Below are 72,089 nucleotides of genomic sequence, written 5' to 3'. Positions count from 1 at the left end.
GAGTTGTAGGCTTTAAGAGATATGATGAAAGTACTTCATGTGTTTAAATATCTCATGGAAATATATTGAAGCTCTTTAGGGGTAATTATGGACTTAGAGACCTTATTTCAAAACCATAGAAAATGTTTTATAAGAAATCAAAGTAAGAGAGCAAAAAATATTTTTGAAAACTAAAATGAAAAATCTGAATTTGGTCTACCCAGACGACTAAGATGCACCCTCAGAAGACTGAAGATGTACCTCAGAAGACTGAAGTTTTACTTCAGTATACTGAAGAATTTCTTCAGAAGACTGAAGAATTAGTTCAGTCTACTAAAGATTTTTCTGAAAGAATATAGAAAAGACAGTACACCCTCAGAAGACTGAACCCTTAATTCAGTCGTCTGACCCTGTGTCTAGTTCAAATTTTTCAGTGTGTTAAGGAACATCAGAAGACTGAACTCAATACTTCAGTCATCTGAACACTGTTAAATGATAGAAATTTTAAATGTTTTAAATTTCAAATAAAGGTTTCTTGTGCCCCAAAATTTATGAAAACTTGGGAGATACTCCAAGTAATATTGAGCAATACGAAATTACTTTTCTAAGCCTATAAATTCATATTTTTGCAAATCAAATTAAAACCAAGAAATGAAAAATCTATTTCAAAGTTGAAAGCACACTTGCTCTTTCAAAACTCTTTTTTGCTCATTCATTGCAAAATTTGATTTGCTAAGAATACTGAAGTGCTGATCCATCCTACTCTGATTTCTACTGGTGATTATCATCTAGAGAAGGATATTGGTGAATTCTTACTAGAGCTTCAATCTTATTTCAATTTGATATTTAAATATTGAAGTATCTAGTGTTTGAAATTGTACTAATATGCTCTATGTGAGATGTTATTGTACGCAAAGGTTATCTATTGTTTCTTGCAGTGATTGACGATTCCAGGTTGTTGGATCGTTGGATTGAGCATGGGGTATTGCTTGGAGAGGCACTGCTCTAGCCTATTGAAGGAGTGTCTGAGTGTGGGGTATCGCTTGTAACAGTTTGTTCCTTTCCAAAAAGGAATGGTATAGTGGAATCCTTAGGTGGCATTACCTAAGGTGAGGACGTAGGCTGGGATAAGCCAAACCTCGTAAAAAACATGGTGTCACTCTCTTTCCTTACTCTTTTTAAATTCCATCATATATTAACTACGTGGTTGAATTTAATTTTGATCATATACACTACGTAGATTGGATGTTAAATAAACTAAAGATTAATTTGATTTTGGGATTTGCGGAAACCAAAAGGAAGTACGTTGGTTGATTAATATAAATTGTGAAAACCGTAAAAGAGTACATTGATTGGTTAACACCCAAGACTCATTAATTGAAAGTTTATTAAAAGTCCAAGCTCTTGGAAGGAGTATTGGATTTCATATTGTGCATCATAGTGAGAAATCAAATCCATCAATATAGGACTTACATATATTCACAGGGCTACAAACAAACAAGTACTTGAGTTCTTGTAAAAAGCTGAGAATTGCCAAAGAGCTTAATATTATTTTGAGTGGTTGTTTAATTGTTTGAGTTTTGGTTTACTTGTGTTGTATTGAAGTGTTGGTTTGTGAAATGAATAATTAACTAAGCTTTGTAATGTGTTTGTTAAAGTAACAAGTGGTTAAGAATTCATAAAAGAATTAAAAGAAAATTTTAAATAACCCAATTCACCCCCCCCCCCCTTTCTTGGGACTATACCTCAACTTTCAGTAGCATATTTATTATCTTGAACCTTAACCAATATAAATTTTATGTTTGAATGAATCAACTAAGACATCCATAAATTATCGAACTAATCAATACTTAAAAAATTGCATAATTTTTTGACATAATCTGACTCATTGAGAAACCAATAAAATTTTAGTGTAGAAGTTTTCATATTCCAATTCATTTGCCCTTTGTTGGTCATTTCTTTGAAGTAACATAAAATGATTAATCCATTCTTTAGTTGTTATGAACTAATCAATCAATTAATAGTCAAAATAATCCTACTAATCTTTGCATATAACATTATATATACATTTAAAAATTACGGGAATCTTAATAGCTAAACAAAAGAAAATGTAGATGTTGACTTTATGAGTCTGATCCCGTTTTGATAATGACAAATCACAAGTATCTTATTTGTGCGTTGAGTACTTGAACATGTTTACAATTCAGCATGCACATATGGTAAGGATACAATGGAAGCCATGAGGCTCGTAAAGATCACATCACATGATGGCAAATTGAAGAACAAGGAGTGAAGGCCTTAATGTTTCAATTGTAATAGAATTTAATTTGTATTGTAATTGCATGCTTCACTGATTTGATTTGAATGCTCAATACCGACCATAGAGTGACCTTAGGGAATCAAAGTTTTTCTAGAAAAACCTTTCACTTAAAATGCAAAACTGACACAAAAGGTTTGAAGTACTTTTGAGGTCAAAAGAAGGCCAAAAATTCAATTTTGTGAAGGGCTAGTTGACCGGCCTAAGAGACCCGGTCAATCGAACTAACCATATGGCCAGAACTAAATTTTGTAAAAGCCCCAGTCAACGGGACATTAAAGCCCAGTAGACCAGCAAGACCACACGACCTGAATTTGTAAAGGCCCAGTCGAGCGAATCTTGAAAGCCCTGTGAAGCCTAATCGACCGGCCTTCATATGGACTTCTATCTGGCAGACTGGATCTTGTGCCTAGTTGACCAAACCTCGGGGATTTGGAAATTTGCCTAAGGCCAGTCGACCGGAGCTTGCCCTCGTCAATCGAAACTCTTAGGTTGAGCTATTTTTGAGCTCCAAACAGCAATTTTTTTTAAATAAATTCATATTTTATTCCCCAACAGTCACTTAACGGCTATAATTCGAAAATCTCTATAAATACCAAGCCCAAAAGCCATTAAACCACCTTTGATTATCTTGCATATTAGAGCTTTGATTTCACTCATCCTTTCAAATATCAAGAGCATTCATTCTCTCATACTCTCTTCTTCTACAAAATATTTTTGAGTGAAATCATCTTACTTCTCCTACACTCTTGTTTTGAAAGATCATTTTTGGAGAACATCTTTATTGCTCTTAAAGCATTTATTTTTCACATCATCTACTCTCACATTTATCTTTGCAAAAACATTTTTGAGAGCAAAACCCTAAGCTTCTCCTAAATTCATTTTGAAAAATATCTTTGGAGAAATTTTTATTGGGTTTAAATCTTTGAAGGATTTATCATATATATTTTGTTCAAAGATTGCAAAAGTTTTTCTTGAGAAAAATACACATACTTTATTGAGCATAAATCCTATCTTGTGAGAGTGCATTAGATTTTTATTGTACAAATTAGCTTGTTCAAGAAGCACTTCATTGTATACAAAATTTTATATTCTCATTTATATTTTTGCGGTTTGGGTATAGAACCATGCCAGGCGCAGGGTATCGCCTAAAGAGGGGGGGCTCCATCCTACTATAGGAGTGGTGTAAAGGGGGGCTTCACCCTATAAGGAGTATTGTAAGCGGTTTGCTCCACCCGATAAAGGAGCGGTTTAGTGGAATCCTCAAGCGGGTTGGCTTGAGGCGAGGATGTAGGCAGGGTTTGTTGAACCTCGTAAAAATTTTGTGTTTCTTTCCCTGCGCTCTTTAATTTTCAATACTTGTATATTTTGTTTTACTTGTGATTGTTGTGCATGATTTGAATATTCACATAATGGAATGTTTATGGAATTTGTGATTGTATAGAAAAATCCTAGGCTTGCATAATACTGGTTGTGGTTTTAAAAATAGGACGTACTTGACTTAGAAATTTTAAAAAATCCAATTCGCCCCCCCCCCCCCCTCTTGGGAATATACCATAATTATCAATAAAGGTGAAAAAAAAAAAAAGGGACCACTATAACAAATAGGAATCTCCACAATTATTGATACATCAAATAATAGCCAAAAATGGTAAAAGATGTTAAGCAAATATGGAAACGAAGTATTGATGATGAGACTTAATGAGTCTTAATGAGGGTGAGCTGCAGATGAGGATGAGTTGCGGAGAAGCCAGCTTTCATGTGCTGGAATGAGAATGTCGTGTGCTAATCCATCTAATCCATCCCATTAAATCCTAATAAATTCCTTGCTTTACTATCCATTCTATGTATCTATATAATGAGAGCAATTGTGCACGAATGTGTGAGTGAGCGAGAGTGAGTGAGTGTGAGAGTATTGTGCTGAAGGTGAGAGAGAGAAAGGTTTGAGTTTGGTGTGCTCCGTAGATGTAGGTTAGATTAGACCGAACCACGTAAATCTGGGGTTCTTATTTTGTGTGCTTGTTTTTGCTTGTGTGATTATTATTTCTAGATCCTAAGAGGTGGTATCAGAACGAGATCATAGAAAAGTCACCATCTTTGAGCAAAATCTCCAGATCAAAGCCCCTGTCTAGTATCTCAAAATTGAGTTTTGAGGCCACCATCGTGTTCCTCTCGACGAGACAAAGCCAACGATGCAAATCGGAGCTCAAACGGAGGACCCATGCGCCCGCATGCACCCACACAAGCTCCGAGGAGTGATCAGTGCCATCATGTGCCACCAAACGCGCTCCCACATGACCCCACATGTCGACAAGTCCACGGCCTTCACGCGCTGCTGCAAAATCGACGTCAGCGTGATGTCACCATATCCACGTTAGTAAGCCACATCAACAGCACCGTCAGCGCCGCGTCAGCAGCTACGTTAGTGCCTCGTCAACAACCACAAAGCACACAATCAGCTGCCACGTCAGCATAGCTGGGCCCCACTACCACATCACCAGACACGTCAGCAATTAGGTCCCACTGCCACATTAGTTCTGGGCTCCACTTACCACAACAGAAGCCAGTAACAGCATTAGAAAATTCCGTTAAGAGGCAGAAAATTCCATTAAGTTTAACGAAAAGTTGATTGATTTGACCAAAAATTTTGACCAAGTTTTCAAAGTCCTTTCAGGTCCATTTTTCGAACGACTTGAACCATTTCGAAGGTTTTCGGCCATTCTAGATGCAAATGTGCTATCTGTTTGAACTGATTTCATCTCTAGATAGGCAAATCGAGATATTGAACGAAAAGATCTCAAAGATCTAGATGTTTAACGACACCAATTTTGGTTTTTGGAAGATGCAGATTAAGGACTACTTGTTTGGTAAGGAGTTGCACTTACCATTGAAAGGAAAGTCAGATTCCATGATAGAGGACAAGTGGGAGTTTCTTGACCAAAAAGCTCTCAGAGCTATCAAGATGACGCTGGCAAAGTCTGTTGCCTTTAATATCAAGCACGTGACAACCACCAAGTCGTTTATGGATGCGTTTTCCAACATGTACAAGCAGCCATCAGCCGCCAATACGATACACTTAATGAAAAAGTTATTTACTATGAACATATCCATAGGTGAAAGTTTTAGTAGACATCTGAACAATTTCAATGAGCTGTCAGATCAACTCGTCTTAGTTGAAATCACATTTCACTGTGAAATATGTACATTACTGATTCTTAGTCAGTTGCCAAAGAGTTGGAAAGGTATTATTACTACGATTAATAGCTTCGCAAGAAAATCAAAGCTGAAGTATGACTAAGTCGTCAGCATTATTTTGACAGAAGAGATCAGGATTCAGTCAAACACTGTTTCCAGTTCAAGTTCAGCCTTGAACGTGGAAAGCTGAGGGAGATATTCATGAAAAGGAAGCGGGCATGGACAATCAAACAATCGCAGCAGATCTAGGACCAAGAGGTCCAAATCTAGAAATCTCAGAGGTTCCCAGGGCGCAAAGAACATTGAGTGCTAGAACTATGGAAAGATCGGTCATTACAAAAACCAGTGCAAAGGTTTAAGAAAAGAATATGAGATGAAGGCAGAAGCAAATGTCGCTTCGGAAAAAAGTGATATGTTGATATGCTCTTTGAAGAGCAAGAATGAGTCTTGGGTCTTAGACTCTAGATGTAGTAACCTGATACCAACAAACAATTTTACACAGCAGAAGACCTCAAATTCATTATACCAGAGTACTAAATAACCTCATTATAACAATATCTCCAATATCAAATTTATACATCCTTAGAAATTCTAAGATATACCAAAAATAAAAAATTTAATATTTTATCTAAACCACTCTTCCTAATCCCACCCACGCTTCTACTACACTACTCTGATTTCGGCTGTGCTCCTCAAGGTATCTGAAATGTATGATAAAATTAGGGTGAGACACCTCTCAGTAAGTAAGGACTAGATTATTATCAGTGTGTGGCTAACATGAGCTTCACAATATAAAAATATATTTAATAACTTTACTTTAACAAAAATTGCATTTGTAAACTATAAGTCACATATATAAATAAATATCCGTACTTTTTTTTTTCAAAACACCATTTATGCCTATTAAAGGACATAATAACGTCAATACTCAAATATGTATAAAAGACTCCTTTTTGGTCGATGCATGTCATGTTTAACCCCCATGATTAGGTTGTGCGGTCCGAAAATTGAACTTAACTAGGTTGACCAACCAAAGCTAAATCAAAAAATTATGTCTGTAAGTGTGATTTTCCTTTCACATCTTGGTCCAAAAAGAGGTGTGTACTCCTTTACTCAGGCCAAATCCACTATCCACCGCCAATACTTCCACAACAATGTGGTTGCACTAATATTCATCCATAACTACTATACCAAGCATTCACCACATCCGGCCCATTAGGGTTCTTAAAACATATAATTGCAATTTATGCAATACAACAGTATAATAATCTTATCATTATTCCCAACCAAACACGTAATAAACATCACACATAAAATTTGTGATAAATTCATCATTATTCCTAATCAAACAAGTAATAAACATCACACTGCAAAATTCCCAAATTTGCTCAATTATGCAATAAAATAAAATAAACTCATGCCACACGATTTTCATAATAATTATAATTTCATAAATTACTTGAGAAATTCTTATAAATATATACGCAGTAAATGTAAATAAAAACGCGGATATGATCAATTCCACCTATTTAATTTAATTTCAATATATTCCCAAAAACCCGATATGATCAAATCTCTACAGTTTAATTTAATTCCAATATGTTCCCAAAAACCTGATATGATCAAATCCCTGCAGTTTAATTTAGTTCCAATATATTCCCAAAAACCCGATATGATCAAATCCCTACAATTTAATTTAATTCCAATATATTTCCAAAAACCGGATATGATCAAATCACTGCAGTTTAATTTAGCCCAAGCATATAAAAAATAATTAAATTCACATAATCAATTTAAATTATAAATATATTTAAAATAAATTCTGACATAATCTAATCCACTTACTCTAATTCTAAAGTGGTGTCTACGACGTACAGAAAATGAAATCTTTGTTCCTCAAATTTCAAAGACCAAAATAAAATTTGAGAGAGAGAGAGTGAGAACAGATGAGAGCTTAGAGAGGGAGAGAGAGAGAGAACGAAGAGAGAAGGGGGAGTAATATCAAATTGATCAGGATGCTAGAAGCATCCTGGCCTTCATGTTTATATGTGTGTGTGTGTGTGTGTATTATTATATTATATTATTATATTTTCTTATATTATATTATTTAATTAATTAAATTTTCTTTTTGTTACACTTCCATGCATATTATTTTTGGGATCGTTACACTGGAACCTCATTTCATGTCACTTGCAGTAAAGATTGCCTAGAGGAGTATACACCAGGTGACTTCGGTAAGGTATACTTTGGCAATGATCAACCTTGCGACATAACCGGCAAGGGAATTGTGAAGATCGAGATAAACGGGTCCATATGGAAGCTGAAGGATGTCAAAATTTATTCCAAACCTGAGAAAGAACTTGATCTCAGTTGGACAACTGGTAGATGAGGGATACACCACAACATTCATTAGCGATGAATAGAAGATTTCAAAGGGTGCACTGTTGATTGCACGAGGTAAGAAAAGTGGAACACTTTATATGACTTCTAATGCATATATATCTATTTCAGTTTCTACAAGAAATGATGATAGCAACATTTGACATCAACAACTTGGTCACATGAGTGAGAAAGGACTCAAGGTGATGCACTCAAATGGAAAGTTAAGTGATCTATGGTCAATAAAGATTGATATGTTCGAGTATTGCATACTCGAGAAATAGAAGAGGGTAAGTTTCTAGACATACACCAGTACCCCAAAGAAGGAGAGACTTGAACTAGTCCATTTAGATGTATGGGGACCAATGACCATCTCATCCATAGGTGGAAGAAATTACTTCATGACATTTATTGATGATCATTCTTAGAAGGTATAGGTTTACTTTCTGAAATATAAATCTGATGTCTTTGATACTTTTAAGATTTGGAAAGCAATGGTTGAAAATGAAACTAGTTTAAATCTCAAGAAGCTAAGAACTGACAACAGTGGTAAGTATGAATACACCTGGTTCAAGAAATTATACTATGAGCATGGTATCAAGATGGAAAGAACTATACCAGGTACGCCTCAGAACAATGGCGTAGCCGAGCGGATGAACCGATCATTGATTGAAAGAGCCAGAAGCATGCGTATGCAGTCAGGCTTACCAAAGCAGCTCTAGGTAGAAGTAGTCAACACAGTAGCATACTTGATTAACAGGAGTTTATCAGTACCATTGGACCATAGTCTACCAGAAGAAGTATGGAGCGGAAAATATGTGAGAATTTTACATTTGAAAGTTTTTGGTTGTGTAGCTTATGTGCATATTAGTGATCATCTTGGAAACAAACTTGATCCAAAGTCTTGGAAATGCACATTCGTCGGTTACGGTAAAGATGAGTATAGGTATTGCATTTGGAACGATGAAAAAAAGAAGGTGATCAGAAGTAGAAATGTGATCTTTAATGAAAATGTGATGTACAAAGACAAACACACAACAAAACCCATTGAACTAGTTTGGAATGAAATAACCAATGTAGACTTGGATGATGTCCTAGAAGGTGTCGAGACACGACAGGGAAACACCAAGAATCCTTAGGTGGAGGAGACACAACAACAAATTGCTGAGAATCCTCAGGTGAAGGAACCTATGGAGCAGATTGTCGCACCACCGCTTCCTACTCCTACTCCGAAGCTTAGGACATCTTCTCGACTGCATGTACAAAATAAAAGATATATGAATTATTTACTTCTTACAGATGGAGGAGAACTCAAACACTACGATGAAGCATGTCAGGTGGGAGATTCGAGCAAGTGGGAGTTTGCAATGAAGGACGAGATGAAGTCCTTCACCTCCAACAAAACGTGGGAACTAGCTAAGTTGCCCAAAGGTAAGAAGGCTCTTCACAACAAGTGGGTATACAGGATCAAAGAAGAGTATGAAGATCCAGAAGGTACAAAGCCCACTTGGTAGTCAAAGGCTTCGAGTAAAAAGAAGGAATTGACTACACTAACATCTTTGCACCAGTTGTGAAGTTAACAACCATTAGATTAGTCTTAAGCATTGTTGCCTTGGAGAGCCTACATATCGAGAAGTTAGATGTGAAGACGACATTCTTCACGGTGATCTTGATAATGAGATTTACATGCAACAAGCAGAAGGGTTCTCAGTAATAGGTAAAGAGGATCTTGTGTGCAGATTGAAGAAAAGCTTGTATGGTCTCAAACAAGCTCCTAAGCTTGGATGATGTGTGCACAGATGAACAATGAGTAGATATATTCATGAAATCACTTTTGGAGGATAGGTTTATCCAAATTAGACGTGAATTAGGCCTAATGTACAGTAGAGAAGCTATCTAAAGATATATTAGAACACATAACTTAGGGGTAGCAACTTAAATTAAAATTAAGTAATGGCTATTGCATGTTAAATATTTTATTGACATATAATACATGTTGATGCGCACGTGAATTTTAAAATTTAATGAACTAAATTGTTTACCTATATCAATGTCGATTGAAATGTTGTGGTATGTTAAACATGACATTTGATTTCACAAAACAGCTATATCTTTAGAAAGGGGGAGAGATAAATTGTTTCACACGGGGGGAGAAATAAAAATTTTTTAACAAAAGGGCGAAATGTTCAACCTTGTATATTTTCGTATACTTTTTGATTGATTTCAAATAGGAGAGAAAATATTTATTAGAGCAAAAAAAAAAAATTTGTAATATTTTTTGGATTACATTGTCATATTATTAGACTTTAATCTATTTTTGCTCACGTATTTGTCATCATTGAAAAGGGAGAGATTGTTGACTCTATGAGTCTAATCTCATTTTGATAATGACAAATCACTTGGTATCTTACATGTGCATTGAGATTATGAACAAGATCATTACTTAGTTTGCACGAAAAGTAAGGATCTCATGGAAGCCATGAGGAGGAACTTAAAGCGTATACAACCTAGCACACTCCATGGAATTAGAAGAGGAAAAGGATGAAAAAGTTCAAAGTTTTCAATTGTAATGGATATTTAATATTGCTTGTATTTACATATCTCATATGATGTAGTTGGAAGCTCAAAAAGACACTAGAGTGACCTTAAGACTCATGCATTTCATGAAAAATCTATTTACATTAGTTCTAGGTTGGATGGACACTCTAGAGGCAAAATGATAAAATTAGAGGCCTCGTCGACAAACGTCCTAGTCTCATCAACAAATGACTGAAGGTCACTTGTCGCCGAACGATTTGTTCTCGTCTACGAGAAAATATCGAGAGCACAAAAATCTCATATAGTCCACCCGTCGACGAACCCATGTTCCCTTCGACAAACGAGTGTTGAACACTCGTCGATGAATGTGTCCAATTCATCGACAAATCCGTGGTGGAGAACAACGCTTTAGCTTAGAAATGCATGAGAAATTTCTTAATTAACTAATCCAATGGTTGAAATCTAATCAAAGGCCAAAAATACTTATAGATACCAAACCCTAAACCCTAAAGAAAGAACTTTTGAACACTCTTGCCTACACTCTATCATATTCAAACTATTTTGGGACAGTCTCTACGTTGATTTTAAAGATCAAAGGACGTTCATTCATATTGTTGCAATCAAGATCGTGTTCTTGGAAGTTTGGTAAACAAAATATTGTGTTTTGATATTCAATCTTATTCTCAAAGCTTTTATTCTCTCAAAAACTGATTGTTAAATATTATTTGAGAGCCAGATCTTGAGTTCTTTTATATATATGTTATGTGAAGATCATTTTTGAGAAAACGATTTGCTAAAGTTCTGAATCTTTGAAAGTTATCACGTTTGTTCTTTATTCAAAGATTTCATCTCAGCTTTATTATCGTTAAATATATTTGATGTATGGAGAAAACTTATTGTATAAATATTTTTATAAAGATCATATATTTGATTTAGATCTTTGCAGAAAACTTATCGTATAAATATTTTTATAAAGATCATAAATTTGATTTAGATCTTTGAAGCATATTTATCATATATATTCTTTATAAAAAAGATCATATAGTTGTTATTCTAAAAGACTTCATTGATCATATTACATACAATACATTGAGTTTCAAGTTATATCATCTGAGTATGTATTAGGATTTTATTGCACTCATTAGCTTGTGAAAAGCTTCTAAGTTTTCAGGAATCTTAATTTGTCTATTGTTTTGACAGTTCAAGTTGTGAATCGGGTTGAGGAGGAAGTTACGCTTCTTATAAGCAGCGGACTGTAACAAGAAGTTTTGTCCCAGTTAAAGGAGCGGGTTTAGTGGATTCCTTGAGCGTTTTGCTCAAAGCGAGGATGTAGGCTGGGGTAGGCCGAAATTCGTAAAAATCCGATGTTTGCATCTCTCTTTCCCTAAACTCTTTATTCTACCTACACTTATTTATGTGTTTGTTGTGTATGTTAAGTAATTGGGTAATTTAGTTTGCTTAATTAAGTCACACATTTAATTAATAAGTTGAGAAATACTGAATTGCCTGTCATCTTGGTTGTATGTGTATGATTGTATGTTTTCAAAATTAGGACTTGAGTGACCTAAATTTTAAAATACCCAATTCCACCCCCGCTCCTCTCGAGATTACACCTAAATTAACATCATGTAACGTCAAATTCTTGCCCTAAAAATTAAGACAGTAAATTGGAATAAATATTAAAAAAATTTTAAACAAAAGAATGAACACAATCTCTGTATAAATATTAAAGTAAAATGTCCTCTTATTCAATCTTCTTAAAAGAAGATTCACTAATTCGAGGGCTTGAGGTTATTCCTGAACAAGTTGATTGTGGCCCTTTCGGACGATCAATTTGACAATTTATGGAACCTAAATTTGTTTGATTTTGGACCCTTAACAAATCTATCAATTGAGGGCACAATGGTGGATCTTGTGAAGGATGAACCTAACAATCCGCGGAAGATGGATTTATTTAACCTTCAATTTGTTTGATAAGACCTACCAATTTGAAGGTTCAAAAGAGCATGTTCTCAATCAAGAATAATCAATTGGCTAATATTGATTGAAATTTGGATATTCTTCTATTACCAAAGTTACCGAAAAATCAAATCTCTTCTCTCATTTTTTTTATCCTCTGTTTTTTGAGAAGAAAAATAGACTTCTATAGGGTTAAATGAAACCCTAAGAACTATCACATCCTGACACGCGTCTTGTGCATTTATGAAATTGGTCATTTATATTTTGTTAGTCAAGCCTAAATTATCTATCATTTATCAATGATTGGCTCCAAAATAATTAGCCAAACAAAATTAATTTATTTTGACCAATTAAATTAATTTTTAATATTTACAAATTTTAATGACTATAATTCATTTATTGTTCAATCTAGAATGTTCAAAGCCTTGGACACAATTGATGCTAACAGCATTGGTCTTTGATTGAAGACGTTTATTTCATATTATATTTTAACGCACATTTTGTTTAATTTGAAAAAAAAAATTAAAAAACCTCTATTTTTTATATAAAAAAGAAACTCCAACATAGTTATTTTGTCAAATTCAAAGTCAAACTGAAAGAACAAAATTTTCTCATAGAAGTAAAATGTTCCACCAGTTAATTACTCCTCGTATACTAGGGCTAAGCATCCCTAACTCCTAAATAGTGTTTGGTCGCATAAATTTTAAGGTTTAAATTTAAATTTGTATAAATTTAAATCAAAACTCGGTATAATTTTATATTACATTCTGATCAAATCTACATTGATTTTAATTGCAGAACATGAAATCTAAGCTTCCAAAAGCAGCGGTTAGTATGTGTTGGTATAATAAAAAAATCTACACTGATTTCTTTCTTTTTTTTTTCTATCGTTTTTTTGTGTGTATATTTTTGCTCTTTTGAACTATTAATTTGTCAATTATTCCTTTAGAAATGACAATGTAAACATAGGGCAAGATTAACTATTAATTGCACTTACGGGCATGGTACGGTGGAAAGACATCAGCACGTAAGAAGGAACATCGGGAGTTCAATTCTAAGTAGATATACTTACGGAGCCTACAGTACCTATAAATGGTGAGAGTTTACTCTATAAGTCAGCAGGGACCATGGAGGGTGAGAGTTTACTCTGTGAGTCAGTGGACACCGTGGATGGTAATGGAGATGTGTCCTGAGGGTCGGGTTAGCCGAACGTCCAACTGATACACGAAAGTCGTGTCCACATTCGGATTTTACCCTGATCAACGAGACCTAAGGACAGAGGACGCTAATACATAGATTTGGTGCCACATCAAAGAGTCTGAAGGGCTCGTTAGTGGCTGGAGTTATTATGTAATCAAAAAAAAAAAATTTAACTATTAATGGTTAGCTTAATTTAGTCCTGTAAAGTATAGAGTATAAGTTTTAACAACCAAAATAAATACACTCTTAATCCTTGTTTACATGTTCAAGTTTTTATTTATTTATTTATTTTTTAAAAATTGAAGCTATGGAAAATAAATTTTATTTTTAATTTTTAATTTTTCAAAAAAAAAAAGCAAAAAAGTGTGCTTATTTTAAAGTTAAGAGAAATTTATATAAAAAATTTGAAAAATGGTAAAAAAACAAAAAAAAAAAAAAAATTAGTGCATTACACTCCAAGAAAATAATTCTATTCTTTCATCTTAAATTTTTAAATAGCTACAAAAAATGCAACATTATTTTTAATATCTTTATAATTTGTATAAGAAAGAAAATATTTTTTATTATTTTTAAATTTTAATTTTCCTTATATAATTTTTAAAAAGTTTAAGGTATTATTGTTATAGTTATTTAAAAATTTAAAAATTAAAACAAAATTGTTTCTCACAACTAAATAATGTGTTTATTTTTAAAAAAAATTAGTACAAATATTAAAAAGCTAAACATATAAATCAGTATTTTATTAATTTTTGAACAAAAGATACTAACATTTCGTAAGATTTTGATTAATATATATATATATTACCACTTTACCTAAAGCTTAAAGACAGCACGCGAACTTCCTGGTAACCAGCTCTAATATCGTGTTAGATTACCACTTTACCAAAAAGTTTAAATTATTAGTTGTCAACCAACAATGTATATCAAGTTTTAATATATATATATATTGTTAGATTACCACTTTACCTAAAGTTTAAACACAGCACGTGAACCACCTGGTAACCAGCTCTAATATCGTGTTAGATTACCACTTTACCAAAAAGTTTAAACTGTTAGTTGTCGACTAACAATATATATCAAGTTTTAATATATATATATATTGTTAGATTATCACTTTACCTAAAGCTTAAAGACTGCACGCGAACCTCCTAGTAACTAACTCTAATATCGAGTTAGATTACTATTTTACCAAAAAGTTTAAATTGTTAGCTATCGACCAATAATGTACATCAAGCTTAAATATATATATATATCAAATCTCCTAACATTTTAAAAACTTTAGAAATCTTTCATAAAATTTTAAGAGTTTCAAAAGATTTGATAAAAAGATACTAATTTCCTCTCCATTTTGCAAAAAGTTGGAAAAGATAAAAATTGTGATGTGTAAATATCTCAAAATTCAAATATGAGAAAAGGTTTGTGAGAGTTTTGGATAAATTTTAAAATTATCCTTCGCCCTTCAATTTTAAAAAATAAAATAAAATAAAATAAAAATAAAAACTATTTCTCAAATAAACAAGCCTTTCTGACAATCAAATGACAAGTATAGCCTACATATGAGAACATCGCAACAAGGGAAAGGCAACGAAAAAGGGTACTTTGGTAACTGAACATGCGCATATTATTACATGAAAAACCGCGAATTGCGAAGGGATTGTGAAGAAACCCTAACCCTAACCCTAACCCTAACCCTAGTTACAGTGGTCTCCCTCTATATATACATGCGCAGCGCTGAACATCCTCACATTCGGCGTCTCTGCAGGAAGATGAGATCTTCCGTTTATGGCTTGATGATTTTTCTGGCCTCCTCTCTACCACCCCTCCCCCCCTTCTCGCTCTCTCGCTACGTTTCTGTGATTCGCTACTTTTATTATTCTTTATTTTTTGCAGTTGTTTGGGTGATTTGATGTTGGGGCAATGATGTTTTGAACTACCTATTTTCTGAGAGATACACTCTCTTATGACGACTAAACACCAATGGATCCTTCTGAGCCTCATCTCTCTCTCTCTCTCTCTCTCTCTCTCTCTCTCTCTCTCTCTCTCCAGTTCATTTTGATTGATAATTTTTTTTATATTTAGGTTTTTTAATGATTAAGGCTTCGATGCCAGAAACTGCCTATTTTTATAGGGATAAACTGTCTTGTGATTGTGAAAAATTCATGTTTCCTTTGATTTTCAGCTCACTTTTTTTTTCGCTGTTTTTTATTTATTTTTCTGATTTTGATTTCTTTGTTTCTTGGATTTTTTTTTTTTTTGCATTAATCAATCAATGAGCCATTGGGGTGATGAAATCCGATTCAGAAGATACAATGTTGATTTTAAAAATCAGACTACAATTATCTGATCAATGGCTTCAGCTATTTCAAATTGCTTCATATCTCCTCTATATTGTTTATTCTTATTTTCATTTCTAAAGTTCTGGCTTACAATCTTTAAACATGAGTTTCAAACTTCAAATTTAAATAAAATTTAGAATGACTTTGTATTATATATCATATCTTTTTCAAACATGGAAAAAATGTAATTGGTGTTTTTAAAATAGTCAAATTTTGTATTTTCTAATGTAATTTGAGGGGATATCAGTTTATATCCCTTTGATAGAATTTATTATAATAATATTAATTGAGTATTAAAATTGTTCATAATGTAAGAAATATTACTTACATTTACTATTATTAACATATAACTAATTCATGGCTATTTAAAAGTAATTTTTATTTTTGTTAAATATCTCCATAGAAATTTTGAATGCTTACACAAATTGTCATATAATAATTTATATTATAGTGGGCTCGCAAACAAATCATGCAAAGTAAACATCGGCAATACAAGAAGAACTAAGTTAATTAAAGAAATGTAGTTTTGATAACATCAGGTACATTGGATTTCATGGTCAAAAAAATATAAACGTGAGAAGTGTTCCTTCAATATCTCTGCATAGTCCCATTTTTTTTTTCAGTGTCAATTTTACATCAGCTTTGAGGTTGTTTGCGTTGAAAGAAATGCAGAAATATGAATCAATACTTGTGTTTGAATTGGGAAATTTGATTAGTCTTGCGAGTTCTTTTCCTCCACAACTGAATATTCTTCACTCACCATTCCATTAAAGTAGGAAGAATCAAAAGCGGAAAGCCAGATGCCAAAATTCTTCCATCATTCCACACGCCTTGTAGCCCTATATGAAGATTAAGGGCAGCTCATTGTGAATATAACATGAGATCGACCGCCAGTTCTTAACAAAAGAGATAACCCATCTCTAACCACTTGTATTCAAGCTTTCCCGGTTATCTCTAACCAGACGATGCACCACTTGTATTCAAGCTTTCCCTTGAGTTTGCATATTTGCTTAAATTGCTATGCCCCAAATGTAGCAGAATGCTAACTTGATGGATATTAGAAGTAGCCTTCAAAATCTCCTCTTTTGCTTCGTCTGCCAGCTTCATTCCATCACTGAGATAAGGAAAAATATTTCAAATAATGATAATCCACTGCAGTGGAGTAAAACATAAACAGTGAGAACACTATGACGAGTTTAGACTCGAGTTTTTACCAAATCGGAACGTCCCGAGGCATGGAGACCTCAATTTGGAGTAAAATCTTGCCTTGCAACAAGTGCCGTGTCATGTGCTCAACGACCATTTTCTGAAACCAATTCAAACTAGTTATTTTCAATTATTGGTGCACATAAAACAGATAACAATGGAGAAGAGTGTTCGTGCATTTAAATTTATTTTTTTATCACAGAAAAATGTTATTTCACTCCAATCCCCACTCTTCCCACAAAAAGATAAGGGAGAATATAATTATAACCAGTGTGCGCGCAATAAAATTCTGTTAATAAAGCCTTCAAGCATGTTTAAGTCATTGAGACATCAAATAAATGCAATCAAATTATGTGATTGCCAATGTACAGCCCGTTCATGTCTGAAAGGGCTTCCATAAGTGAAAGGAAAGCAAACACAGGCCAAAAAAAAAAACCAGTTGCCTAGTTCACTGCATGTAAATTTGGACCCCTGGACTTATAAGAGCATTATGCGCCAGATACCTAAACTTGAAGCTTGATCTCCTAACATGAAGAGGCGTAGACGGCAGGTAGTAGAGAATGATCAATCTCAACTAGGATACTTTCAGTATGCCAAATTTCATTAGGACAGTAGTGTGGACAATCTTATTTTTGAATCTCACACATTCAAGAACTTTTTTGCCATCCAAGTAACAGGGCTGGTTTCAAAATAAGATAAGACGCAAACTCTTCCCTCTGATCTTATTCTATAGTGTCAATTTCATCAGTGTCTACCCTGACATGCTTCACTGCTTGAAGTTTAAACCACGAAAGCCTACAAGCCTCCATCTACTACAAGTCATATACTAAGCAGAGTTGAGCATAGAAGTAATTCAGAAACAAGAAAAACCAATACCTCTGAAAATTTTGCTGAGAAAATATTGGAAACAATGCCTTCAATATTTTTATGCTCTGAGCAGATGTTCTGATCTTGATTGTCAGCCTCCTTAAAATTTTCTTGTTTGTCCTTTGAACCAGGTGAAAGCTGTGAAATTGAAGGATCTACAAGGGCATTCATAACCAATAAATGACACCAAAACCAATAGTTTAAATGGAAGGTATATATGCATGCATACACGAAAACATCAATGACATCAAAACAAAAATATGCTATCTATTCACAGAATAGAAAACAAACACTGGCATGTGCACCACACAGAATACCATGGAGAATTTGAAAGGGCAATGTCAGGATAGCATTAAATGTTAACAAGTTGAAATTCTCTTACTCTCTTAATCCACCTCTTTTCACTAGAAACATTGTTTAAAAGAAAACACACAAACTTATTAGAAAAAAAAAAAACACAACATGCAAAGCTCCCACGCCACATCTATGGCCTGCTGAGGGCACGGCACCCTTACTGTTGAGACTTGAGAAGAAACATTATGTGTTTAAAGAATAATGAAAAATGCAAATGCAACACTCAATGCACAAGAGATCCACGTCTGTAAGACATCTGTGAAGGGCATGACATACACAGGATTTCCTCCATATTTGGAGAGGCTGTTTCTGCATCTTGAACCCATGACCTTCAGGTTTGCATGTACACCCTTACAATTGGGCCAATGCTCACCCCTTGCTTAAAAGATAAAATGGCTAAAGGTGGTAACATAAGCTCCTGCCAGCTCTCCCCATTCTATAAACTAGTCAAATATAATAGTGTTCAACAGCAAAACAAGTGTCACAGCAACAGAATGCTAATATCAAAATCCAAGCAAGAATAGTTATTGCTCCTTCTGTGTAACAGTATATCGTCGAGGCTCAGGTAATCTCATTAATGTAGCAGCAAGAGAGTAAATCAAACTTCAGTAAACCATGTTTTTCAAAAAGCAAGAACTCTTCCATATAAAAAAAAAAGGATGAATAAGTGATCCATGTTTCTTTTAATCAACAAATGATGTAAGAAAAATGGTTTATAGGAAGTCTCGAAAGGCATGACCATCAAGCAAGAAAATCTATTTTAAGGACAACCATTGGGATTGTACATATGTCAAGCATTTTATTCAGTCTATTTGCCAAATAACAGCACCTCTGACATTGAAATTCCAATATAGGTCAATGGTTATATGAATGTAAGTTAACAATAAAAGCACGTAAATTACCTATATGTATGAAGACTTCAGCTACGTCAGGATGGGATGCATGAATGTGATGACGAACATTCTCACCAACATCATGTGCAGCACTGACACTAGAAAAAGGATCAACCTGAAAGGAAATCACACATGGATGCAGATAAAACCAGAGATTCACTACATGCAGCATATATCAGCATAAGTACCAGAACCTACCTCAATATGTACATCAAGATAAAGAGATGAACCCGCCCTCCTCCCCCTCAGGCGATGGCATCCCTACATGCATTTTTAGAGGAAATTCTTTATCACAGGTGTCTAGGAATTGAATTTTGTTAAGTCCAAATAAAATTTTCAAGTTCTAAGCTACCATGAATAAACAAATGGTAAACAATGGCTTGCAGCATACAATTTAACAATCAAATCCCCTAAAAGCCAATGACTATCACATGAATCAAACTTCGCCTCATAAAATATATTAACTGATAGATGGGATTATGGGAAAAATAAGTACACAGAACTAGGGAAGTAGTATTTTAACAAGCATAATCAACACTTGGTGTCACGAGCTAAGCTTGTTCAAAGCATTATGCTTGCCTGTGACGGCTTGTCTCGTGTACTTGGGACGGGCTTCCATCATGTAAATACTAGTGTAGGGTTATTTTCTGCTAGTAGTTTATTTGCATGCCAAATAAGGCAGTACGACTCCTCAATCACTTTGATGTTTCCTAGTGCTAGAGTGGCAATGGCCTAAAAAGCTCTTTAGGGGAAGGTGAGTGTTCATTAGTCATTGTAAAACTCACTAACTTTTGTCAACGTGTTTAGCCTACTTGCCTCCTTCGCTAAGCACACAAAGTCAACGGAGGTGTTGTTAATGAATTGCGTAGATTCAATGTTTACTGCTTGTTTGCCACTACTTTCATGAATGCTAATGAAAGTGTTTCGTAGATGAATGTTGGTAAATGATAGGCTAGCTAGTTAAACAAGAGTGTTTTAGCAAGCGCCGCACGGCCCTTCACAAGGGTGTGAAAATAGTCGGACTATGACACTTGGTATCAAAGCCCAAGGTTAAGTTACTACGTGAATTCAGTTACAAAACACTCTACAAAACTACCAGATCAGAAATGAAAACCGAGCCTTACCTCGATTTTTCGCCAAAACCCGAAAATCTCCGAAACGAGATTCTGATTCGCAGAAGTTGTAGCGAATCCTTCCACGATCCTTGTGGTAACTTCTGTTTCCCGATTCTATCAACGATCGACGAAGAAATCTAGAGAGAGAGAGAGTAGGGAGAGTTTAGAGAGAGAGAGAGATTTTTCTAAGTTACTTAGTGAAGAAGTAATAGAAATTTCCTTTTATAGCCCTTTGACCCGGCCCACTTTCGTCGACGAAATGGTACCTTCGTTGACGAATCTGTCACTGAATTCGTCGACGAATCAATGGCCTCGTCGACGAATCCTGATATTTCCCGATTTCCAAAACTCCTCGGCTTCTCTTCGTCGACGAGACTCTGAATTTCGTCAACAAGAAGAACACAGGCTTCGTCGACGAAATCTGGCTTCCTCGACGAATCTGGTCTTTTACCAAAATGTCCCTCTCTTTATATATATATAAACTCATTATCACAGTTCGGGTTCTTACAATCTCCCCTCCTTACAAAAATTTCGTACTCGAAATTTGCCATCTCTCATTCCCAGATTCATACATACAATCGAACACATAGATACAACTCAAGAGCGAACTGGCGATCACTACAGCGCAGTCCCATCATACACATACACATACATACCCTCACTTATGGCGGAGAAATACCGTGGTTACATATACAACGGTCTCACGAGTTCACAATACACATACACTCCCGATGATTAACCACCTATCCCAACCCACAGTAGGATCATGTACAAGTGCTCAAAACAACTGTGGATATTTCCAGCGTATTTCCGTTTCCAGTTCCCAAGAAACTTCCTCAACCTCGTGGTTTCGCCACAATACCTTCACTAACGGTATCTCTCTAGTACGAAACTTCTGAACTTTACGGTCTAGAACCTAAATAGGTATCTCCTCATACGCTAAAGTATCCCCAATTTCCAACTCATCATAACTAATAACATGTGAAGGATCCAACACGTACCTTCTCAACATGGAGACGTGAAACACATCATGGACCCTCCAAAGTGCTAGAGGTAATGCAACTCTATAGGCTACCAGACCCACTCGCTTAAGTACCTCGAATGGTCTGATATACCTCGGGCTCAGCTTGCCCTTTCTCCCAAATCTCATCACCCCTTTCATCGGACCAATTCGTAGAAATACCTTACCTCCCACTTCGAACTCTAATTCACAGCGACGAACATCTGCATAACTCTTCTGCCGACTCTGAGTTAATCTAATCCTCTCCCGAATCAAACCCACCTTCTCAAACACCTGCTGCACAAGTTTAGGTTCTAACATCTGACGTTCACCAACCTCATCCCAACACAAGGGAGATCGACACGTCCGACCATACAAAGCCTCGAACGGTGCCATCCCGATACTAGACTGGAAGCTGTTGTAATAAGTGAACTCCACAAGTAGCATAAATTGTATCAAGCTACCACCGAAGTCTAACACACAAGCTCGCAACATAACCTCCAATATCTGTATCGTCCTCTCCGACTGTCCATCAATCTGGGGGTGGAACGCCGTACTGAAAGTAAACTCCGTCCCCAATCCCTCCTGCAAGCAGAATCGAGAGGTAAACCTCGGATCTCGATCTGACACAATAGACACCAGTATCCCGTGCATTCTCACAATCTCATGCACATACAACTCCGCTAGCCTACTTAAATGATACTAACTTTCATCGGTATGAAATGAGCAGATTTTGTCAATCTATCCACGATCACCCAAATACCATTCTCCCCATGAAGCGCTAATGGCAAATCGGTCACAAAATCCATGAAAATATGCTCTCATTGGCCTCTGATGTTCAGCTTTCACCTGCTGACACGTCAGACACTACTCCACGAATTAAGCAATCTACCTCTTCATACCAGACCACCAGAAGGTCTCGCGCAAGTCCCGATACATTTTTGTACTACCGGGATGTACCGTATACAAAGAACGATGCGCCTCCTCTAGAATCGTCCTTCTAATTTCATCATCGTTCAGAACACATAGTCTGGTCCCAAACCTCAACACACCTCCCTCAGAGATGTTAAACTCTATAGTCAGTCATTGCTGTACTTTTTCCATAACCTCTGTCAACCCTACATCACTAGCCTGTGCCGCTTTTATACGCTCAAACAAGGTCGGTTGGACCACCTTACCAGCAAGATAAGCTTGATAATCACCAACCACCAACTTTATACCTGAGCTTTCCAAATCCCGTCTGATGTGACACTGAGTTATAACCGCAGATACAGCCGTAGGCCCTGACTTCCGACTCAACGCATCAGCTACCACATTAGCCTTCCCCGAGTGATAACTGATCGTGCAATCGTAATCCTTAATCAACTCTAGCCAACGCCTCTGCCTCATGTTCAACTCCTTCTGCGTGAAGAAATACCTGAGGCTCTTATGGTCAATGAAGATCTCACACTGCACCATGTACAGATAATGTCGTCAGATGTTCAGTGCATACACAACAACAGCCAACTCTAGATCATGCGTAAGGTAGTTCTACTCATATTCCTTCAGTTGCCGAGAAGCATATGCTACTACCTTACCCTACTGCATAAGCACACATCCCAGACCTTTCAGAAACGCGTTGCTATAAATCACAAACCCACCATCCCCCGAAGGAATGGTCAACACTAGAGCAGTAACTAGCCGATGTTTCAACTCTTGAAAGCACTGCTCGCAATCATTGGTCCACTCAAACTGCACTCCTTTCCTGGTCAATTGTGTTAGAAGTCCAAACAGTTGAGAGAAACCCTCTACGAATCGACGATAGTAACCCGCCAGTCCTAAAAAACTCCGAACCTCCTGCACATTCTTCGGCCTTACCCAGTCGACCACAGCTTCAATCTTGTTAAGATCAACTGATACACCATCCCCAGTAACCACATGGCCTAAGAACGCAATCTGACTTAACCAAAATTCACACTTCTTCAGTTTAGCATACAGCTTCTTCTCCCGCAGAATCTGTAATACTAACCTCAAATGTTTAACGTGCTCTTTTGTACTCCTCGAGTATACCAGAATGTCATTAATGATTACCACTACTAATCGATCTAGGTACTCATGGAAAACCCTGTTCATCAGATCCATGAACACCGCCGGTGCATTCGTCAACCCAAAAGGCATGACCAAAAACTCAGTGGTCATATCTGGTTCGAAAAGCTGTCTTCGCTACGTCCTCCGCTCTAACCCTCACCTGATGATACCCTGACCGCAAGTCGATCTTCGAAAAGACCCGCATTCCCTGTAACTGATCAAAGAGATCATCTATACAAGGTAAAGGATAACGGTTTTTCACAGTTACCTTGTTAATCTCACGGTAATCAATTCACATCCGCATCGACCCGTCCTTCTTATTCACAAACAACACTAGAGCTCCCCAGGGCGAAACACTAGGTCGAATAAATTCCCTGTCCAGTAATTCCTGCAACTGCTCCTTCAACTCCCGAAATTCTACTAGAGCCATCCGGTACGGAGTTTTAGAGATCGGTGCCTTACTGGGCAGCAACTTTATCTCAAACTCCACCTCACGATCTGGTGGTAAACCGGGTAAATCATCTGAAAACACATCCGGAAAACTCGCTGACCACCCGAATGTCCTCGAGTCTCAACTCATTCCGCAGCGGTTCCTTTATACAAGCTAGGTACCCTTGACATCCGTCCAAGAGTAGCCTTCTCGCCTGTAGTGCTGACAGAATCTGTGGCGCTGAACGCACACACGATCCCACGAATTCGTACTCCTACTCCCCAGGAGGTCTGAAAACTACCACCTTCCTACGACAGTCGATCACAGCACAACTGGAGAACAACCAATCCATCCCCAGAATGATATCGAACCCCGACATGTCCTATAGCACAAGATTCGCCAATAATAGCTTCTCCTGAATTTCCACTGGGCAGTCAACCAACATCTTCCTATAGAAAGATACACTTCCAGATGGCGTAATAACAGATAACACCTTATTCATGTCTCGGGTCTCAACCCCACGCCGTCCCACAAAATTTACAGACACAAAGGAATGGGTTGCACCCGAATCAAACAAGACAGAAGCTTTATTCGAAAGCAATAATAAAGTACCTGTCACCACGTTACCTGCATGCTCAGCGTCCGCTGGAGTAAGAGAGTATACTTTGGCAGGAGTTGTATTCGTCTGAGCGATTCCCCGAGGTATCTGGTTGCTCCCTCGGTCCCCACTAACTGTAGGCACGTCTCACCTCAGTGCTCGACAATCACGAGATATGTGGCCTGACTGGCCACAGTTGTAGCAACTACCCCCAAATGACCGGCACTCACCCTCGTGCCACCTGTGGCATCTGGTACAACGACCACCAGTCTAGCTCATCTGAGAATCCTGGCGCTCAGTATTCTGGCGGTAACCCGAGCCCTTGCTCCTCTTTTTCCACGATCCCTGACGAGATCTTGTCTAAGAACCAGAAGGTACTGTCCTCTTCCTCGATTCCTGATCCGCCTCATCCTCTCGAATACCAATCTTGATCACCATGGCCTTATCCACCAATACTGAGAACTCGCGGATCTGAAGCATACCCACCAGTCTACGGATATCCTTCCTCAAACCCTTCTCGAACCTCCGAGTCTTCTCATACTCGCTCGAGATCATACATGGTGCAAAACGAGACAACTCTATGTATCGAGCCGCATACCCCTACACCGTCAAACTCCCTTGAGTCGGCGTAGAAAACTCATCTGCCTTCGCATCACGTACGGAAGCCGGGAAGTATCTGTCGAAGAACACCTTAAAACAGCTCCATGTCATCTCCTCAGGACCACCTCTCTACTTCTCCAGCAGATTCACTGCAGTCCACCATCGACCCGCCTCCCCAAACAGCTGGAAGGTGGCATAAAGGACTCGCTGCCTATCCGTGCAATGCAGGACCTCCAAGATCCTCTCAGTCTTCTCCACCCAATCCTCCGCTATCATCGGGTCAGATCCTCCGAAAAACGTCGGAGGGTGCATTCGTGTGAACCTCTCAATGATGCACCCCGCAGCAATAGGAGAGCGCTCGCGTCTCCCCACACTCCGCCCGATCTCCCGCAATACCTGCCTCATCAAACCTCGAGGCACAGAAGGAGACTCATCACTCGCAGTCTCCTCGGAGCCACTCCCCTGGTTATTATCCTTGGGCTCCATGCTGCAACACAATAGGAATCTATCAATATCCCTACAACTCATACAGTTAACACCATGATCTACATTAATTGTGTTAACTACTTCCTGCCAGGTCTAGGTCTGTCCTATCACACCGACACGAAAGTCATCAATGATCTGCCCTGCTTTTACTGAAATAGTCATCTCAGGAAAAACACGGAATACCGTCGACAAATCTCGGTCTAGTAACCGAACAACCCTCAACCAACTCTACCCATATCCACATCCTAAACTCTGGTATGTACTCATAACTAAGTCTAACCAAGTCTACAAGATCTAGTAACCTGGTTAGCTCTGATACCAAGCTGTCACGCCCCGAACCCCGTATTGGAACCTAGGGGTGAAAATGTAACTTAACATGTCTCTATATCATACAAATCATCACAGATACAGTACAATAGATGAGGATTCGACCTCGTGGGATTCCCAGGCACCCTAAACATAACCAACCACAATCATCTACGCAGCGAAAAAAGTCATTCTATATCAACATATGCAGTACCATACGAGAGTCTATACAAGAGCAGACACAATGCTCTATCAAAACGTACAAACGGGTACCCAACACATCCCAAAATGGCAACCCACCAAAATTACAGTCCTAGCACTTACCTAGCGCTAAACGCGGTACACTGGCCACTACGCTCCCTACACCAGGATGCTAGTTCCGGTTACCCGAAGGACCTGTAAAAATATACGTACAACAAGGGTGAGACACCTCTCAGTAAGGAAGAACACAGGTTATATCGGTGTATGCCATTTGAGTGTTATCATGATACAATATACACACAGTTGAATGCAATCCAGTACTAGTTTACATAGTGCATACATGCACACACAACACATGATCAGCAATCCCGGTGTCGTCACACCCTTCGGCTCGAAGCCGGTCCGCGACAATCCGGCGTTGGCGCGTAGCCAACCCGCGAAGCACGGCGCCACCGGCACATAGCTAGTCCCCGACTCCCATGGCATCGTACCGACGCTAACTGGTGGATCCACACCTTTCGGCCTGATCTGCCGAAATAAGCTCACGCCTTCAGATATAGAGTCGGACACTCTTACCTACGTGGCAGGCGATAAACACACGCCCTCGGATATAGAGCCACACTCTCAGTACCTGGAACAATTTCGGAACCCAATTCCTACTAGCATTTCAACATATCACACACACATGCATGCTCATATAAACAAACAAACCACACTCATTTGGTAATCTAAAACATGGTTTTTCAAAAAAATACAGTTTAAACAAAGTCAAGGCACGACCATCCCAATATCACAGTATAAATCACACATATACTCGGTTTTCAACAAAACCCGGGATTCAGCCCGTCGCCCCTTTTTTCCCAAAACTGCAATAATGAAAAACTCATAAATTTTCCCATTAAATCCCCTCAAATGAGTAGCCAAAACACACACAAGACCGTAGACCACAGTTCCACCGAGTCCGATTTCGAAAATAATCAATATAAACAAAGTTCCCCTTACCTTAACCCCGTATAACAAATCCCGAACTCCAAGGCTCCTAAACAGTGAACCGAGTTCCAAAACTTACAAATCACAGTACAGAATATACTCACAAGATCATCCTCTACAAAACTATCAGATCAGAAATGAAAACCGAATCTTACCTCGATTTTTCGCCAAAACCCGAAAATCTTCAAAACGAGATTCTGATTCGCAGAAGTTGTAGAGAATCCTTCCACGATTCTCGTGGTAACTTCTGTTTCCTGATTCTATCAACGATCGGCGAAGAAATCTAGAGAGAGAGAGAGTAGGGAGAGTTTAGAGAGAGAGAGATTTTTCTAAGTTACTTAGTGAAGAAGTAATAGAAATTTCCTTTTATAGCCCTTTGACCCGGCCCACTTTCGTCGACGAAATGGTACCTTTGTCGACGAATCTTTCACTGAATTCGTCAACGAATCAATGGCCTCGTCGACGAATCCTGATATTTCCCGATTTCCGAAACTACTCGACTTCTCCTCGTCGACGAGACTCTGAATTACGAGAAGAACACAGGCTTCGTCAACGAATTTGGTCTTTTACCAAAATGTCCCTCTCTTTATATATATATAAACCCATTATCACAGTTCGGGTTCTTACAATTATGCTTGCCTGTGACCGCTTGTCTCGTGTACTTGGGATGGGTTTCGATCATGTAAATACTAGTGTAGGATTATTTTCTGCTAGTAGTTTATCTGTATGTCAAATAAGGCAGTATGACTCCTTGGTCACTTTGATGTTTCCTAGTGCTAGTGTGGGAATGGCCTAGAAAGCTCTTTAGGAGAGGGCAAGTGTTCATCAATCATTGTAAAACTCACTAGCTTTTGTCAACGTATTTAGCCTACTTGTCACCCTCGCTAAGCACACAATGTCAACGGAGGTGGTGTTAATGAATTGCATAGATTTAATGTTTACTGCTTGCTTGCCACTGCTTTCATGAATGCTTAATGTTTCCGCTGCCATTTGATTGAATGCTAATGAAAATATTTCGTGGATGAATGTTGGTAAACGATAAGCTGGCTAGTTAAACAAGAGTGCTTTAGCTAGCGCCGCACAGCCCTTCACAAGGGTGTGAAAATAGTCGGACCATGACACCTAGCAGTTAAGCTTTATCTTGATTTTGAGATTTTAATTGTAGAAAAAGAAATGACAACAGTTTTTCTGGCATCTTTACACCCAAATTTTTCTGACAACTAAAAAAAATGCATGCTGACATTGTTTGTCATTAGATCAGGCATCATCTATCTAAACAATTACAAAAGGCAATGGGTAACTAGTTATGTATGAGAGTAAAGTTTATGCTCCCCAAAATGTGCCTACACTAAGTTGTTTCTTAACAAATTAGGTTTTATTTTTTAAAACTAATTACATGAAGAAAAATAACAAAACTTGTCTAGTACCAAGTATGTTTTGACTTTTGAGAAATATAGTTACAGTTATATAAAAACTAAGAATATCACAAATATAACAATACAGCAGCAGTCAAGGTTTTAAATTTCGATATCAAATAAAATTTTGAAGCTCCAGAAGTACAAAAATTTCAATGAAAATTTTGATTTCGATATCAATTTCAATTTCAATTTGAAAAAACAATACAAATTAGTAGTAAAGTATGGAATTCTTTTATGAAACTTTAGAAATGGTTAATAGACGTAATAATGTAAGTTTTAGGACTAATATGTTACAAAATTAATACACCTATGTTGTGTATGAGGCGCAATAGTTGTAATATAATATGTATTCAACATATTCGTAATATAATATGTGTATTAAACATATCCAGTTAATATAAATGAAATTCGTAAATCAACTAAATATTATTTCTTACACAAATAAAGATAATTTATACATGAATGGTCAAATAAATTGTTGTAAGTTTAGTTTTTCATATAATTTCAAAAGCTCTTATAAAAATCTTTTGTTTCAATAAAAAAGAATAAGATAAATTATGAGAGAAATTTCACTTCGTGTCTAAAATCTCGAATGAGTTCCAAGGAAATCTTGTTCTATAGTTAAAATTTCAAAAAAGTTTTGCCAAAATTTTGAGATTTCAATAAATTTTAGATGATTTGTGAGTCATTGAAATTTCAACAATATGCAAGATGAAAATTGACTGCAATTTCAATTCTAAGGGTGATGGAAAGCAAAAATTTTAACAATTTCTTAGAAATTTATGACAATGGTAGCAGTTAACTAGTTGTGGCAGTAGCAGTTGTAGTAGAAGAAAAATATAAATTTGGTACTTACCTTGACACCCTCAACTTGGAGTATTGTTAGTTTAACACATTCCAAATGTTGTGAAGGGACTGCAGCATCCACCAGTTCCAAGACACTAAAAAATTAGCCCAGAGATCGTGTCAAACATGGAAATCCATGTTGAAGCCAGTCTAAATTAGACATCCAATCACCAAGGAAACTGATGAAACTAGAAATTAACTAGACCACAATAAGCTAAAAATATAGCCATCTGGTAATACTTCATAATTTTTTCAAGATTATGAGCATTTCGTAAATACAATTTTATCTTTTAAAAATTGTAAGCACAAAGCAAATTATTTTTCTAGTTTGTTAGAATATACAGACACATAATTTACACTTTCTGAAAATTCTAGGACAAAAATGCATTACTTCCATCAAATATCGCTATAGAGTTTTTCAACCATTCAAAAACAGAATCAAAAATTGATCCAGCTGACCTTACAAGCAAGCAAAACTACAGGCACTGAAAATTTTGACATTGGTGTATACTTACCCAATAACTTACTCATTTTGACTAACTTCTAAGAAAAAAAGTAACAGAATTTTCTTAAAAAGAAACAACTTAATCCTAAGGGAGGGTTTGGTGCTAAGGGGTTGTTTGTTTCACGGGCTAAGGGTGTCAAGGCTTAGCTAAGCACTCTCAGCCCATGTCTGATGCAACAAAAATAAAGGATAGGATAGACTAAGGGGGTCTTCTTAGGCCATGCACATGGGCTAAAGCCTAGAGCTGGCCAATTCCTCCCCACCATCCAAATCAGGCTAAGACAGACCAAAGGCATAAAAACTAAAAAATAAAAATGGAAAATTCCACCCATTTCCCTATCCCTTAATGAGAGACCAAAAATGAGACAGAATTATCCAATACAATCCAGTCCAGCCCAGTCCAACAAAACCTTAGCCTGCAAAACAAACAAACCCTAGAGATTTTTAATTTACAACAGAGAACTTTAAGCAATTAAAGGTGGAATGAGATGCTCTTTAAGTGCTAGTAGCTAAGACTACAAGATAGAAAGGACTTCCAAATTGGGAAGGGATAGCCACAGGGTGAGTATTTTAAAATATATTGTGGAGGGAGGGAGATCCCTCATGATATCATACACCACGAGGAGAGAGATGGGTATCAATTCTGTTTAGAGTGATACTTGATGTGGAAAGGGTTCTCTTAGTGCCTAAAAGTTTGTATGCTTTGGTGGGTCAAAAAGAAGTTTTAGTGGAGTGCTTCTATTTTGGCAGGCAGCCACATTCTCAGAACCCAATTGCAAATGGAACCAAGAAGAATTTTGTAATTTTTCCCAAATGTTTTATGCATTACTGTAGGTGAGCAAATGATAAACCAAGATCGAAGTTGGCTGCTAATTGAAGCTAGTCTTTTTAAAAATGCTATCCTCAATAGGAATGTTGAAATGAGAGGGAAGATCTTTCATTGAAGGAATTTGGAGATCTGAAGCTACTCTCACGGTAGCCTTTTTTGCTTGAAAAGCCAAGCCAAATGAGAACACATCTTGACTAATGATAATTTTCAAAGGAATGATTATGGTTAGTGAACCACTGTTAAAAATCATTGGGAGTTGGTACATGGATCTTGGAACCGATTTAGGGAGGAACATCTTGCACGGCAAGGCATCTTTGGAAGAGAAGTGAAGGAAGGTTCTTGGACATTCATTTTTGAGAGCTATTTTTCAGATTTTTGACAGAAACAAACTGAGGACTTCCAAGCTTTAAAGGGGAGATGAGACAAAAGGGTTTTTTAACTTCTAGAATTTTGAATGTAAATATCGATAATTTATATTTACAACAAGAGAAGATCTTGATGCCTTCATGAGTAGCACTAACTTTTGCACTCTTGTCCAAAAGTTTTTCTTAATAACTTTTTCTTTAATAATAATAATTTTTTTACCAATCAAATGTTAAGAATTCCACTTGTGAGTTTGTCCCACATTGGAAAATTTGAGTGGATGATGAGTGCTTATATACATGGTTGGGCCCAAGACTCAAAAGCTTAAGCCCAAGACCCAATAGGCTTAAGCTTTTGGGTCAAGTTGGTGTTCACCCATGTGTATCAAGCCTACCAATGGACTCCTACGATGCTCACAAGTGGTATCAAAGCTGACGGTTCATAACTCTGGGTAAGCGACATCGTAAAAGTTGAGACGTGAAGCTAATTCTCCTAACGTGCTAATAGTTGGAGGACCAAGTGTGTGACCGAGGCCAATAAGGATCATCTAATCCTGGGATGGATCTAAATAGGGTCTAGACATGAAAGGTAGGATTGATTTGGAGGCACGTGGGATGGAACCCGAGGCACGTAAGGCGCCAGTGGTAAGGCCCACTTGAGCAACTGTTGGGGAATTGGGCTTACTCCCATGAGGGAGACGGTTTTCGTTCAGGGGGGAGCAGTTGGAATTCACAAGTGAGGGGGAGATTGTTGAGAATTTCAATTGTGAATTTGTCCTACATTGGAAAATTTGAGTGGATGATGGGTGCTTATATATATGATTTGGTTCAAGACCCAATAGGCTTAAGCTTTTGGGTCAAGTTGGTGTTCACCCATGTGTATCAAGCCCACCCATGGGCTCCTCCGATGCTAACATCAAATACACACACACACACATACATATATAGATACAAAGATATATAAATAGTAAGAAATTAAAAATTAAGTGGTGCAGAACTACAACCTAACCGACTAACAGAAGCCTAGCTGAAAAAAATAATAGTAAAAGAAGAAGAAGAAGAAGAAGAAGAAGAAGAAAAAAAAATATCAAATAAATTAAAGCAATCAATTCAAGAATCCCCTTTAAACATTTTCATAATAGTTTACAAAACACTTTCAATTAACCAACCCTCTTTGAACTTTTTTCAACTCATCCTCACTAGAATCCAATCTAACGTCTTGTCCTCAGGTGCATACAGCCACATGCTTATCTCATCCATAAGTTCATCAACTTTGTTAAAGCTTTATATACATTGTTGGCCCACATAACAGCTTAAGCTTTTAGGTAATATGGTAATAAAATATGGTATTAGAGCTGGTTACCACGAGGTTGTGGGTCCTGGTCTTGTTGCCCGTGTTTATTGTGCGGTGTTTAAAAATTAATGTAATCCCTGTGACGGGTGTTATTTATCGCCTACTTATCTCTCCACATATTATAGAACTGCACATACAGGGGAGTGTTAAAGCTTGATCTACATTGTTGGGCCACAACCTAGCAAATTAAGCTTTTAGGTAAAGGGGTAATCTAACAAGCTTCAATACCAGTTCATTAACCTTATTTTTGGAGAAACGGGTGAGGGTAAAACGTCATTCCCTCTTGGCCAGCTTGACCATAAATGCTTCTTTAACAATCCCTTCCCCACAAAATTTGGAACTTCCAAACCCACAATAAGAGTCTCGGACAAATGAGAGATGTGATCTACAAAGTCTAAAGAGTCCAATTCACAATCATTCTGTTCATGAAATTTATCCAATAATAAACCAATATCACACTCAAACTCAGTATTAGACTCTCTCCTCCAATTCACCACCCCTCTAGTTTGTTTGTCAGAAGTCCACCCAACACCCCCCCCACCCAAAACCATTTAATCACTTATTGCTTCAATAAAACTCTCTACAAGAGAGAAATTTTTTCCATCATTATTTCTCTTCAAAAATTTCTGCTTTCACAAATCTGGGGAAGGCATTGCTCTTTAAAGACCTTGCACATTTCAAATTCCGACTTCATCGCCCATGGCTGAGCTGCAGCTTTACCAAGCCCAGCCAAGGAACTGTCTTTCAGCACACTAAGAAGACTTCTGGCAACCACCACTACTGCTCCGAGTCCCATTATCAACATGCCAATCCTGAATTTTCATGAATCTAGATTCACAACAATATAACCCATCATCACCTGAAATCTTTTTTCCTATATTTGGATACATCTAGGCCTCAGTATGACAACCTTCACCAAAGAAGATCTAACCAACATTTTGGTCAACAATGCGACCTGAGGATGATACACCTACTGTCATTACTTATGTGACATACTATATTGTTGCTGCTAACTGTGAGCATTGCTGAGTCGCTGTCCTTGCCCACAACTTGGGCCACCCACATCAAACCATTGAATACCCAAAATTAGGGTTTGAGGCTTCCCTCAGTTTTGAACTGTCACTTGGTTCCGATATGCATCTGAAAGAAAGCTTAAGTAGTTGGATATTGGGCCAGTACAATTCCAGAAACAACAGGCTAGGCTACAAAATTACCAGTTAACAGGCACTGGGCCCTTATTGCCCAAATGCAAAGTGACATTAATAATACCAGGACTAATCCATTCCAAGCCCACACCATCCCACTTGGAGCCACAGATGTCATCTACATTATTTTCACAAACCCTAGCTACCCTGTAGTTGCAGCTGCCATATCACCATCATAAACCAAAGCTGCTGCTACAACCCATCCTAGTGGGTTGCTGGCTTGAACAACCCACCGTCATACCTTCCCAACTCCAACAAAGAGGATTAACCAGAGATTGATTCGAGAATAGTTGCTGAGATCTGCCATCTCCTTCCAACCTTGCTTCAACTACAAAAGGACCAAAACATCAACAAAACCTTGCCAACTCACCCCATTCAGAACCCCCGATGCAAAGATGGAAAACCCCTTTCCTTTTGAGCACAACCCCAGCTCAAGAAACTGCCTTCTTCAATTAGATTTAGGTTGTCACCCAGTCATGAATTGGCAAAATTTTCTACGGATTGTGAAACAAATGGAGAGAGAGAGAGAGAGAGAGAGAGAGGAGGGAAAAGCAGAAGAGTATAAACATTTGCAAAACCATCTAGCACCCAATAAAGTAACCCTAATACACAGATTCCTATATCAGGCTTTCTCAACCAGATGAAGAGAACGCCCTTCCCCAAACTTCTCCAACCACTTTTATTCAATCTGCATTCTGTAAGGGCCTCAGATTTTTCCTTCATAATTAATTTTGATCAAACTCATCAAGAAAGAGAAACTATAGGAGAGTAGAGGGATAGAAAGAGAACAGGAAACCAACAGGAGAATTTTACTGTCCATCATACTTTCTGGCAACCCTTTTCACATACTGATTTTTACTGATTCTTCATGCATGTGTTTTAGGAAACAAGGGATCTTTACATGTCCCAGACTGTCCCATTACAATATTCTTGAAGGGAGCTGCTCAACAAAAAGAAATTGCTGTTGATGCAGCCAAGCAATGAAAATATTAACACATAAAGACATACCTCTGGTACCCAGTTTCAAGTCCAGCTTTTAGTATCATGCCCGAAACAAGAAGTCCAGCAAGAGGATCAAGAAACTTTACACCAAGAATAGAGCCTCCTGCAGTCAAGATGAATTATCAATGATCAGCGAAAGCTCACAAGATTGAATCCCAACATAGGGATAAACATACTCTGTAGAAAATAAAATTCAAAAAAGCAACAAAAATGAACATTCCCAGCTCTTCCTGCAGTCATGATAAATTATCGATGATCAGCTAACATTCACAAGATCGAATCCCAACATAGGGATAAACATACTCTGTAGAAAATAAAATTCAAAAAAGCAACAAAAATGAACATTCCAAGCTTGCTCAATATTATTCAAAACCACATGGCTCATCATTTTTGGACCAGTTACAGCACTAACTTGATGCAGCATGGGTGGAGGAAAGACCCGTAGAATCTATCAGATTAGAATCTGACAGTTAGGATTAATTGCAGTAATATTAAGTGACAAGGAGATCCTCTCATGCATAAACACAGCGGTGGAGGGCATGGACAGTGGGTGAATCTTCAACCCAAACTTCCAGATCGCAGGAAATTCTGAACATGTCTGAATTGATAAGCAAAATGGAAAGGGAAACTTAGGCACTGCTTCTTCAATATCTGGATTAATATCTATACTGGATGGTATATATAAAAGCATGAATAGTGTACATCATTTTATAGATAAAAATATACTTATTTTTAAAGAAAGACTAAAAATTCCTAAAAGTTGTAATTGTAAATCAATTTGTGAACAAAAATATCCTATTTTTTTAAAAAAAATTCTGTAGGACCAACATGCCTAAAAGAAGTAAATTTCTATACTATATGTAGAGGTATGGATAGTGTAAATCATTTTATCGGCAAAAATATTCTTATCTTTTAAAAGAAAAATCAAATAATTTTAAAAGAAGTAATTTTCTATAATATACATAGAAAGTAAATTCCACTAGATTAAATTACATTTAAAATATCTAAAATTTGATGTTTAAACTTAAAGAAAAAACTTCCATTTAGTATAGATATCTTCATCTATATCTATACTATAATAAATTAATAAAATTATAAATAAAGTAAATCATTTGTGGTAATAATATCCTATATTTTAATAGAAATAGAAAATATTTGTAAAAGTAAATAAATTCAACTAAAACTAAAGAAAATTATTTTATAAATTCTATTTTAGACATGTTAAAGATTGAACCTAAAAAAGAAACTCTATTTAGCCACACACACAAAAATGCAGTTTATATACATATCATATATAAAAGCACAAATAGTATTGTATATAAAATTTAGTAGATAAAATTACTGTTATCTTTTAGAAGTAAAACAAGTATTTCTAAAAACACTAAATATTAGATAAATCTACATTTAAAAAATTTGTTTTGAAGAGATCAAGATTTGGACCTAGAAAATTCATTTCACTCAAAGAATAAAATAAATACAATGGTATTGTAAATGTTAAATAAAATGTACATCCAAAATAAAATAGGTGAATTCTTATGATGTTTTCTAGAATTATAGTCTAAAGTGCCTAACATCATTTAGATAAATAATAATATAATTTCAAAAATATTTAGATATGAAATTGTAGGCCTAGAAGTACATACCCTCCAATGATAAACTTTAAATTTATTTAAAAATTTTTAAAGACTCATTCATTGATAATTAAAGAATAAACAAATAATAATAAAAATTAAGATTTTAGATAGCAATCACGATTTAGAAATTGTAATAAAGTTATTAATATTTTTTTCTGGGAAGAAGTCATATATTGAGATTTGCATAAAATAAAAAATAATGAAAAATCTACTTATTAATTGTATCTATACTGCTATGTAAATATTAAAATTCAATATTTTTCATATTTTTAATTAGAGTATTTGTGTCATATCATAATTCATAACTTATATTTTTTAATATTTTCAAGTCCCCAATCCCTATATTTACATGGTGTTATAATAATATCTCATGTCGATATTTGTATTTTATAATTTTTAAACAAAGTATTAATTTTTATAAATAACTTTGAATATTCAAACTTTAATATTTGTAAACTAAAATTTGACAATATATTATTAATTCATTTTGAAAATATATCTAAAATTTATTAAAAATTATAAAAAAAATTTACACGATATTATTTACATACAATCGCGTGCAACACCCGTGACATTTTGATTGGTAAATATAAGTACATGAAAGCATCCAGATTAAATCTGACTAGGAAAAGGACAGTTCTTGACTACAGCTGGTTTGACTTCTCTAGACTCAAAAGACATTATAAATGAACTTTGCAACTTGACTCACAAATGAACTTGATGAAGTTGGACTTATGAAATGACGCTCTTTGACTAGACCATAATAATGACACTTAGATACCAAAAGTAAGAAAATATTATTGCAAATACCAAGGCAATAGTGGACTGACTTCCAGGGAATATTAGCTGATGCTTCACAGGTTTAGCATCCCACAACACCCCCTCCCCAGGGTTATTAAAAGAAAATTGCCTTTGGGCAAGTTGCCATGTTTAATGCTTCACATATCTAAGCACCACTCAACATAAGTTCCTGTTTGCCTAGAGTTCCAACTATCAGGCGCTCCTTTCCATATGACCAGAATTTGAGGAGTATCATTTCTCTTTAATTTCCTGCACCTCCATTGCCTTTTTTACCACAGCTTCTCCCTCTATAGGTTTTCTTTATTAAGAACTCACCTTCATCCTCACTTGATCCTTTTCATACTTGCAATGATGATCAGATTCTTTTTGGCTTGCGTCCATAGATGTCCATTGAGCTCAGTGAAGATCCTGCACATTTCCAGCATTCTCGGTGTCCATAACTCCTTTTCCCAGCTGTCTCGCTCTCAATTTGGCTTTGGTAGGAAGAATTATTTTGCCAATTTATTGTACGATATGTTCATCATCAAAAGCCTTCTCGTTGTGGCAGCCATTCATGGGAACAGGGACAACATTAGTGTAGTAGATTGCTTTTGTTGTAACACCACTCATATACTTACTGTCAAAATTTATGAAAATGAAAACTATAAACCAAAAGCAAAAACTAAAAAGCAAAAATCAGCAACCTATTTTATTTATATTTATAAAACTAATACAAAATAAAAACTTGACTAACAAGTGCTCATTTTTCCCCTTGAATCAGAAAAAAAAATTTTAAAATATGATTAAATAAATAAAAATTAAAATTAAAAGTACTATAATAAAAATAGAAATTGTTATACCTACTTTACTTAAGTGTTATATTTCAAAACTCATTTTCTATTGCCACAAGAATAATCTAACTTTACATGAAAATTGGAAAATAGTAAAAATATTTTTTAAATTACGTCTTTTTTTCAAAATTTTATAAAAATATAAATTTTTTTATTTTAATTATATTTTAAATTCACATAGTTATTTTATTTTAAATTTAATTAAAAATTATGTATAAAATGAATAACTCAATTCAAAAAATTTAATTATGCATGGTGGCAATAAGTTGTCAAGATAACTAAAAACCATAAATTTTGATTTTCAACTATTTTGAAAAACACCTAAAAAACTGAATAGCAAAAATAGAAATTTGGAAACATAGACAAACACAATTGTCATAACCTGTTTCTTCACCATGCAGAAATGAAAGCAGAAACAAAAAATATAAATGATGCCAATAGACCCTAAATGTACATAGAGCTTCATCTGTCATCAATTGATTTTTACTGGGGAAGCACTTACCAGCTTGATTAACCTATTCTTATTTTCAGTGACAAGTTAGTTTGTTTTAACAAAATTACTCGTCTGTGTTTCCTCCTTGTTTGACAGATATTCCTTCATGGGTTTTAAATCTAACTTCTTCTTCTTATCACCATTTTTGACATAGAAAGAGCAGGTATTGTCATGCTCATCATGGACAGCATGTTGGTCACTCTGCCAAGGGCAACTAAGTAGAATATGGCATGATTCTATCGGTACTCTGACACACCAAAAGGATTCTTCATAAGAGATACAAATTGAAAATTAATCATGCACCTTGTTGTCACGTATACTTCATTCCCTGCATTGGATAAAAGAATGCAATAATGCTGTGGGTGTTCCATCACTTCAAGCTTCAATTTTTTACACCACATGTCAACCAGCAGATTTTTTCAACTGTTGTTCTCAACTACTAAGCTTTTTTCATTCTTGTTCTAAAGTAAGTTTTCTACAGCCAATCATCCTTAATCTGAATAGTTTCACAATCTGTCCTTTGCTCTTCTTTAGAAGTTGTCTGCCATAATACCATTTTTTTTTTTCTTTAGACGTCGCCACTGCCATATTACCCATTTCATCAACCAAGACATTCCTTCTAGTAAGCAATAATCAAGAATTTCCTTGACATCCAGAATAATTTATCTTTGAAATGTGAATGGGCAGCAATAGATTCAAGAAACAAAACCTCAACTTGGTTTGAAAATAGAAGAGGAATTACAAATGGGATATGTGAAGGGCAATAGAAGTTTGACAATCCCCAATTGAAGCAGCAAACAGCGAGCAACACAAACCAACTCAAGGAAGGAACTGCTCTGATACCAATTTGATGCAGCATGCATGGAGGAAAGACTGTAGAATCTGTCAGATTTCAAATTGCAGCAATATTTAGTGGCAAAGAGATCCTCTCGCACAGAAGTGCAGCTGCAGAGGGCATTAAGGTGCCATTGGGTGAATCCTCAATCCATACTTCCAAATCTCAAGAAATTTTGAACATATAAAAAATGAAACCAAAATGGGAAGGGAAAATTTTTCACTGCTTCTTCATTATGTGGACTATCAAGTACATGTCAGCCTTGCACATTTATGTCCCAAGGAAAATGACTATTCTTGACGACACCTAGTTTGGCTTTGTTACCCCTAGTGGCTAAGGTTTCTCATTCTAGCTTGATTTGATGATTTCAACCCATTAGTGTCCCTCACAATATCTAATCAATATTATCGAGTCCAGTTCAGGTAGACTACACAACATCCAAGTAAGCATAAGGTTCAGACATATATTGAAGAAGCAACGAGCAAAAGATCTTTACCAAAGTTCAACGCATGGAACACCCGAAGCACAACCAACCAGAGCAAATACGAAAACTTATACTGATTGTATGATTGTTATTTTGTGTGAGAGGTAGGAACTATTTTGTAACTCTTGTGCATGTGATATGTTCAAGAATACATTGTAAGAGCTGAGCAATTGCATATGCACTTAGTTCATAGTAGCTTAGAACATTATAACCGAGTTAACACATACATACCAAGTCACACGCTGCATAAGATGTCAAAATGAGTTTCAAAAATGACTTCTATTTACAAGACATCTTACATTGGGTAAAAACTACACTTGGACAAAGTTGGAACATAATTAGAAGTACACAAGTCATTTGAACTTGTCCTAGCATACTTAGGTACTTATTTTATGTAGTAAAACAAAGAGACTCGTCGACGATAGCAAGGGACTCGTCGACTAGGAGATCCCGAGACCACCTGAGATTGCAGAGGTGACTCGTTGACGAGAACAAGGGATTCGTCGACTAGTGTACCAAGGTGACTCGTCGACTAGTGCAGGGGACTCATCGACGAAGAGATACTGAGACCTGTTGTCGATGATAGCAGGGCACTCGTCGAATGGTGCATGTGTGTGACTCGTCGACTAGTCCATGGACTCGTCAGCGAGTGGCCTCGAGCAGACTGTAATAAATGCGCGATAATGGCTAGTTTTTGCCTTCTCTCTTCTCCATTAATGCCCAATGGCTAGCCAACGACATGCTCGCCTCTTTGGCCATAAATATACCCCATTAGCATTCATTTCAACATTGATTGAGCATTTGGTTGTTGAGATTTTTAGTGAAGCATTCATTCTAGGTCTTTGTGTTGCTCAAGCTCTCTTACACTCTATTCTAGTTTACATATCATTTGCTTAAAGAGAGTAGTGTGAGGCTTTATCTGTAACATCAGCTCAAGAAGGAGCATCATCTTGTAATCTCTACATTTGTTGTTGTTTGGGAATCTTGAAGGTTCTTGGTGAGCTTTCGCTAAGGTGATTCTTGGTGAACACCTGGGTTGAGGCTCTTGGTGAGCAGCTGGGTTTTGTACCCATGTTGTAAAGGCTTCTCCGTCTTGAAGGGGATTGCTTAGTGAATTTGGGAATCCATGAGTTGGACTCAAGGCGTGAACGTAGGCTTGGTGCCAAACCACATTAACATTGTTGTGTCAAGCTTCTCTTTCCCTATCTCTCTTAATTTACTTGCTTGTGTTTGCTTGCTTTGAAATATATTGTGGTTTTACTCTTGTGTCTTGCCAAGGAATTTTTGTGTTTATAGAAAAATTCATTATCCGCAAAGAACGTATATTCACCCCCCCCCCCCCTCTATACGCATAGCCGGGCCGACAAATGGCAGATATATTTTCCCAAGGACAATCTGTTGATTGTCCACCAAAGTTCATCGAAAGCAACTTTCCAGCATGGAAAGACCAAATGACAATATTCATCCAATCATACGACTTGAAAATGAGGAATGTGATCACCAAAGGAGATTACGTATTCAAAGATCACAATGGAGAAATCATACCAATCAGGAAGTTGTCAGACACCGACTCAAGGTTGGCTCAACTAAATTTCAAAACAAAAAATTTTCTCTATTGTGCTGTGAGTGATGAAGAGTACAACCGTATTTGCAGATGCAACACCGCAAAGAAAATGTGGGAAAAGCCCCAGGTAACGTATGAAGGTACGTCTCAAGTTAAAAAGTCAAAAATCTATATGTTGGTTAAAGAATATGAAATGTTTAAAATGGAAGAAGGTGAGTCAATTACGTCCATGTTTACACGTTTAACACATATAACAAAGGACTTGAAAGCACTTGGTAGGGAATACTCTATGGAAGAAATGTGCAGAAAGTGCTTCGGTCATTGTCGGAATCGTGGCATGCAAAGTCTACGGCACTTGAAGAAGCAAAGGACCTATCTAAGGTCACCCTTGATGAGCTCATTGGGTCTCTCATGACTTATGAGATCAAGAAGAAGAATGCTACTGCTGAAGTAGAAAAGCCGAAAAAGACAACGGATATGGCTTTAAAGACAGCAAGCAAGTAGGAAATCATGGAAGAAGAAGAGAGCGACAATGATGAAGAAATAGCTCTCATCACTAGGAGAATCAAAAATTTCTTGCTAAACAAGAAGGCTGGTAAGGAAAAGAATACGGGAGAATCAAGCATAAAGTGCTATAGTTGCTAGAAGCCCGGACACCGGATGGCTGAATGTCCCCTACTCAGAAACAAAGGCAATAATCAGCAAGGGGATAAAACGAAATTTAAGGCCATGAACGCTACCAAGTGGGACGAGCTTGACGGACTCTCTACCGACAGAGAAAACGAAGAAGATGCTTTTGCTTCATGGCGGACGAACAAGATGAGGTGAATTCTGATGACAAATACACTCCTTCATATGATGAGTTCGAAGAAACTTGTAGAAAACTTTATAATGAATTAATTGCAACTAAAAGGAGAAATAAACATCTTGAAGAAACACTTTCAAAATGCAAGAGAAGAGGTATGTCTTTGTCCTACCTTAAAAGAAGAAAATGCATCTTTGAACACAAAGATTGAAGAACTTAATGAAAGTTCTCGAATAGATCATGAGTTCTTCCAAAAGAAAATCAAAATTTTGAAAAATCAAATTGATGAAAGTGTTAAGGAAAACTTGTCTTTGAAGAAGAAAATTGAGGACCAAAGCAAGATTACTTACAAGTTTACCAATGGAAAGGAGAATTTTGACAAATTACTTGGGGCTCAAAGATTTGGGATTTTCAAAGAAGGATTAGGTTATGGCTTTTCATCTTCCCAATCCATTGGTTTTACAAATCTATGTGTCAAAAGAAACTCATTACCAAGCAAAAACCCAGCACCCAAACCAAACCCTTTGCATGCTAATAAAACTTGCCTATACTGTGAAAGAAAGGGTCATGTACGCTTCACTTGTCCTTTTAGAGGAAACAGAGGAAAAGGAAAGAAGTACGTATGTGTGATCAAGAACACTAACCCCATAGGACCCAAGGAAAATTGGGTACCAAAACAAATCACCTAACTCTATTTTGCAGGTTTGCTTGAAGACCTCTTCGACAAGGAACAAATGGGTCCTTGACAGCAGCTGCTCAAGACATATGACAGGAGACGCTAACAAATTTATTTCTCTTTCCTACAAGAATGAAGGGCTTGTGACGTTCAGAGACAACGCCAAGGGAAGAATCATCGGTAAAGGTAAAATAGGTAATTCATCTCTCTCTGTAGACACCCCATTTTTACCCAGGCCCAATATATGTATTACTATTATTATTATTATTGTTATTTTATTATTATTATTATTATTATTATTTTATTTATTCTTATTATTATTATTATTATTAATTTTCACTAATCTTATTATTATTATTATTATTATTATTATTATTATTATTTTCTTTATTATTATTATTTTTCATTAGTATTATTAATATTACTTTTATTTTTATTTTTTACGTCTATTTTATTATTATTATTATTTATTATTTTCATTATTATTTTTATTATTTTTATTATCATTATTATTAGTATTTTTATTACTATTATTACTATTACCTTATTTATTATTATTATTATTATTATTATTTTTCATTAGTATTATTATTATTACTTTTATTTTTATTTCTATTTATATTGTTTATTATTATTATTATTATTTATTATTTTCTTATTACCATAATAGTAGTATATATTATTTCCAAAAAAAGAAAAATACCATAAACCAAAAAGGAAATGTTTCTAGGGTTTTTTTTCAAAATTATTTTTATAAGAAGGGGGCCGCTGCGAACACAGCCGGGGGGGGGCAGCGCAGGCACAGCGCAGGCCGGAGACCAAAAAATAAAAAAATAAAAGCCTACCCTTTTCTAGCTTCTTCTTCGCCTTCTTCTTCTTCTTCTTCTTCTTCATTCTCCTCCTCTCCAGAACCGTCCCAGCAGCAGAATCCAGCCGCCATCCAGTTTACGCCTGCAGCAGCTCCACCGCCGTGCCCAGCCACCATCCGGTGGTTACCAGCAACCCAGGCTCTCCATAATCCAAGCTGCACGCACCACCCACGGCAGCAGGGTTGTCTTCCACGCGCACAACCTCCATCCAGTTCCGGCACCATCTGCTGCTGCTTTTCTCCCTGCAGATCCGGCCACACACCACTATTCCGGGAGTCTTCATAATCCTCTTTTCAACCCCTCCGTCACAGTCACCCAAAATCCATGGCAAAGCTCTCCAAGTAGCAGCTCCCTGCAGTCACCCGAGCACCAAAACACCACCGTGAGCCAATCTGCTGCAACTCTTCGGCGCAGCAATTACCAGGCCTCCTCTCTACAACCACGTCACACACTCACCGGCCATCCTCTGTCACGGCCGACCACCCCTCCCCACCTCTGTAAGTCCCTGCACTCACGCACACTGCACACACCAATACACATACTTACACCTGTAGCCTTGTAAATATTTTAGTTTCTATATCAAAAGTTTAGATTTTTATTGTGTTTTAATTTGATAGTCATGTTTATTTTATTTTTATTTTTATTTTCTTCTTCACATTTATTAGGAATATTAACCGGTATATCTTTATTATTGCAGGACAATTGTTGTCATGGCATTTGTTTTCAAGTTTAGATTTTTATTGTGTTTGTTAATATATAGTATTCATATTCATGGTAGGTTTTGGTTGTATTATTTATATACATTAATTTTCTTTATTTGTGGAATGTTCATAGTTGGAATTTGTTTAAAGTACTTATATTATCGTTGTATTTTTTTTATTTTTTATTTTTTGTAATCATTGTAATATACTTATTTTTATTGTTACATATTATTTAGGGTGTTTGTTTTATTGGGTAGACATTATTTAGGCTTTTTGATGTAGTTAGGATATTTATCATGATTATTTTTTTATGGGATATTTAAGGATTTTGTGTATTATTGTTTATTATTTAGGATTGTAATATTTACGTATGTTCATGATTCTTGATTATTTACATTATTTTCATGATATTATCTTTAAGGTTTTGGTTATTGTTTTAGTTTAGGGTTTTGACTATTTTACGTTATTAGGGTTTTAAATAGTGTTTTATTTAATCTGTCTCTATATTGTTATTGTGTACTAATTTTAGGAATTCCGTACCATTGAATATTGATCTTAAGGGTTTCCATAAAATGTATATTATTTCTTTGGCTTTTATATGGCTTAGAAGAATTTGATTTATTTTCCATATTTATGTACAACATTTCCATATTAAGGTATATTAATATTTTAGAGTTTGTGTATATTTTATAATAGATCCATGATGTGAGTTATTGTCCATAATCTCATTTTATCTCCTTACATGTTTATAAAAAGTACATAATTTTTAGGGTTTGATTATTTCCATTCTAGAGTATATCATTAGGATTTGATTATTAATACTTGGGGTTTTATCATTGAAAATTGGACTATTATGATATATAATATTTACGTGTTATGATTTATATTTTTAGTATATTATTTTTTGTTATTAGCTATTTGAAATTTTTGTGAAATACAGAAAAGTAAAAAAAATAGAAAACTAAGAGAAAATTCTAAAAACATTTTTGACTTGACTTTCACTATTTTCTTTAATTATATATATATATATATATATTTTTTGTTATTTCGAAAACCTCCTGAGCTAGTAGTTTTATACTTAGAAAAAAACCCTATAAGATTTTAAAAAAAAATTTTGGGAGTGTATTTTTATAAATTATTTTTGATTTTTTATCCCTATGATTTTATTGCGGGGGTATGAGCCTTCGGGCATCACGTACCTTTAAGCTCTGAGGGAATATATATGTATATATTATCTTTATTTATTTATTTATTTATTTTTCACATATATTTATAAATTCATAAAAAGGAGTAATTTAAAGAATTATTAGATTAACTTAGGGATAATTTCAGATTAATTAGGTACCGTTCGTAAGAACGGGCGCGTAGGGGGTGCTCGTACCTTCCCCTCGCGTAACCGAACTCCCGATCCCAACTCTGGTAATGTAGACCGTTCTACCCCTAATGGGGTAGTAATCATGTGTTCTAACCGCACTAAAGGTTAGTGGCGACTCCGACATTCCAATTCTTAATTGAAAATTAAAATTGATTTTCATTTCGCCGCTCGGGGCACACGCGCACCCGGGACGTCGCGACACTCTCTATCGAAAATGTTGCACTTGTAGATACACTTAAGCATAACCTGTTGAGTGTTAGTCAGCTATGCGATAAAGGACTAAATGTTGTATTTCAATCTACACAATGCTTAATAATTGACTTGAATGGAAATACTATCTTAGTAGGCAAGTGTGAATCAAACATCTATACCATTAAATTTGATGATATTAATTCTTGTGATATTAGATGTTTGGCCGTAAAAAGTGAAACTAGTTGGCTATGGCATAGGAGGTTAGGTCACGCTAGCATGGACCTTTTGCATAGATTATCTTCTAAAGAACTAGTGAATGGCTTACCTAAAAACAACTATATTAAAGACAAAGTGTGTGATGCTTGCCAATATGGATAACAAAGTAAATCATCTTTCAAAATTAAGAAAATAATTTCCACATCAAGACCTTTAGAATTAATACACCTTGATCTGTTTGGGCCAAATGATGTTTCGAGCATAACTGGAAAATTGTATGCATTTATTATTGTTGATGATTTCTCAAGATTTTCTTGGGTTATTTCTTGCAAACAAAAGTGATACTTGCAATGCTTTTATTCATTTTTGTGGAAAAGTTAAAAATGAAAAAGGAATGTCAATTGTTCACATTAGGAGTGATAGGGGAAGAAAATTTAGAAACAAAGAATTAGAAGACTTTTGCAATGAAAATGGTTATTCTCACAACATCTCCGCACCTAAAACCCCACAGCAGAACAGAGTAGTTTAAAGAAAGAACCGAACACTCCAAGAAATGACCAGAACAATGCTAAATGAACACAAACTTCCAAAATATTTTTGGGCTGAAGCCGTTAGTACAGCTTGCTATTTTAGTAACCGTGTGAAAATTAGATCCAAAATAGGCAAAACCCCATATGAGATATGGAAGGGTAGAAAACCAAACATCTCACACTTTAAGGTCTTTGGATGCAAATGCTTTATTTTAAACGATAGAGACCACTTAACAAAATTTGACTCAAAATCCGATGAGGGGATTTTCCTAGGGTATGCAATGAACATTAAAGCTTATAGAGTATTTAATAAAAGGACCCAAACTGTTCAAGAGTTAACACATGTTGTATTTGATGAAACTAACCCATATGCACCCAAAGAAACAATTGACATGGATGATCAAGTGACAACTATGAGAGTTGAAAGGGAACTTGAGCAACTTAAGATAAATAATGAAAAAGATGAAAATTCCCAAGAAATCAAAAATGATCATCAAGAGTCATCACCTCAGGAAGAATCTATGAAACTTGAAGAAGAAAATCGGGAACTCCGTAAAGCTTGGAAATTCGTTAGAAACCACCCAACTAATCTCATCATAGGTAATCCATCCCAAGGAGTTAGTACTAGGCCTCACTTGAAGAGTGGATGCAATCATATAGTCTTCGTATCCCAAATAGAGCCTAAGAACTTTGAGGAGGCTGAAAATGACGAGAATTGGATCATTGCCATGCAAGACGAACTTGAACAATTCGAAAGAAACAAGGTATGGGAATTGGTTCCTAAACCCAAGAACACATCTATAATAGGCACAAAATGGGTATTTAGGAACAAGAAAGATGAAGATGGAAATATTGTGAGAAACAAAGCAAGATTGGTTGCACAAGGGTATAATCAACAAGAAGGAATTCATTATGATGAAACTTATACCCCTGTAGCAAGACTTGAGGCTATTAGGATGTTACTTGCTTTTGCATGTTTCAAAGACTTCAAATTATTTCAAATGGATGTAAAGAGTGCCTTTCAAAATGGACACATAGAAGAAGAAGTGCATGTCAAGCAACGCCCAGGTTTTGAGAGTCATACTCACCCTGAACATGTATTTAAACTCTCAAAAGCCCTATATGGACTTAAGCAAGCACGAAGAGCATGGTATGAACGCTTAAGTAAGTTTCTCTTAGAAAATGGCTTAACAAGAGGAAAATTTGATACTACCTTGTTCTTAAAACACAAGGAAAATGATATGCTTATCATACAGATTTATGTAGATGATATCATTTTTGGTGCTACAAACGAAAATATGTGTAAAGAATTTGCTCGAACTATGCAGGACACATTTGAGATGAGTATGATGGGCGAATTACCCTTCTTCCTTGGCTTGCAAATAAAACAAATAAAGAATGGAATATTCACTAATCAAGCCAAGTACGTCAAGGACATGCTTAAGAAATTTGGACTTGAATTAGGAAAAACCAAAGCAACCCCTATGAACATAACAACAAAGCTTGACAGTGATGAAAAAGGGAAGAATGTTGACCAAAAATTATATAGAGGAGTGATTGGTAGTTTACTATACCTCACTTCTAGCAAGCCAAACATTATGTTCAGTGTTTGCTTGTGTGCTGGATTCCAATCATGTCCCAAAGAGTCACATCTCAATGTCGTTAAGAGAATACTTAGGTACCTAGCAAGAACACATGACTTAGGGCTCTTTTACCCCAAGAATGCTCCGTTTGACCTCACTTGCTATTCAGATGCTAACTATAGGGGGTGCAAAACCGATAGAAAAAGTACTAGTGGAACGTGTCACTTTCTTGGACACTCTCGTTCATGGTTTTGCAAGAAACAGACCTCAGTTGCCCTTTCAACCACCGAGGCTGAATATATCGCAGCCGGTAGTTGTTGTGCTTAAGCGTTATATATGAAGCAGCAACTTGAGGATTTCAAAATTTTAATAAAAGGTACACCAATTCATTGTGACAATACCAGTACCATCAACATCTCGAAAAATCCATGTCTACACTCTAGGACTAAGCACATTGAAATCTAGCACCATTTTATTTGAGACCAAGTGCAAAAGGGGGACATTGAATTAGTATACGTAAATACTGAAAAATCATCTAGCCGATATTTTGACAAAACCCCTAAATGAAGAAAGATTTAGTAAAATTAGACATAAGTTGGGTATGTGCACTTCAAAGGACCAATGATTAAAACACCCAAATTATTTTGTTCTTAAATGGCTTAAAATTGAATTCCAAGGCAGCAGTTTTTAACTGCACTCGTCGACGAACCAGAGGCTCTCGTCAACGAGAAATAAAGAGCTACTCGTCGACTAGCATATATCACATGTCGATGAGATATATTGAGACACTCGTCGACCAGCATACGTCACTCGTCGACGAGTACTGATGGGGGAATTAAAATTCTAGCGCACCAAAACTATTTTTTTCTAAAACCCTAACCTTAGCCTCTCACGATTCTTCCTCCCTTCAAACCTCTGGACTCAAAAATTCCACTCTCCCTTATCTCCTGAGTTCCAATCTCCCAATTCCTTGAAATCCCTAAGCACCAAACAACCTTATGGCACCCTGATCAAGAAAAAAAGCCCTCGGCTCTTCCCAACCACCTGAGACAAGTGAGGGTTCTTCTCGGAACCCCTCCTCCGAGCAAGCACGCAAAGGTGCCAGAGAGACAGGTGGGTGATTTGTGTCTTCAGAGGCTGCATTCCGCTACAACAACGACATTTCTAAGCGGAATATCATTCACGGTAGGATTGTTCCTTCAAATTTCTTGAGGATAACTTCCCTACTTTGTTAGAGAAAATCAAAGTTGTAGGGTGGGAAGTTTTGTTCAATTTGCATGAGCCCGTTTATGATGAGTTAGTCCGCGAATTTTATGCGAGTTTCATTCCGTCCTCTCGTGGCTGTGCGGCCTACTCTATCGTTAGGGGGAAATTGATTCAGTTATCAGACTAAACCTTTTTGAGGTTTTGGGTTGCCAGTTTTATCTTGTTCAAAGCCTTCCCAAGGCAACATGGCTTGTGGGCCCCACACATCTTCATGGCCCCACACGGATTGGGTCGTACTTAACATATATTTCTTTTTATTATTATTATTATTGTTATTATTATTATTATTATTTATTTAATTTGTAGACTGCAAGCATGCTTTGTTCCCCTCAATATCATTCACCCCATGCTTTGTTTCCCTCATAATTGTTCAACCCATGCATTGTTCCCTTCATTATCATTCACCTCATACTATATTCCCCTCATAATTATTCACCCCATGCATTATCCCTTTCATTATCATTCACCCCATGCTTTGTTCCCCTCATTTCACCTCATGCATTGTTCCCCTCATTATCATTCACTTCATGCTATATTCCCCTCATAATTGTTCACCCCATGCATTGTCCCCTTTATTATCATTCACCCCATGCTTTGTTCCCCTCATAATTGTTCACCTCATGCATTGTTCCCCTCATGATCATTCACCCTATGCTATATTTCCCTCATAATTGTTCACCCCATGCATTGTCCCCTTCATTATCATTCACCCCATGCTATATTCCCCTCATAATTGTTCACCCCATGCTTTGTTCCCCTCATAATTATTCTCCGTGTCTTGTTTCCCATACTTACCCCAAGTTAAGTCTATAAATAGTCTTCTCATTGTAAGCACAAAAAAAAAAAAAATTGGAATATATTTAAGTCTTCTATTGTTGAGATTATGAAGTCCGCCTCTCTCTTTGTGAGTAAGTGGTGAGGCTACGTTCCATTCTCCCGAAAGATCAAGTGATCGACCGATCACGTCTCCTACCAGTGTCGGGTCATCCCATCTGAAGAAAGCACTCCATAGTGCCTCATTTCAAAGTTTAAGGACCACTCTCGGAAAGACGCTATGGACTGACCCCTGTAGACTCATCGATAGGAGAAGAAGGCTAGAGGAGAGGAAGATGAGAGGTAAAATTAATAGTCTCTCCCTTCGTGGGTTATATTCTAAAATGTGATAGACTAGGTAAGAAGTTGTGAATACGGGAACTCAAACCCAAAGTTAGGTTCAAACCTGAACCTAAACCCAGTTTACTCCTTTACGAACTGTTTGACCCACTGGACCGGTTTGAACCGGTTATCTAGTATTTTCTTATTTATTTTTCTATTATGTTATCTATTTGAAAATTCAGGCTAATTATAAAACATCACAAAAATCAAGAAAAATATTTTGAGAATTGAAATTCATTTTTGACATTCTTTTCTACCCTAAATGAATTCTGAAACCTCCCAAGATAATATTTTCAAACTCAGAAAAATCCGACCAATTTCAAAATTTTGGGAGTGTATTTTGTAACATATCTTCTCGATTTTCCAATCCTGATGATTGCAACAAAAGGGTACGAGCTTTATAAGCTTTGTGTACCCCACTTCTAAGGGTATATATATTATGTAAATATTTGTATGATTCATTCATGTACATTTGCACTTTGTAAATTGACAAAAGGAGTAACATAAAAGGCTTTTCGAATTTACTTTGGGATAATTTTATAATTAATTTGGTACCGTTCGTAAGAACGGGCGTGTAGGGGGTGCTCATACCTTCCTTTCGCGTAACGAACTCCCAATCCGCTTTCGGGTTCATCACAGAAAGAGAGAAAAGAAAGAGGCGGGTTCAAAGGAGTTTAGGGTTTTTAGAGAAGAACTTTAAAGAGAGAAGGGAGAATCACTGAGAACACAAGATTTGAAACCCTAGGGTTTCAGATCACTCGAAACGAGAAGGGAAAGAAGAAGTGGAGGATCAAAGCTTCAGATCACTCAAAGAGAGCAGAGAGGGTTTCTTCAGAGAGAGGAAGAGAGAAGAGAGAAGAGAGAGAGAGTATTCAAGAAAGGGTTGAAGAAATGAAAGAAAGGGAAAATTTGGGGTTTAAATATCCCAAACCTCGGGACCGCAGGATTCAAGCACGTGGAACATTTTTGCTCGTCCGATTAGAAGGCTATGCGGTTACCTTCGTAGCCGTCTGATTTGAACCTTCTGTGTACACTCAAGATGAAGCCACATCAGCAATCCGAGGACGCCTTGATGCCCACCGCACAATCTGTGTTTTTATGGGACGGCTAAGATCTAGCCATGTCAGTAATCCGAGTGCATCTCACCTATGCCGTCGAATCATTACTCCCCAGCAACGGCCGCGATGACACCGTATTAGAAGTCCCCTCGATCCCCGTTCCACACTCGATCCTGGACACTTGGCATCTCTACCTCCACATCCGCTCAGCCTTACGTGGCTCTCTAAGAGCCATTCGATCGCCCCTTCAAGGCAATGGACACGATAACGCCACGTGTCCGATCCGGGTCACATTTGACCAACCACTCAGCTACTGACATGTGGCACACCATCCTCCACACTTTCATGTGTTGCGTAGTCTCTTGTGAGTCGTTCGATCTGTGTTTCTCCACAATGGACAAGATCGTGCTACATCTTTGATCCGAATCACCTTCCATCTTCCCTTTCGCTGGTCAACACGAGGCCTTACTCTGAAGACAACACGTGGCCAGTTGTTGGCCCAGTCAAGTCATCTGCAATCTTCCAATGACGCTAGCTCAGATTCCTACATCCGGTGCACATTACCCACATTGTACTTTCGCTCGATGTGAGTTACCCGGGTACTTTGATTCAGATTCTTACATCCGAATTGTTATTCTCAATCCCTTGTGTCCCTTTTTTGCTGACATAACCTGAAGAATCCACTAACTACTAAATTCCTCGAGAAAGGTGCAACATTCCCATATTGCCCTAATTACTCTTTTCTCATCCCTTGTTAGCAGAGTCAAACAACACCTGATTGACCCAAAAGCTTTAGGCAATTGTATGGTCTGGTTAAAATAGGTATTTTTTATCTTTATAAGTCTGTTGCTACAAATAACATAGGAGAGTTCCTACTGCTACCTCAAAGCAACAAGGCCTATAAAGAGGGGCAGTTGTAGACACCCCAATTCTAACCAGGCCTTTCCGAGGAAACCCCATGTGATAAAAAAGACGACTTTGTAAACCGGGAGTGGGAGGATCCAATTGAGTCCCGATTTATTTCAAAATTGAGTCCCTTTGACGCTAGCTCGGATTCCTACATCCAATGCACATCATCTCCTGGTACGCTAGCTCAGATTCCTACATCTGGTGTGCGTTACCCCCTTTTGTACGCTAACTCGGATTCCTACATCCGGTGCACGTTACCCTCTTTGACACTAATTCGGATTCCCACATGAATGTAACTCAGGAAGGGAGAGTCTATTAATTTTACCCCTCGTCTTCCTCTCCTCCGTTCTTCTTCTCCTATCAATGAGTCTACAAGGGTCAGTCTATAGCGTCTTTCCAAGGGTGGTCCTTGAACTTTGAAATGAGGCACTACAGAGTGCTTTCTACAGATGGACTGACCCGACACCGGTAGAAGACGTGATCGGTCGACCACTTGATCTCTCGGGAAAATGGAACGTAGCCTAGCCACTCACTCACAAAGAGAGAGACAAACTTCATAATCTCAACAATAGAAGACTTCAATATATTCCAAATTTTCTCTTCTTTTTTTTTGTGCTTACAATGAGAAGGCTATTTATAGACTTAGCTTAGGGCAAGCATGGAAAACAAGACATAGGGGAATAATTATGAGGGGAACAAAGCATGGGGTAAACAATTATGAGGGGAATATAGCATGGGGTAATTGATAATGAAGGGGACAATGCATGAAGTACACAATTATGAGGGGAATATAGCATGGGGTGAATGATAATGAGGGGAACAATGCACGGGGTGAACAATTATGAGGGGATCAAAGCATGGGGTGAATGATAATGAAGGGGACAATGCATATGGTGAACAATTATGAGGGAAATATAGCATGAGGTGAATGATAATGAGAGGAACAATGCATGGGACGAACAATTATGAGGGGAGCAAAGCATGAGGTGAATGATAATGAATGGGACAATGCATGGGGTGAACAATTATGAGGGGAATATGATATGGGTGAATGATAATGAGGGGAACAATGCATGGGGTGAACAATTATGAGGGAAACAAAGTATGGGGTGAATGATAATGAGAGGAACAAAGCATGCTTACATTTTACAAATTAAATAAATAAATAATAATAATAATAATAATAGTAAACAAATATACATCAAGAATGGCCCAATTGTGTGGAACCCATGAAGATGTGTGAGGCCCACAAGCCATGTGGGAGCAACAAGCCGCATGAGAGTTATAGGAATCCGAGCTAGCGTCAAAGAGAGTAACGTGCACCGGATGTAGGAATCCGAGCTAGCGTACCCGGAATGACGTGCATCGGATGTGGGAATCCAAACTAGCATCAAAGGGGGTAACGTGCACCGGATGTAGGAATTCGAGCTAGCGTACTAAAGGGGGTAACTTGCACCGGACGTAGGAATCCGAGCTAGCGTACCAGTAGATAACGTGCATCGGATGTGGGAATCCGAGCTAGCGTCAAAGGGACTCAATTTTGAAATAAACCGAGACTCGCGGATCCTCCCACTTGCGGTTTACAAAGTCGTCTTTCTTATCACACGGGGTTTCCTCGGAAAGGCCTTGTTAGAATTGGGGTGTCTACAAGGAGCATAGTAGTGCTGGCTATGTGATGAGAAAAGCACAGGAGATTAGAGTTTTTGAAGTGAGGATGGCTGGAGATGTTTTTACCAGCGTGTGGGGCATCCTCCAATGGTTGGACGGCAATGAAAATTGGACGGAAGCGTTGCAGGGGGTTCTGTGTAGAGTCTAAGCTGGAAATTGGGTTTCAAATAATAGGAAACGACTGGAATTTCCTGTAAAGTTAAGAACTGCTTTTTTCGTTTTTTTTTTTTTAAATACTGAAGTTTCAGAACAGAAAAGGGAGGAAGAAGCATGGAATGAAGAAGAGACCAGAGAAGAAGATAGAAGAAGGGAGGAAGGAAGTGAAAAAAGAACAGAGAATCAAAATAGAAAAGAGAGAGTTCATATCAGCAAACAAGAAAGGAAAGAGAAATGAGAGAACTAAGGGAATTATGGGGAGAAATAGAAGAAGAGGAGAAGAAGAGAAGGAGAAGAGTTACATAGAAGAAGAAAGAGGGCAATATGCTGCTGGGCAGCAGAGAATTAAAGACAGAGCAAGAGATCAGAACAGAGAAAAGAAAGAAAAATAAAGAAGAAAAAAAAAAAGGAGAAGAGGAGAAGGGTGAGGGAGAATATGTGGACTGATATGGAAGAATTGAGATCGATATTGGGCTCTGATAACAAATGATGCAGGGGCAGCATCAAGGTTCTGCAGCCATGGGAGAATTTAGAAGAAATGGAAGAGAGAAAGGAAAGTAAAGGGAAGAGAGAGGAGATACAAGGGGGAACTCATGCTCAATTCCAATTCAAATTCCTCAATAACTGCTTACAACATGGCTTTCACAAACTATTTTTAAGAAAGCCTAAACACAAAAAATTACGCAGCTACCCCTAAAACTACATGAATTACAAACAAACCCATACTTTACACAAATATTAAAAAAAAAAAATCAAATACATATATTCCTATACTAATTATTACTAAATACACATAATAAACAACTAACTAAACCCAACAATTATCGATCCAATTCTTCTTAAGTAGTCCCCGACTAATATCTTCCCAAGGTCTTGCTTCTTGTCCTACATCACCTAGATTATTCTATTTTTATAAATTGTAAATGTAAAAAAGTATTAGTAATAAAAACAAAAAAGCAAAAAAATATTTATACTTATAAATTTTTATTTATAATTATAAATTTTTATTTATAAATGGAAATAAATAGAAGAAAAAAATCGCTATGTCAACTAACATACTCTTGAAAAATATAGAACTAAGCATCTATTATTAAGCCGTTTTTCCTTGTTTTAAGAGAGAGAAAATCTGGTACAGGTAGTCTGCAGTGAGACCTTTGATTATCTCACCAACCTCCTTTGTATTATCTGTTTGTAAAAAAACACCTACCTGCCCTGAAGATTTGGAACAATCACCCTACATCCATCAGTTTTCAGCAGCTTTTGACCATTATAAAGGAGTGTTATAAACAATTTATAATGAAAAATATGTTCAAATTGGAAACACATACAAAATACAAAATTGAACAAAATTTTGCAGAGAAACAGCCCACTTGTTTCTGGAGAATAGCTGGTAAACATAGGTGTGCAATATCAATTGACTGAGTATTTAACACAGATCCTCGTTGTCTGAAGAAAACATCAACTTCAATTGGTACTTCTTTTCAAAGAAATGCAAAAAGGAGATAACAAATCTGGTCATTCACTAAGTGAAGCAAACAAATAAAGGCTTAGAGCAGCACAATTAAATAGATCAATCAAATAAGAAAACAACATAAAACAACATCTAATTCTTTAGAAGAGAAAAATAGCCAGGAATTTTTCACTTGCACTTTAGATTGTCAAACAATTCCTCCTGAGACCAGCAGAAAGCTAATCAGAGTTCCATAATTTACCAATTGAAAGAGTAGAGGCAAGCCAGCAGGGCAGTACATACTAAATTTGCAATGAAGTAGTCTGCAGAGTGTATTAGTCAATGACCCCCATTTTGAGGTAAGTGTTAGTCTCAACCCAGTCCATTCAACAACAAATTAACTGAAATATAGTTGCAAGCAAAAGTATGCCATGCAGGAGACTGGTTACAAAATAAAACAAAAACACCAAGTGCATAAGGCTCCCATAGTCCCACACCATATTGGTGCCTGGTGAGGGCACAATCCATGCATCAATCGGAACCTGAACCAACCTCTCCGAATACAGAGGTGAGGCTGGGCATCATGCCTTATGGACCCTACCCCCTTCCCTGATATGGCACAAGAACCTTCTGCACTAGGTATTGCATTTAAATTCAGTAACCAGTCACCCCCACAACTTATTGCTGCTTACAACAATATTAGATATAAGGTATGGTCAAGTTGATTGCACTGAGACAAGAATTTACTGCAAAAATGAGGGTTATTGATTAAAAAACACTCTATAGCCTACTTACTCCATTGACAATATAATGCATAATCTTTACATATAAAATTACACATTTATTGCAGAAAGAAAACATTCTTACCAACCCCAATAAGAGCAACTATGGAAGAGACGGCATCCGCACGATGATGCCATGCATTTGCTTTCATCAGTCCACTGCCCACCCTTTCCCCTGCCCTTTTTGTTACCCGGTAAAGCCTAAAAGCATGACCAAAAGAAAATTACATCACTTTGAGAAGCAATTTCAAAGAAAAAAAACACAACACAGTGCATAATTATCCTCCTTAAGTCTCAAAAAGCTGCTAACCAAATTGGAAATGTGGAATGAAAAGTGAAGGAGAAGGGGGGGATTAGTAATCATTAGCCTTGCTATAAGAAAACTCTCTTCAATCCTATTTCATTGCTAATGATAGAGGATAAAAGAATTAGGTACATTAACATTTTCAATCTACCCTGTTTTATGCCACATGGAGAAATTTATCAGCAAAGTTATCTTCTCTGTGAATGAGAAAATACCAAATATTTTCTGGGTAAAACGAGCTGCAAGCACATTGATCCACAAATTCCAATATGTCCCTCTTATTTTGGTCCCCATGCACAGAAGAAAAATTCTTTGAATAATTGGATTATAAAGTACAACTGTTGAACAGTTTAACTTGAATTATTACCATGCACACTGTTAAGCATTAGAATAAAAATATAATCCAGCTTTGTAACTTTGGAATTTTTTTATACAGGGAATTTAGACAGCCCCCTCAACATTATAAGAAAGAAATAAGAGTTTATGTAAAAGTATATGCATGTGGTACCTCCATGAAAGCCCTTGCTTTGGGTCAAGTAATTTTTTTATGCATGGCATTTAAAGAACCACCTCTACATTATAAGAAAGAATCAAGAGTTTATGCGATGGTACATGCACGTCCCTCAATAAAAGTTCATGCTTTGCTGTCAATTTTCTTCAAGACATTAGTGAACACTAATGTACTCCTAACAGTTAACACTAGCAAAACTTGTTTTTCGAATAAGCATTTTTGCATATTTACTGCTAATTCCACAAACAGTCTACCAGAATACCATTAACTTATTTACCATGATCCTATCCAAATCATACCTTATTCCATCCAAGAATCTTAACTTACTTCCAATCACAATTTTTAAATGCAAGAAACCTTATTGTTCACTTTAAAGATAGTCCTACATGATGAAACCTTACAACAGAGGATGTAAATTGGTACTTCTTTCAAAAAAAAAAAATGCAGTAGTTGCCACGCTGCATGCAAAGAAATAATTTGAGGAATTCATCCAAAGATGATAAGACAGATTTATTAGCCCTGGGGAGGGCTTCCATGGGCTCTGTGGAAGACCCACTGCAACATTTATATTTTTCTCACTTAAACTCTGTTGCAGTTCCCCATGTTTTCTTTTTCCTTTCATGTTGTAAAGATATACTCCTCAGTCCTCTCTATGCTATTCCTTCCCTAATGTTTTTCATCTTTACCAATAAATTCATCTCTGATTACCAAAAGGAAAAGAAGAGAGAGAGAGGGACTAAGGAGAATTGGATAAATTAATGGGAACCAAGGAGGATTGGATAAATTAGTGTTAAGCGCTGTTCACTAAATCAAGTTCTAAATTTGTGAACTGGTCACTAAACTATTAAGAGGGGCGGTAAGTGGTGGAGTGATATATTATCAGTTAGAAGCATTAAGAGGATATTGAGGTTTATTATGATGCAATAAAGTGCAAACAAACTCCCTGAATGTTTAAGATAACGTATTAGAAATAATAAGAGCCAATGAGTAAAACAAAATTAGGGAGGCAAACAGTATGGCTGATATTTTAGCTAATTAAAGCCATGCTGTTCTTAGGACTCAGCAATGGAGGTTCGACCTACCTTTTGAGATAAATCAAGTCATTGAAGAGAATTCAGTGAGGTTTAGGAATTAAGTCCTTGTCTACCTTTAATCAAGCTCTCCTCAGTAAATGGCTTCGGAGATTTACAAGAGAGAAGGATAATCTCTGGAGGAGAGTAATTGCTTCGAAGTCTGGTCTTCAGTATAATAGTTGGACTACCAAAGCTGGCAGAGGCCCTCGTGGTAACGGAGTCCATAAAATAAATAAATCAAGAAAGGTGCAGAGGATTTCTTCCTTCATATCGGTCTCAGGGTAGGAAATGGGGATAAAGTTTTTTTCTCGCATGATGTTTGGTACGGCCAATCTCCCCTTAGCACCAAATTCCCCTCCACCAGTCTGGCTTATGACCAGGATGCTATCATCTGCAATCATCTCCAAATTTCTGACCAAGGAAATTTTTGAATCATTCCTTTGATTAGGAATGCTTTTGACCAAGAAATGGAACAACTTACTAATTTCTTTGATTGCTTAAACAAAGCCACTGCAGTAACACCACAACAATCCAAAGTGGACCCTCGATAATAAATCCATGTTCACGGTCAAATCCTTCTATAGGAAACGCACTCCCCCAAGAGAAACTCCTGACAACTTTCCATGGGAGCCCATTTGGCAAACAGCAACCCCCACTAAAGCTGATTTAATCTACAAAAAAGGGGGCTGACCCTTGTGAACAGGTGCTTCTTTTGTTCTGAAAATATGTGGAATCTATTGACTGGAACCTCCTGCACTGCTCCTGACCACGCCCTTTGTGACCTGGCCATTTCCTTGTCAGATGCCAATGGGTTATCGCTAGAACAGTGGCAGGTGAATTATGGGCTAGGAATGGAATCCATGCTAGTAAGGAGAGGAAGAAAGCCTAGTCCCTCATTCCCCTTGCCATCTTTTGGTTGGTGTGGGGTGGGGAGGGGGGGGAAGAATAAGAGAGCTTTTGAAGGAGTGGTTATAACCTTTAATGTATATAAAGAACAATCGATTAACACTGTTACTAGATGGGAGAGTGCTTTGTCCTTTGTTGACTCACTTGTAATTTTATACATATTTCTTTTTTATTTTTGACTCCCCGCAAAGCAGGTAAGAGTTTGCTGTTCTGTACATGGTGGAATCCCCTTGATGCCCTTAAAAGAATTTTTCTTCTGCTGAATCAAAAAAAAAGATCAATCGAAAGTTTAAGGAAAAGAAGAGGGAGTTACATTTGGCTTTTATCAACCTAAAGAAAGCATGATAGAGTACCTAGGGAAGTGCTTTGGTGGGTTCTAGAAAATAAGGGAGCATACAGTAGGTATACTGATGTCATTAAGGATATGTATATGATAGATTAACAACTAGCATTAGGACTATAAGTGGAGAGTCTAGTCACAACAGGTGTACACCAAGGTTCTACTTTGAGCGGTTACATATTTGCTTTAGGGATTGATGAACTGAATATCCAAAATAAGATCCCATGTCGTATGTTACTAGCAGATGATATTATTCTAATTGATGAAAATTGAAAGTAGAAGTGGGGTAAAATCTAAGCTAGAACTTCGGAGAACAATTTTTAAAGTCTAGAGGTTTTAGGATAAGAGGAAACAAGATTAACCATGTGAAATGTAATTTCAGCCATATAAGGAGGAATATTGAAGATAAGATTAAACTTGATGATAAAGAAATCAACAGCATTAATAGATTTCGATATCTCGGATCTATTATGCAAGCAGAAGGAAAAATCGAAGAGGTTGCAGCACATAGAATTAAAGCAAGATGGGTAAAATGGAGGAGTGCTTCAGGTGTGCTACGCATTCGTAGGATACCATTAAAATTAAAAAGAAAAGTTTTATAATATTGGGCAACTAAGAAACAATTCAAAAATTAAAAGTTGCGGGAATGTGAATGCTAAGATGGATGAGTGGTAAAATATTAAAGAATAAATTATGGAATGAACATATTTGCAACAAGTTAGGAATAGCACAGGCAGAAGATAAGGGAGGGACGACTTAGATGGTTTGGGCATTTGAAACGAAGTCCAAGTAGTGCATCAGTAAGGAGGAGTGAGCTAGTTATTGTTAATGGCACTAGAAAAGGTAGGGGTAGACCTAAAATTACTTGGCATGAGGTTGTGAGAAGGAATAAACAACTCTGCAGTTAGTTGAAGAAAATGCCTTTGATCGCATGAATTGGAGGGAAAGGATTCATATAGTCAACCCCACTTAGTGGGACTTAAGGCTTATTGCTGCTGCTGCTGCCGTTGTTGTTGTTGTTGTTATTGTTATATAGACATGTCATTTTCTTTCTGAGTGCTCCTCTTCCTAATAATAATTGAAATGAATTTTTTTTTAAATGAAAATATCAAATCTTATTTGCTTTCATTCCCTTTTTTAAATTACTGTTTTCTTTTGTTCCCATGCATGGTACATTCATAATTCTTAAAGTTAAGGGAATGCCCTGAAGATAATCAAGTAATTCAATTTATTCAAATAATGTCACCAACAAGGGAATGGTTTTGGTGAAATTGGCATGTAAACAATTAAATTGAGGTAAGATACATCTATAAGTAACCATCCTCATTTTATAATGTTTGATCATCCATGATGAGGAAATTAGTAATGAATTATGGTCTATATTCTATAATACAAACTATGCTCTAACACGAAACAACATGTCCACAAAAAAAAAAAATTATCTTTTTCTTTCTCTTAATAAATATTCTTTTTGTATCCAAAAGAAATAACTATGGCTCAAAAACAGTATGTTGAGAAAGCAAAGCAGTTAGAAAATAGGAAATAGGTCCAAAAATGACAGATAAAAGAACTGGGTGAGATGGCCAAAACAGCCATGGGTTGCATTGATTAAAAAATAATTCATAATTTATGGTTTAGGAGAAAAAAAAATGACCTCGTACGGGGGCATGCTGCCACCCAAGATCCATATAGGCTGCCTAAATCATTTGAATGAGGCTTAATTGACTTAAGATATACAATAAAAATCTCTACAATATAAAATGAAATGGGCGACTAATGACCTATATGAACATAGTAGTAAACCGAGTTACATGAACATACTGGTATTCTCACAAAAAGGTATTTGTGAAAAATCTATAATATCTTATATAGCTCAACTCACTTTAAAGCAGTAGAGCATGCACAATTTCGCCATGCATACAGAACTAGTTTAAATATTTTGTTTACCCTTCTTTAACAGCTATAGATACAATTGTCATATTTAAAGCTAGGATAGGGTGATCCATAGAAATTCCATGGTGATGTTCATGGTGATGATGGCTAAGCACATGCCCGAGTGTTAATGACTGATTAACTGTTTCAGGAGCAGCTGACAACAATCCCTGCACAAGAGGGAAAAAAATAAATGCTAAAAGAAGGAATGCAATCATAGTAGAATTTATTATTGTCTAAACATTAGCTACAGTTAGATATAATTTGAACTTGTTGAGCACCAACTATTATTAGGATCGTATGAATTGGCAAAGTAATTGAGATTGATGAATCAAGTACTGTAATCAAAGGAAGAATAGAAGAAGAAGAAGAAGAATCCTGACCAGTAAAAGATCTAAAGCATGCCATGCAATTCCCCCAGCTGTCACCAGAAGCATACCAGATATACCGAGGGCACCTAGAGTCTCAAATTTACCATGTCCTGAAATATCAGATGGGAGAAGATTAATTATCAATATAGAACAAAGATTACCGCTTAATTTTTTTACTAAACAAATTCCCTACTGCATTATGCAGCCTCAGTAATACTTTAAGAAGAAGATTTCTCAATGATTGACCACCAGTTGCACATTCACCTTCCCATAACTAGTTCCAGACTTGAAATTTTAAATCAAACTCCAGTGTCTCATTTACTCAACTACTCAAGTGTCACTTACTAAATTATTATTAAGAAATTTTTTCCTTCTTTTTTTTTTTTATAGAAAAAGAAACTATAATGAGAGGGAAAGTTGTACAGAAATGAGGATAAGATATCCTACTAAAAATAAAAATAAAAAACTAAATAAAAGGGAAAAAATCCAAAGCTAGATATAATAGAACAATCAAACTAAAAAGCCATCCAATCACGCTGAAGATCAAAGAAACAAAAACCGCTGAACAGCCAAAAGAAAACGGCCTCAAAGAGGCATACAAAAGAAAACAACTTTGTCCTAAATCAAATGCACAGGTGACGAGTGATTAGAAAAAATAGAAGCATTCCACTCCAACCAAATAACCCAGACTGCAAAAACTACAACCAGAACCTTCTCACATCCTTACACCTCTCTCCAAATCTTTGAAGATAATGTCACCAATGAACTTAAGCACACCCAACAGTCACCAAATAATCAAAAAGCTTATGCCATAAGCTCCAAGCCACAAAGGAATGTAGAAACAAATGAACATGAGACTCATTACTAACATAACACATCACAAATATTTTAGGAGACAAAGCCTTTTATGATCTCCTAGTCTGCAGCAAACTATTGGTATACTCTATTAAGGGTCAGTGGGAAATAAATCTGCAGTGTTTAGATGATTATAATAGAAAGGATTTAAAGAGGGGTTTTCTTATCCAGCTTTTTAATTAGGTTTTTTTTTCTTTTGTTATTTACTTTTTCTCTTGAGGATTTCTTCTCCACTTTTAGCTTGTAATCTATTTTTCCTTAATAAATCTTTTATCATCTAAAAAAATGACCATCCACACAAAAAGTGGAAGTTCCATGAAACCAATTCCCATCAAGATTCAAAAAAGAGGATATGGACACATTATGAAGGGTGGTGAAAAAAGGAAGGGAAAAAAAAAAAGCAACAAGAAAATAGTAATCCCCTAACCATAATCCTCCCAAAAATCGAACTTGAAAACCATCCTCCACTCTATACTTGATAAAAGGAAAGAATAGGGGTGAAACAGGAAAAATGAATTTCCACGGGTAGAAGACGATGAAATGAAAAGCAATCATAATTATGAAAGAGAAAAAGAAGAAAGAAGAGAACAACACATGAGAGCGAGAAATCATCTCTCCCCTCAGCAACCATAAGTTTGCTTTTTGTGTATGGCCTCTCTTACCAAACCTAATGTCTAAAGGACTTGTAAACTGAAAAAACATACTTAGGGATTGTTTGGAACCACTTATGTAGAAGTGCTTTTTAGAAAAAGTGTTGAATTTAATAAGTACTAATAATAAGTGATGAATTGAAAAAAAAACTCAAAGTTATAAGTGGTGTTTAGTTTTGTTTAAAATAAGTGGTATTTGGTTACTTACTTTCATTATAAAATACTATATGATTATTTTTAAACATATTTTAAATTAAAAATATTATTATTTTTAATAACAAATTTCATTAATAATTATTTTAATTATTTAGAGTAAATTTTGAATATTTATATTAAAAATAATATAATATTATTATTTTTAATTAATAATAATCATATTACTAATTTATATTTATAATATATTACTATCACATTAAATTATGATAAAAATAATATTATTAATTAAATTTAAAATTTTAATCTGTTTAATGTTAATTTAAATTAATAAATAGTTCTTGTTCAATCCATAATTGAATTATGTATTTGTAAATATAATTAAATAAAAAATAATATTATTTTTATAATTAAAATTTAAATAATAATTATACTAAATTTTTCAATTAAAATTTAAATATTTTCTATTAACTAAACTAATATAATATAATTTATTAGTTAGCAATAATTATGTTATTAATGTATATTTATAACATATAATTATGAAATTAATTTATGTTAATAGTAGTATTAATAACTAATTAAAAATTTTAATTTATTTTAATGTTAACTTAAATTTATAGATGATTCTTTTTATTCATTCTAGAATTTAATTATATTTTATTAATAATTAATAGATTATAATGTATAATAAAACAATATATGATTAACTTTTAAGCAACAATTTAATTAACTATTATTTTTAATCACCATTTAAATATTTTTATTAAGTAAAAAAATAAAATATTATTTTTTGATTAATAATAATCTTGTTCTTTAATATATAGTTATAATATATGATTATCATATTAATTTATGTCAAAATAATATTATTAATTAAATCAATATTTTTAATTTTAATATTAATTTAAATTAATAGATGGTTTTTCTTCTTTATTCCAAAATTGAATTATGTTTCATTGATAATTAATATATTATAATACATAATAAAATAATATATGATTATCTTCTAATGTCTTTTTTAAATTATAAAACAGTCACTTAATTTTCTTACATTTATAAAATTGACCCTGCTTATGAACACTGCCACTTATAAGTGGCCAAAAGCTATCTTGGATTGCTTCACAAAATTCACTTAAATAGTTCTCAAAAATGTGGTTCTAGAAAAGCACTTATTACAATAGGTGTTTGTTGTGGTGCAAGCCAAATGCCACTTTGTTATAAAAGTGCTTATTTTAAGTGATAAGTGCTATAAGCACTTTCTTTAAGTGCTCCCAAACGGGGGCTTAGACCTAAAAACACTCTGCAATACCCATAGACCTTATAAAAAAAAAAAATGGTTGTTGTAAATGAATTTCCACAAAAACAAACAAAATAAACAGCAAACAAACAAAAACTATGCCCTTATCCCAAGTTTTTGGCATTACCGACATGAATCATTTTTCTCCAAGAGAGCAAACAACACATTAATATAAAATAGCATAAAAAATATTCAAATAAAGCAATAAATATTCCTAAACTAAATTAGAATTTTTCATATTAAAACAGAATTCAACAAACCACTCACTTACAACAGCTCAACTTTGTCATAAAGTTCTTTGTCAATGTAGGCAATGTAATGCAATGGCATTGCTAGTGGTCCACAGCACAGCATATTGATTTAATGCTATAAACCATAACCACTCTATCTTTTAATCTTTTCACACCTCACAGAAAAAAAAAAAAAAAAGTTTTGACAAATAATTAAATTAATTATTTTAAAAAATAATTATAGGAAGTTAGAACTAGGTGGAATAAACAAGAAACAAAAGATATCTCAATCAGGTCCAATTGTGCTTTATTGCAAATCACATTGTCATCAAAAATTTTAAAAAAAAAAAAGTAGGCTACACAGGCATAAATTGAGATAAATGACGTAGCATGTGAGTACAAATCAAAAGTGACCATATGGGTGCTCTTTGTCCCTAGGAGCCCTTGCAACTTTAAATGACAATAAAGCAATGCCACTAAGAACCTGCAATTCAAAACACATAATGATAATAAGCAGAGAGTGCATCACCATAAAATAAGAAAGTTGATCATACAAATTATGTTGAATAAATAACTCAAACAATTCAGGAGATGCATAAGGAGGAAGACACATGAATTATCTCAGCTCATTAACATTAAGCCACAAGTAAATCCAGAGCACATTGAGCAATATGCATGACCTGACATATGAAAGAAATTTAAGCTATGTCAATAAATAAGTTTTGCTATGTAATTGTCACTTTTGCTCTGCACAAATACTTGACGTTATGTTTTTCTTATATGGTTTAACACAAAATCTAAGAAGTGATGCCGGAAAGTCACAATCTATGCTTCAATTTGTTGAGAATTTCATTTGTAAGTTTGTCTCACATTGGAAAAGTAGAGTGGAGGATGGGTATTTATATACATGGTTGAACCTAGGACCCAATAGGCTTAAACTTTTTGGTCAAGTTGGTGCTCACCCATGTATGTCAAATGCCCACGTGAATACTCCGCTGGTGCTAACAAAGTGGTATTAGAGCTGCGGTTTTCATTGATAAGAAGTTTGACAAATTGCTTGAAAGAAGAAATGGAAAAAAAAAAAAAAAAAGTAGTCAACAATCAATTTGAGGTGGAGAAATTTGACAGAAAATGGAATTTTGAACTATAGAAGTTGAAGTTTCATGACGTGTTGGTACAACTTGGGCAACACAAAGTCTTGCTCAAGAACGAGCAAAATGTCGGAAAAATGTCTGATGATAATTGGGAAGAAATGGGCAAGAGTGTTATTTCTACAATCTGTTCATGCTTATCGGATGATATTTTGTTCAACATCAAAAGTGAGAAGATAGCTGCAAATTTGTGGGAAAGATTGAAAAGCTTGCATCAAGTTAAATCTCTCTTCAATCAAATTCTCCTAAAGAGAAAGGCAAGAAGCTTTATTCTTTGAAGATGAGTGAAGGTGCCAAAGTCTCGGGTCACTTGAATGCTTTCCAAGACATTCTAAGCCAATAGGAGAGCACTGGAGTGATGTTAAAAGATGAAGACAAGGCAGTGAGTTTGCTTTGTACGTTGTCAGTAGTTATGATGGTCTCATCATGAACTTTAGTTACTCTAAGGAAAATCTCAAATTGGATGATGTAATAACCACATTGTTGGCCAATGAACTTCAAAGGAGTGCAACCATAAAAATCCTCAGTTTTGGTGGAAATGAGGTTCTTGTTACTAAAGGACGGTCAAGTGGACATCATCAAGGAGCTATTCAAAAACCCGGAATGGTAGACTTGTTTGTTGCCACTGTGGAAAGAAAGGGCATGTGAAGAAGGAATACTAGAATAGAAAGAATCAAGGCAACAAGCATGGGAGTGAAGCAAATCAATGAGGAGAGTCCATTGCCTATTGTGATTTGTACGAAAAATGGGAGTGACACATATCAATAAGGATAGTCCATTGCCTTTTGTGATTTGTACGATGTCTGTAAGGGTTCTAATACTCATGAAAAATGAATTCTTGATAGTAGTGTGACTCATCATGTGTGCTCATACAGATCATGGTTTCATTCTTATGATTGATGTGATAAACTGAAAATAGTCATGTGACAATGGGAAACAACTCAAAATCTGAGTTGGTTGCATCCGAATAAAAATGTATGATGGTGTTGAGAGAAATCTTGAAAACATATGCACGTAGGACTTGAAAGAAAACTTGATTTCACTCTCGAAATTAGATTCAAGAGGGTATAGGTTCACCATTCAAAGTGGATATCTATATACATATATATATATATATACATATATATATATATATATATATGTATGTATGTATGTATGTATGTATTTTTTAAATTTCAAAAGGTACACTTGTGGTGAGGAAGGGATCCCGCAAGGAAACTCGTGCAAGTTGATCGATACAACAATAATGAAAAATGTGAGTGATTCAAGTGCAAGGAAAAAAATATGTTCTTTTCAAAGAAGTGAAAGGTGGTTGGGTCAACAAACTAAAAGTTCACTGCGGGAGAAAGATGATTGTATTTCCAATAGAGAAGGGTAAGCCACATGGGTCTTCTCTATATTTCAAGCCAACATAATTTGGTTCGATAGTCGACAAGTGGAGACTTTATCAAGGTGGAGGATTTTAGCTCAATGATAGCACCACATGTGTGTGAGGTGGAGATTTGTTGGGTTGGTCCTACCTTTGTCATGGATGTGATGGAATCCAAGTAATACAAATGCTAAATAAAATAAGAATAAAATAAAGTAGAAGGAAGAAGAGTGTTGGAAGTTGACTCTTGCATAGGGGGCATAAATCCTCAATGCTTGGTCGTCATACCAAACTTGCTTTCAAGGCTAATTAATTACCCATGGTTAATGGCATGCTTAATTAACTTTTTGCAACAGGGTGATTTCTTCTTTGATGACTCCTTGATTAATGTGTATGACTTAACTTCCCTAGAATAAAAGAGTGTATTTTCAAAGTAATGCATTGATTCTGGGGGCAATTGCCTTGACTATTGTGGCATTGACGTCTATTAGGTGGTTCAACATTATATACATGTTATGTCTATAAAAGGAGAGGGGTTTCATTGTCATGTGATGTGAGAGATGGAGTAGAGTGAGAGTTTAAGTTCAAGAGAAAGTGAATTGTAAAAAGGATTCATCTTGGATTCTTCCTCCTATACAAATTATCTTTTCTTGGATTAGAAAAAGGTTGTGAGTTTTTCACAATTGTGGGAAGAGAATTGGTACTTTCTTCTTGTATTTTCTCTACACCTTGACAGAATTAAATTCTTATCAGATTGCCCATGGACATAGGACTAGTGCCGAACCAAATAAATTTCTTGTGTTTTTTATTATTGTAATTTCGTTATCTTTTAACCAATTGCGGTGTGCGTGGTCCTTGAGGCCCAGCACAATTAACACTTCAGCTCCTATTTTCAAGCACCTTAACAGCAAGAACAGCACAATACAAGTAGTGGGCAGTTAGCGAGCAAAATTATCTCACCACATCGGACACCGAGTGGGCTGCATCAGCAATAATAGCGGTGCTCCCTGTTAGATAACCAGTCAAGGCCTTTCCGGCAGCCAAACTGAGGTCGGCGGCGAGGCCCAGCCGGAAAATTTTCTCGCCCTCCGTACCAGTACGCTGGTGGTGGCCCTGGGGGTGGTCACGGTGAGCGTGGCCCACGTGCCACCTTCTGTAGACCTTGGAGTTGGGACTGTCGGAGAATATCAAAGAAGGGCCATGCAACTGAAAACGGATAGCTCGAATTGAACGATCGAGATGAGAATCGCTGAGAGCAGAAGAAAGGGTTTTTGAGATGAGGGTTTTGTAAATGGGATTGAAATTGTGGAATCTGAAGCCCATTTCAGAGATTGAATTTCCGATTCTCAAACCAAATCAAAGCGTTCTTGTTTTGGGTTTGGATTGTTCGGACATGTAACGCAGAAGAACGATTGAACAGCGAACAGTGAATTTCATTTTCTTGGAACGGTGATCAACTGGAAAAAGGAGGGATTTATGATGCAATTATATTTTTGGGCCTGGAACGGCCCACGCGACGCACGAAGGCCCCAGTTTGTGTTTGCGATTAGGGAAACGACCTATATTTTAATATTTAGAATTATTAAAAGAATATGAAGTCAAAATTATTGAAATCTATATTACAATATACATCTCATTTATATAGTATTCAATTATTAATGCTAATATACTTTGTATGTAAAAAATTATAAAAGTTATAGTGATTTCCCAGTAAACATTATCTTATATATTATTTTTAAACCTTAATATTTTGACACAATAATGTAATTAATGTGTAAACATTTTTTCTTTATATATATATATATATATATATATCCTCCATCTGTTTTAGATGTGACACTATCTTCTTAACCCAATAAAGCAAAGTTACTAAAAAGGTATTTTAAAATACCTAAAATTTTTGGTTCATGACGATTTACTCTTTTCATGGTAACATAATTATTTGTGAGACGTTTGATTAATAATTTTAAAAATACATTTATGAAATTATATTCATGAGAATCTCACTATTAAAAATTAAATATTTTAATTTATAGGAATATAGGCAAGAACTGAATATCATGTCATTATTTGATTAAATATGAAAATCTTAACAAGTGTTTTAAGAAAATTACTACTATACTCTTCAGTTGCATATGAATGATGTAGAAGGAGTAGTAATATTTTCAACACAAAAACCTATTAAAGATATATATCAAATTAAATCTATATCCAAAAAATTCAAACATTATAAATTAAAAATTTTAATACATAATAAATCAATTAACCAAAATAATGTGGTAGTATGGATTCAAAATTTCAACTATAATGATTTACTATTGTAGCATAATAATACTATTTTTTTTTTCTTGTTTTATTTTTATTATGTTAATTTATTATTATAAATACAATATTAATAGCCTGTAATAATGCTATATTTTGAGGAATTGATACAACCAAATTTCATTGGAACTGATGAATTTACTAAATTTCACTTATTTCATTTCTCTTTGAAGGATAAAATGAAGATGTGATTTAATTTTTTGAAACCTAACTCTATCTCTAATTGGAATTATATGGAATGTGAATTTCTACATAAATTTTTTCCCTTACTAATAACTCAATTTTTGCAAAAATAGATCAGTCAATTCATGCAAAGAGCAAGTGAGACATTTCATGAAAGCTGAGAGAGATTTAGAGACCTGGTTAACATATGTCCCACCATGTATTTGAATCATGGCATCTAGTCAACTATTTCTACACTGCATTGACTCCTGAATCGAAATAGTTCGTTTATACTATGTATTTAAGATATTTCTTCGACAATGAGCCTGATGAGGTATTGGATTTTTTAGATCATTTAGTTGAAAATACTCAGCACTGAAACACTAGGATTGATAGAAGACCAATTGCAATTCAACCATTAAGAACAATACATGGTGGAGAGTGGCATGAACTGAAAGATGATGTTGATGTTGAGGCACGTATAGCTGAGATCACCAGAAGATTGGATGTTATGGAAATGGAAAAGGATAATAGTACAAAACAACTTTGGAATTAACCTCCTCAGTCCTATGCACCACATTATCAGCCGTCATATCATCAGACGGTCTTTCAACATCAGTATAAGCCACATCAGATTTCTCATATCTATTCTTTAGCAATGCCCGCTCCACCGACAAAGTCTCTTGAGGATAGCATGGCATAGATGGCTAATACACTTCAGCAATTTATGCAGATTAACACTCATAACATAAATGAATTGCGAGGTACCATTAATAAGGTGCACACGCAATTGAGTACCCTAAAAAAAGGGGAATTTATAATACAACCTCAGTTTAATCCTCAAGTATACCGGCAACAACAGCAACAAGTACATAATGTCTCAGGGGATTCTTTTAAGACAACAGAAGCTGTTATTACTTTGAGAAGTGAAAAAGAAGTTTCTCAACCTGAGATACCCATCGATAGACAAACAGTTTTCTGGACACCTGAAGTTACAACTAAGATAGATGAAACCAAAGAAAAATTAAAGGAAACAAACCCAAAATTGAAGAAGTTAGTTAATGTGAAGGCTGAGACTAATAAGGAGCATTGACTTGTGGTTCCTTATCCTTAGAGATTGACAGCCATGGAACCATCATTCCCTACTGAAGTAAATGTCAGGGATTGCAAAATTGAAGCAAATCTCCGTAGTGGTTAGGTGACTAGTACACTAGATAGGGAGGTTGAGCAGAATGGTAAGAGTTCAACTTTCAAGGAACCAGGTAAAAATTTTGATGTTGATGTTTCTAAAGCACTGAAGGTAACTGTTCCAATATCTGCTCCTCAAAGACTGGTTCTTAAAGAAATGAATTTTCTAGAAACCTTACTTGATAAAGATCCTTTCTTATTAAAACAAGGAAGACAATCTATACATATTTTGTCTGCGACTTTGAAGAACAATGATTTATTTAAGGCTAACTTTTGTGCAGGTAACAAAACTGATTCATTGTGATGACTCAAATTTGGAGACCTGCCAGTTCAATTTATAAACCTGCACCGACTAGATGAAATTCCTCCCGAGCCTCCTCTAAACATACTGTGATGTTTTTCTTTCCTTTATTTTCATTTTGCTTTATCGTGTTTTATTTTTAGTTTATTTTCAAGCACATTTTCCCTTCGTATCAGTCTTTCTTTTCCCTTACTTCTCTACCCAATTACTCCTCTACTTCCCTCATTATCATCTTTTCCATTTCCTCTATGCTTTCACATTGAAGACAATTTTTCATTTTAGTTAGGGGGGGGGGGGAGCATTTGCATGCGATATTGTGTGCTTCCATCTGATGAGATTTAATGTGATATTTGCATGAGCTGTTTGCATGTTAGTTTGGTCCACCCTTGGAAAGTACTAGTA

General features: G+C 36.0%; 1 protein-coding gene and 2 non-coding genes across 5 annotated transcripts; 2 read left to right on the top strand and 1 right to left on the bottom strand.

Moving 5' to 3' along the window:
* Positions 1-15,476: 15,476 nt before the first annotated feature.
* On the top strand, positions 15,477-15,564 carry LOC131156879 (small nucleolar RNA R41). Its single transcript, XR_009137144.1, has one exon. It is a non-coding gene; the product is annotated as a small nucleolar RNA R41 (small nucleolar RNA).
* A 278-nt stretch (positions 15,565-15,842) lies between these two features.
* LOC131156880 (small nucleolar RNA Z155) lies at positions 15,843-15,917 on the top strand. The gene has a single exon (XR_009137145.1). It is a non-coding gene; the product is annotated as a small nucleolar RNA Z155 (small nucleolar RNA).
* Positions 15,918-16,393: 476 nt separating this feature from the next.
* LOC131156328 (metal tolerance protein C1) lies at positions 16,394-69,231 on the bottom strand. 3 transcript variants are annotated; one of them, XM_058109921.1, is made up of 12 exons: positions 68,675-69,231; positions 65,609-65,678; positions 62,019-62,116; positions 61,651-61,805; positions 56,655-56,770; positions 34,544-34,640; positions 29,291-29,375; positions 19,422-19,484; positions 19,233-19,338; positions 17,986-18,131; positions 17,118-17,209; positions 16,394-17,017 (listed from the first exon to the last, which is right to left on the bottom strand). In XM_058109921.1, the coding sequence occupies exons 1-12, from the start codon at positions 69,035-69,037 to the stop codon at positions 16,858-16,860; spliced, it is 1,551 nt and encodes a 516-aa protein (XP_057965904.1). In that variant the 5' UTR covers positions 69,038-69,231; the 3' UTR covers positions 16,394-16,857. The 3 variants fall into 3 exon arrangements, with proteins under 3 accessions (XP_057965904.1, XP_057965905.1, XP_057965906.1); XM_058109922.1 differs by lacking the exon at positions 16,394-17,017 and having other exon boundaries at positions 17,168-17,225; positions 68,675-69,163; XM_058109923.1 differs by lacking the exons at positions 16,394-17,017; positions 17,118-17,209 and adding an exon at positions 17,857-17,904 and having other exon boundaries at positions 68,675-69,163.
* Between the last annotated feature and the right edge of the window lie 2,858 nt (positions 69,232-72,089).

The sequence above is a fragment of the Malania oleifera genome, chromosome 5 (assembly GCF_029873635.1).
Source record: "Malania oleifera isolate guangnan ecotype guangnan chromosome 5, ASM2987363v1, whole genome shotgun sequence".
NCBI lineage: Eukaryota > Viridiplantae > Streptophyta > Magnoliopsida > Santalales > Ximeniaceae > Malania > Malania oleifera.
This window is presented reverse-complemented; position numbering and strand designations above follow the sequence as displayed.

Bases quoted from the DNA above. Each gene is read 5' to 3' on its own strand.
- LOC131156328 (XM_058109921.1), bottom strand. From the start codon at position 69,037: ATGGGCTTCAGATTCCACAATTTCAATCCCATTTACAAAACCCTCATC. The intron at 62,117-65,608 runs GTCACTTTTGAT...CTGATATTTCAG, and splicing joins GGACAAAGAGCACCCATATG to GACATGGTAAATTTGAGACT. The intron at 17,210-17,985 runs GTATTGGTTTTT...AATTGGTTTCAG, and splicing joins TCTCAGCAAAATTTTCAGAG to AAAATGGTCGTTGAGCACAT.